At 34.6% G+C, this 72,089-nt stretch overlaps 4 protein-coding genes across 6 annotated transcripts in view; all 4 read right to left on the reverse strand.

The window, feature by feature from the left end:
* Positions 1 to 9,753: 9,753 nt before the first annotated feature.
* Positions 9,754 to 17,256, reverse strand: LOC130647275 (contactin-4-like). The gene is made up of 5 exons (XM_057453074.1): positions 17,089 to 17,256; positions 12,394 to 12,601; positions 11,647 to 11,756; positions 11,231 to 11,557; positions 9,754 to 10,564 (listed from the first exon to the last, which is right to left on the reverse strand). The coding sequence occupies exons 1-5, from the start codon at positions 17,177 to 17,179 to the stop codon at positions 10,107 to 10,109; spliced, it is 1,194 nt and encodes a 397-aa protein (XP_057309057.1). The 5' UTR covers positions 17,180 to 17,256; the 3' UTR covers positions 9,754 to 10,106.
* A 5,254-nt stretch (positions 17,257 to 22,510) lies between these two features.
* Positions 22,511 to 39,218, reverse strand: LOC130647285 (ankyrin repeat and LEM domain-containing protein 1-like). 2 transcript variants are annotated; one of them, XM_057453084.1, is made up of 10 exons: positions 38,728 to 39,218; positions 33,556 to 33,658; positions 28,564 to 28,916; positions 27,453 to 27,649; positions 25,982 to 26,767; positions 25,544 to 25,689; positions 25,024 to 25,222; positions 24,458 to 24,590; positions 23,445 to 23,617; positions 22,511 to 22,843 (listed from the first exon to the last, which is right to left on the reverse strand). In XM_057453084.1, exons 2-9 carry the CDS (start codon positions 33,615 to 33,617, stop codon positions 23,451 to 23,453), a joined length of 2,043 nt encoding a protein of 680 aa, XP_057309067.1. In that variant the 5' UTR covers positions 33,618 to 33,658; positions 38,728 to 39,218; the 3' UTR covers positions 22,511 to 22,843; positions 23,445 to 23,450. The 2 variants fall into 2 exon arrangements, with proteins under 2 accessions (XP_057309067.1, XP_057309073.1); XM_057453090.1 differs by lacking the exon at positions 38,728 to 39,218 and having other exon boundaries at positions 22,514 to 22,735; positions 33,556 to 33,684.
* Positions 39,219 to 43,129: 3,911 nt separating this feature from the next.
* On the reverse strand, positions 43,130 to 55,464 carry LOC130647300 (uncharacterized). The gene is made up of 9 exons (XM_057453099.1): positions 55,276 to 55,464; positions 48,344 to 48,473; positions 48,078 to 48,178; positions 47,412 to 47,515; positions 47,057 to 47,183; positions 46,555 to 46,730; positions 46,195 to 46,393; positions 45,814 to 46,074; positions 43,130 to 45,276 (listed from the first exon to the last, which is right to left on the reverse strand). The coding sequence occupies exons 1-9, from the start codon at positions 55,424 to 55,426 to the stop codon at positions 43,454 to 43,456; spliced, it is 3,072 nt and encodes a 1,023-aa protein (XP_057309082.1). The 5' UTR covers positions 55,427 to 55,464; the 3' UTR covers positions 43,130 to 43,453.
* Positions 55,465 to 68,157: 12,693 nt separating this feature from the next.
* LOC130647308 (uncharacterized) overlaps positions 68,158 to 72,089 on the reverse strand; it is a 13,362-nt gene continuing 9,430 nt past the window's right edge. For both annotated transcript variants that reach the window (XM_057453119.1, XM_057453111.1), the window contains exons 6-11: positions 71,811 to 71,874; positions 70,940 to 71,005; positions 70,520 to 70,639; positions 70,140 to 70,259; positions 69,856 to 69,940; positions 68,158 to 69,683 (exon numbers count right to left, since the gene is read on the reverse strand). In XM_057453119.1, the coding sequence (XP_057309102.1) occupies positions 68,626 to 69,683; positions 69,856 to 69,940; positions 70,140 to 70,259; positions 70,520 to 70,639; positions 70,940 to 71,005; positions 71,811 to 71,874 (1,513 nt within the window). In that variant the 3' untranslated portion in view covers positions 68,158 to 68,625. The remainder of the gene's footprint in view (positions 69,684 to 69,855; positions 69,941 to 70,139; positions 70,260 to 70,519; positions 70,640 to 70,939; positions 71,006 to 71,810; positions 71,875 to 72,089) is intronic.

Below are 72,089 nucleotides of genomic sequence, written 5' to 3' on the forward strand. Positions count from 1 at the left end.
TGTAAATCATTTGACTATGAATAAAAATCGTTCAAAAGAAATGTTATGGTGATGTCTTGTGACTTTACTCGTATTAACAAAGAAAGCTCAGGGCACGATAACATGATATAGTATTCTTACTATTGTGCAGTAAATCACCTTTCTTAAAAACATATTTTAGATCATCTTAATTCCAATGACTAATGGTTTTAAAAACCAAAAAGCATACACTAAAAAGATATGCAAGATCATTGAATACCCCCTGTAGGACCAAATTGAAGATCTCTTTGGTGACATGAACCTTAAAGAATTTTTAAAAAAATTAAGGACTAGGATTTGATTCAACATCACCTGCAGGCAACAGCAAAAAATCGAAAAAAAAATATAGGTTTGTATGAAACATGTGGCAAAATCGAACAACGCTGAACATGGCTGCATGGATGCCAGGCAAAATATAATAGAATATATTCCACCATTGCATAAAAAGCAGAATTATTTGATTTACCCCAACATAAACAAACACACACAAAAAACAGCACAACAGCACACGGATGTTTCAAAAAGACCGAGCTGAGAATGCCACGAGAGAATCAAGAGCCACGATGCTGATACAGCCGATCGAATGCATATTGCCACAAGAAACTGTACAACCATGTGTTGAACGCCACGTTGAGTGCTTAATAAAGCTGTAAACTGCACCACACATCCAGGTGGAGCTCTTTAGAACAGGTATACACTATGCTCTATATTAAGTGAAGAACACACACCATTATAGTGTTAGATATTTTTCAAAAAATAACTTTCCTGCAATTTTAGCTAAAATAAATATAAATAAAAACACTGTTTACAACTCGTTGTTATCCCGTCTTAACAAAGAAGGTCGACCATCCTTTTTTCTCTTTCAAAATATGTTCCCGGCAAAAGTACAAAAATGAATTTTAGGTAAGCGCGGTTGGTACCGGTAATATCACACATCCATATCGCATCTATATTATAATACACGTATAGGTCTGTCCGTCTGTCACGCAAAGCAAGTAACGAGAGCCACGCAATGTATAAAAAGAACGAGCGAAGCCGTGGATTTTCCACGGGGTACCGACTAGTGTGTGATAATAATAAAGAGCATGATAGGTAGCTAGCTACTGTAGATAGCCACAAACTCAAACATTAAAATAAATAATTTTGGCCAGGATAAAAAGCTCTTATACCAAACTGATTAAAAACTTAAAAATAATAGCAATAATTTAGGCTAGCGAGCTAGCTACCTAGCTAGAGCATGGCCCCTCAAAATCTACGTTTGTAGCCGAAATTTTGAAATCGGTTTGTTTAAGATTTATAAATGGCTAGAAAGCGTGACAACATTTTTATCCTAACATGCAAAATATATAAAACGCACAATGCAAAGCTTTTAAAATAGAAAAAGGTCAAGAAACGACCTAAAAACTTTCAAAATGGCCACCATTACATTAGATCGTCCACCAAGCATGCCGTCATCGCTTAAACTTGTACCCAAAAAAAAATACACAGGATAACCATAACAACTTCGTAACAGCGGCGTGAGTGATAGCAAGTATGTTAAACGCTGAAAGGATTGGGAAAAAGCTCGCGAGCAGCGTTTTAAAACAAAACGCAGCCGAAACTAGAAACTGGGTACCCTAGTTAATTAAACTGTTCATTCAGGAAAAAAATATTGCAAAAAATTAAATTATAAAACGATTTCTGATAAAAATAAGATTCGATAGTATGGGAAACAAGCCAATCGGATTGCTGAGAGCTTTCTTTGTTTCAACGAGATCTCCGTTAGGTAAACTTAATTTTTTTATGCAATTTTTTTGCCTGGCTAACCAGACTTAGTTTTTTTATTTTTGTGCATGATTTAAGGTTGCAAGAGAGCCAGCTAGAAAATATATTTTTAAGGAGAAAAATTTTATTTACAGATTTCTAAATCTAAAATCTACTAAGATTACTACTTTAATAACCAATAAATAACTATATTTCACAACTAAGTATCTATATAATTTCTTAGAAATAAAAGTATGGAATTTTTATGGCAATGTGATGAAATAAGTAGATTTTAGATGAACTTATTAGTAAACATCAGAAATGAGATCTCAAGATATCGACGAATACTTTACGTACTATGGTAGAACAGCATTTTTTCACCTTTTTGTATAATTTTTTTTATAACTTAAGAAATATTTTGGATCAGGAAAATCCGGAAAGAATAAGGAAAGTAAAAAAGGTGAGTTAAAAGGAAAAAATAGCACAGTGAAATAGACAAAGAAAGTGCCAAGGGAGCAATTTGAGAATTAGAATCAAGTTCTTTCCATTTGATTTGTTTTTAGCGTTATGTCTCGTCAATGACTCTGCAATCACAGCCAGAACATGTAAACTTATAATCTAATGAGAGCAAGCATTAAAGTTAACGAAGTTAGTAAATTTTATCTTTATAAGAGAAGTCCTGTTTACTTCAAGTTTACATTATTTGTTAACTAAGGCCTGGTCTTACTTACCAAGATATGGAAGTTCAAAATAATGTATGTCAACAGGTAAGCGTCTACGCCCTTTCTTTTAAGACAACCTGGATAACACAGTATCATCAGTACTTCTTGCCAAACACCTCATTTTAAAAATCAATCAGCCGCCTCGATCGGACTTCTCCTCTAATAAGCGCCTTCGACTGTTTTTAATAAAGATTATTTTTCATCCATCCATTTTAAAACGCGCCTAAGCGTTTGTTTAAAAAAATATCCAGTTATCTTGTTTTCTCAACTAAAATATACATACGTCTTTTTCTTCTTATTCTCATAATAAGAAACATTCTAGAACCGAAAATGTTGCTACTCTGTTATATTAATTTAAATGTCAACTTCCATACCATAATCTGAACCTCGTTCGCAGGGCGTTTTGCCTTGTTGATGAAATTGATTCTGTAATAATGGCTCAGGTGCCACAAGACCCTGGGGACGAGGTTGACATAATGCCTTTTTCTAAGAACACTGGGCTTAGAGTACCCTCAAAATGTTCTTATTTTTAACAAGAGGAGTACAAACACAAACATATATTGTGGTTAGTAATTTTAGCACTATCTAGAATATTTTTAAAACATGTTTCTGATTTTAAATTGTTCTTATGCCTTTTTCTACAACTTCTTTTAAACAACGTGTACCGTAATTCCTCTTTTTAGCCCCCCTCCCTTTATTTAGCCCCCTCTAATAAGCACTCTCTCCAGCGACTCAGAAAGTTATTTAGCCCCTCCCTTTTTTAACCCCCCCCCCCCCCCTCCCCCAAAAAAATAAAATAAAATAAAAAATAAAATAAAAAGGTAAAAGTAGACAAAGAAATTCGATATTCTTCGTTGATTTAACGTCACATACAACGATATTCATATGTTGCAGCTTTAATTTTTTCTCCCTAAGTTTTCTTTGCAAAATATCTATGGTTCGTTTTTCACAACGGGATGTGTATGTTCCAGGCACTACTAGTCTATCTTCCAATTTTCTGTGACCAATTGGAAGGTTGGATGGAACAGTTTAAAAAAACACAGCGAAAACAGCCTGTTGTTACCCTGTTCAGCTTAAAATCAAACAGCAGTATATATCTCTTTATTTTGCAAACAAGTTTTCATGACGGTAGGATAAATAGCTCTTATTCCAAACTGAACAAAAACGTCATTAGAACCCCATTGGTGTAAAGATCAGGTCAAGTTACAGAAACAGAAACTAGGGACATTATTTGTGCATCTTGGGAAATTAAATAGGAAATAGTGAATAATTAAAGATTTTTAATACACGTTGACGATTGCATGAGAACCGCTTATGAGAATTTAAAAAACCTCAGTAATAAGAAATGATGTTGAAAAAATTTCCCTAGCTATATGTTTTGTATATTAAAATAATTTTAGTTTCTGTAACTTGAGCCGCACTGGTGTATGCTCAGTAGCAGGGTTAAAAAAGTTTATTTCCCAACGTGCATACAATATATATATATATAGCTACAACCGCTACAAAAATATGGCTCTCCATCCCCCCCTTGATGTTAAAAACTGCTTTTTGTGGCTAAGCAACAGAACTGATTACACGTGACATACCTTTATAAACATCGATCATGTGTAATAACGGAACGTACTATCTGCAAAATAAATGGCTAGCTATGTTTTTCCTGACTTTGCTAAACTTTTTGGTTCTTAGTATGTGGTATAAAATTTCCAGAGGCAACACATGTGGATGATTGTAGCTAGCTAGCTAGAACAAGCTATATATGTGATGGGACATTTCTACAAAGTAGAATACATGGAATCACAGTCCCAATGTTTACTTGCAGAAATGGAGGTAAGAATGTAAACAAACCAAGCGGACACCTTTTACCTCCATTTCTGCGTACGCAGAAAAAACACGATACTATGATTGAGTGTATTATCTCACTCACTGTGTAGCATATGTAAAGCTAGCTAGCTATCGCCAGAAAATCTATTTTTGTAGCTAGTTTTATACTAGCCATTATGGTACTGTTTGATCTTTTTATGCTATTAGCTAGCTAACTCTTTAATTCCAGGCAGTAGTTTTATGCTAGCTAGCCTAGGTGCGAGTGAGAATAATAAAGGGTTCATTACATGTAAAAAAGTAGTGATATACTAGCTAGATTAACATACCCTTTCTTTCTTCGTTTTCTTGAACATAAAAAGCCCTTCCGTCAGCACCACAAGCAACCACATCCATGATTGAAAGTGTGATTTAAACAAAATTCACGTGTTCATGTTATGAACACGAATTCACCAAGCGTGGAAGGGGCCCTTTATGCATATGTTAGGAAAAGCGTTAGAAATTGTAATGACAGTAATTTCGTAATGAAATTGCAGTACTATAATGGATGTATTCATAAATTGCGTTACTCAAATCCAACTGAATCCATATGTTGTGCAGTTAACAAATCAAATCGCCATTCACCTCTGTATTCAAAACAACAAGGTTTTATTAGGAGGTTCATTAATAGAAACAAGCTGTGTGCTTATGACAAAACAATGTATATAAATGAAAGGAGATACAAGATGATTTGGAAACTCAAAATAAAATATAACAATTGAACATTGGTAATTGAACACTGACAATTGAACACTGACAATTGAACACTGACAAGTGAAAATTGACAAGTGAGCATTGACAATTAAACACTGACAATTGAACATTGACAATTGAACACTGACAATTGAACAATGACAATTGAACATTGACAATTGAACACTGACAATTGAACACGGACAATTGAACATTGACAAGTGAACACTGACAATTGAGCATTGAAAATTGAACATTGACAAGTGAACACTGACAATTGAGTATTAATAATTGAACACGGACAATTGAACATTGACAAGTGAACACTGACAATTGAGCATTGAAAACTGAACACGGACAATTGAACATTGACAAGTGAACACTGACAATTGAGCATTAAAAATTGAACATTGACAAGTGAACACTGACAATTGAGTATTAATAATTGAACACGGACAATTGAACATTGACAAGTGAACACTGACAATTGAACATTGACAATTGAACACTGACAATTGAGCAATGACAATTGAACACTGACAATTGAACATTGACAAGTGAACACTGACAATTGAACACTGACAATTGAGCATTGAAAATTGAACACTGACAATTGAACATTGACAATTGAACATTGACAATTGAACATTGACAATTGAACATTGAAAATTGAACATTGACAATTGAACATTGAAAATTGAACATTGACAATCAAACACTGACAATTGAACACGGACAATTGAACATTGACAAGTGAACACTGACAATTGAACACTGACAATTGAACATTGACAATTGAACACTGACAATTGAACAATGACAATTGAACACTGACAATTGAACACTGACAATTGAGTATTGACAATTGAACATTGACAATTGAACATTGACAAGTGAACACTGACAATTGAACATTGAAAATTGAACATTGACAATTGAACATTGACAATTGAACATTGAAAATTGAACATTGACAATTGAACATTGAAAATTGAACATTGACAATTGAACATTGAAAATTGAACATTGACAATTAAACACTGACAATTGAACACGGACAATAGAACATTGACAATTGAACATTGACAATTGAGTATTGACAATTAAACATTGACAATTGAACAATGACAATTGAACACTGACAAGTGAACACGGACAATTGAACATTGACAATTAAACACTGAAATTGAGCAATGACAATTGAACACTGACAATTGAACACTGACAATTGAACATTGACAATTGAACACTGACAAGAACACTGACAATTGAGTACTGACAATTAAACATTGACAATTGAACAATGACAATTGAACACTGACAAGTGAACACGGACAATTGAACATTGACAATTAAACACTGAAATTGAGCAATGACAATTGAACACTGACAATTGAACACTGACAATTGAACATTGACAATTGAACACTGACAAGAACACTGACAATTGAGTATTGACAATTGAACACTGACAATTGAGCAATGACAATTGAACACTGACAATTGAACACTGACAATTGAACACTGACAATTGTACACTGACAATTGAACATTGACAATTGAACACTGACAATTGAGCAATGACAATTGAACACTGACAATTGAACACTGACAATTGAACACTGACAATTGAACATTGACAATTGAACACTGACAATTGAGCAATGACAATTGAACACTGACAATTGAACACTGACAATTGCACATTGACAATTGAACACTGACAATTGAGTATTGACAATTGAACACTGACAATTGAGCAATGACAATTGAGCAATGACAATTGAGCAATGACAATTGAGCAATGACAATTGAACACTGACAATTGAACACTGACAATTGAACACTGACAATTGAAGAATGACAATTGAACACTGACAATTGAGCAATGACAAGTGAACACTGACAATTGAAAATTGACAATTGAACATTGACAAGTGAACACTGACAATTGAGCATTGAAAATTGAACATTGACAAGTGAACACTGACAATTGAGTATTGACAATTGAACATTGACAATTGAACATTGACAAGTGAACACTGACAATTGAACACGGACAATTGAACATTGACAAGTGAACACTGACAATTGAGCATTGAAGATTGAACATTGACAAGTGAACAATGACAATTGAGTATTAATAATTGAACACGGACAATTGAACATTGACAAGTGAACACTGACAATTGAACATTGACAAGTGAACACTGACAATTGAACATTGACAAGTGAACACTGACAATTGAGCATTGACAATTGAACACTGACAATTGAGCAATGACAATTGAACACTGACAAATGAACACTGACAATTGAGTATTGACAATTGAACACTGACAATTTAACATTGACAATTGAACATTGAAAATTGAACATTGACAAGTGAACACTGACAATTGAACATTGACAAGTGAACACTGAAAATTGAACATTGACAATTGAACACGGATAATTGAACATTGACAAGTGAACACTGACAATTGAGCATTGACAAGTGAACACTGACAATTGAGCATTGAAAATTGAACATTGACAAGTGAACACTGACAATTGAGTATTGACAATTGAACATTGACAATTGAACATTGACAAGTGAACACTGACAATTAAACACGGACAATTGAACATTGACAAGTGAACACTGACAATTGAACATTGACAAGTGAAAACTGACAAGTGAACACTGACAATTGAAAATTGACAATTGAACATTGACAAGTGAACACTGACAATTGAACATTGACAATTGAACACTGACAATTGAGCAATGACAATTGAACACTGACAATTGAGCAATGACAATTGAACACTGACAAATGAACACTGACAAGTGAACACTGACAATTGAGTATTGACAATTGAACACTGACAATTTAACATTGACAATTGAACATTGAAAATTGAACATTGACAAGTGAACACTGACAATTGAACATTGACAAGTGAACACTGACAATTGAACATTGACAATTGAACACGGATAATTGAACATTGACAAGTGAACACTGACAATTGAGCATTGACAAGTGAACACTGACAATTGAGCATTGAAAATTGAACATTGACAAGTGAACACTGACAATTGAGTATTGACAATTGAACATTGACAATTGAACATTGACAAGTGAACACTGACAATTGAACACGGACAATTGAACATTGACAAGTGAACACTGACAATTGAGCATTGAAGATTGAACATTGACAAGTGAACACTGACAATTGAGTATTAATAATTGAACATTGACAAGTGAACACTGACAATTGAACATTGACAATTGAACACTGACAATTGATTAATGACAATTGAACACTGACAATTGAACACTGACAATTGAGTATTGACAATTGAACATTGACAATTAAACATTGACAAGTGAACACTGACAATTGAACATTGACAAGTGAACACTGACAATTGAACATTGACAATTGAGTATTGACAATTGAACATTGACAATTAAACATTGACAAGTGAACACTGACAATTGAACATTGACAAGTGAACACTGACAATTGAACATTGACAATTGAACACTGACAATTGAACATTGACAAGTGAACACTGACAATTGAGTATTGACAATTGAACATTGACAATTGAACATTGACAAGTGAACACTGACAATTGAACATTGACAAGTGAACACTGACAATTGAGCATTGACAATTGAACACTGACAATTGAGCAATGACAATTGAACACTGACAAATGAACACTGACAAGTGAACACTGACAATTGAGTATTGACAATTGAACACTGACAATTTAACATTGACAATTGAACATTGAAAATTGAAAATTGACAAGTGAACACTGACAATTGAACATTGACAAGTGAACACTGACAATTGAACATTGACAATTGAACACGGATAATTGAACATTGACAAGTGAACACTGACAATTGAGCATTGACAAGTGAACACTGACAATTGAGCATTGAAAATTGAACATTGACAAGTGAACACTGACAATTGAGTATTGACAATTGAACATTGACAAGTGAACATTGACAAGTGAACACTGACAATTGAACACGGACAATTGAACATTGACAAGTGAACACTGACAATTGAGCATTGAAGATTGAACATTGACAAGTGAACACTGACAATTGAGTATTAATAATTGAACACGGACAATTGAACATTGACAAGTGAACACTGACAATTGAACATTGACAAGTGAAAACTGACAATTGAACACGGACAATTGAACATTGAAAAGTGAACACTGACAAGTGAAAACTGACAATTGAACACGGACAATTGAACACTGACAATTGAACACTTACAAGTGAAAACTGGCAAATGAACACGGACAATTGAACAATGACAATTGAACACTGACAAGTGAACATTGGCAAATGAACACTGACAATTGAACAATGACAATTAAACACTGACAATTAAACATTGACAAGTGAACATTGACAATTGAACATTGACAATTGAACACTGACAATTGAACATTGACAATTGAACACTGACAAGTGAACATTGACAAGTGAACATTGACAAGTGAACACTGACAAGCCAAAAAAAGTGAAAAACAATAATCAGAGAAAGGGACGATCTAACTCTGAGATTTTAACAGTTTTTTATAAAAAATTGCGGGAGGCAATAGGCAAATTAGCGCTGGATAATTATTGGTAAGCATGGATTTGTGTTTCAAATTCGATTTGCGCTACAAAATTATTAAAACACTATAAAATATGCATATATAATATATTCTTAAAAAACTTTTAATTTAAAATATTTAGTTGTCAAAAATAAACGAACCTTCACATTCGGTCGCGAACGTCCTTGTGTTTCACTACACAATACGGAAAATTGGAATTTACAAGTTATTTTGATCTTATCTACATAAAAGTCTGCGTTAAACAAAAGAGAAATAAGCGAAGAAAGCAATCATTTACAGTCGTAAAGTTCTGTGGATCATTGCTATATATACATTTTATTTTCTTTCTTTTCTTTTTAAAGCATATAATTACATCTTTTGCGGTATGTCCACACATTATAATATCCGCGTCATTATTGTTCTCTTTTCTCGAACTTTAAGTCAGTTTAAACTGAAGAGTTCGAGTCTCCGCCTGATACGATAAGAAAGAATGTTGCAAAGTCGCTCCCCTCGAAGTTTGAAACGTAACAAGAGTATGCTCCAGTGTCAGCCGTGCTAACGTTTCTCAGATTCAATCTTAATCCCGAGGGGTCCGTGTCATCGAATAGATACTCGTTTTTTGGCTTATTATTCAATGAGCGTATCTTAAACGATGAGTATTGAGTAGCATCGATATATTCGGATTTGTAGATATCGTTATCAAGGCTATCCCAGTTCATATATTCCGGAATATCGGGTAAGACTGATCGATCTTGAGTATTGTAAAGATGGAACCAGCGTACATCTGGGATGGTTACTGATATGATCTCCAGACAATCGAGCGTGACATTTTCTCCGACACTTGCGTGTTGTATTTGTGGCCGGGTGTATGGAATCACCTTAGGCGGACCCCCACTCAACTTCCCTAAAATATAAAGAACTTCAAAAGAGCGAAACACAAAGATTCTGTTCTATTTCCTCACTTAGAGAGCTGTACAATTATGGTTTTCGCTGTATGCATTGAATACGCCGAAAGCTTTTTTTACTAAATTATCAACTAAAAAGTTTTTTGATAACGCTACCTTGTATAGTACTTGTTCGCTCTAATATAAAAAGAGAGAAAGAGATACAACGGCCATCCTGAATTTCGTGTTAGGACGTGTTCCTGAAGTAGCCGGTGGATTCATGATTTTTTATGGTCCACCAAGGCAAAGAAAAGATTGCGGAATTAAAGATTCCGAATTCGTGGTTTAAAAAAATCGTAAGTTGCGGAACTAAAGATTACCAATTAGTGATAGCTACAGTAATTATACAAATAATTTCTTCCCTTTTGAGAATTTACCTTAAGGTATATTGCCAAATAAAATGCCAAGAATTAAAGGAAACGTTTTTTTGATAAAGTGGTTTTAAACATTCTAGTGCGAAAAATAGCGCACTTGATTTAAGTATGCGTCTTCGTGAAAGATAACAGAGCATATTGTATATAAAATATTAAAGATAATTCTAATTGGCTAGCGAATCAACAAACGGAGCCCACAAAGCAAAACGTTAGCTATTTAAGCATAATTTGATTTTAAATTGAGTAACTTACGCAAAATCCTGAGTTCGTAGGTGAAAGAAACATTCCCATACTGATTAAAAGCCACGCAGGTATATTTACCACCGTCGTTTACTTTCAAGTTATTTAAAACCAAATCGCCAGCGTTCTCGCCATCGTTGGACATATCCGAGGGTTCCCCCGACTGAGCTTTAGGCTTGATGTGTCTAAAGGGTTTTCCGTTTTTCAACCAAATGTAATGTACGTTTTTTTCTGCCTCAGCATGACATTGGAATCTGACAGATTGGGACATGAGCCGAATTGAGATGTGTCTACGAACCATCATACTGTAGTCGTAAAGGACCGGTTCCTTTTTTTTTTCTACGAGCAAAAAAAAATACAAAGTTTTTATTGAGGAAGCGAATCTGTAATAAAAGATTTTTACGAGACAAGGTTGCAATGTCTCTCACCTGTCATTTTAATGTCAAAATCGAAAGTTAAATTTCCATAAGCGTTCGAAGCTATGCAGGTGTACGTTCCAACGTCTGCATTGCGAATTCGTTTGATTTTCAACATGGACCTACATTGAAATAAACAAATAAATAAATAAAATTCAACTCGTGAATTGAAGCACCACTTGGCAATGAAGCCTTGTTTATCAGGGAATGTAACCCACAGGTTAACACAAAAGACGAATATAAAAGCAGGGAGCTCACAATCAAACTTTAAAAGTTATATAATAGACGACTTTTATCGTGACGCGTGTTTTTTATAGTCCCCAGACCTCTTACGCAATTGGCAGGCGATAAGCGTCCATTCCAAACTTTATTTTCAGGTAGGAGATCTTTTGATCTTGAAATTAAAATATAGCTTGCATGTAGTTTTGATTTAGATCATATATCAGTGAAATGATGCTAGAAGCTACACTACAAAAGCTTTTAACCATAATTTGACTTTCTTCACCTAAGGTGTCTCTCGATTTTCTCTAATTTTTCCGCACATGCGCAAGAATACCGTAAAAACGTAAAGATATACAACACATGTGAGATTTGTCTTGTATTATATTTTATTGTATATACAACACATATGAGAAGACTTTTAACGTATATTTTATGACCACAACGGTCGAAATATATTTCGAAAAATACATTGCTGTTTCTTCCTTAAAAAAAATTTTTAAAATAAATAAACAAACAAACAAACAAATAAATATGTACTTTTTATGCGCAAATTTTATCCTGTGCCGCTTCTCTATCACTTCTCCATTCAATTTCCAAGTATATATTATGGGACGTATGCCGGACGACATACATGGTAAAATAACGTCACTACCAGGATTATGACGTTTTTCACTGATGTACCTCATGAATTTCGGCTTGCGAAACGACGGATTTGAGGACTGTTGCAGTTTTTTCTTTTGTACAGCTAAATGGTAACAAAAATAAAACCAATTATAGACATTATGATGTTTCGTAACCATAACCCGTTAGCCTCGTCCCCAGAATAAAAAGCCTAACGTCCTGAGGGCGAGGTTCCATTATTTGTGTTGCACAAACGACCCAAAGGCTAAATCTTAAATCCTGATACTTTAAGGGGAAAAATATTTGCGACCAGAAGAAATTTGCAAATTTAGCAGAGACAGACATAAACCTAAGGGCATTTCAAAAATCAGGCTTCGAGAAAATAAATAGAAGGAAACATTACCAAATATTAGAGGAATCGTATTTTTTGGGTTTTCCGTTTTTAAATCAGAATGTTTCCAACAGCAACAGATAACGCTGTTTCTAAATTCTTGTCTTACAATAAGCTTAGATAAATTTACAAATTTTTACTCATCATAAAAAATGCAAATAGTTTTTATTTTCATCCAAAAATCCTCGATAATATATTGTTATTGCTGTGGAAATAAGTCGCAGATTATTTTGCAGCCTATACTCATGGGTGCAATGTAGAGAAAGGGTCAAGAGGCTAAAAATTGTCAATTTTCGCGGAATTAATTTTCGCGGAATTATTTTCGCGAATGGACATTTTTGATTTGTGTTACGGATGAAATTTTCTCAATCTACTAGTGAATATCGTAGAATTTATTTTTAGGGGGCGAATTCGCGAACATTTTTTACTCGCAAAAATTTCCTCTCGCAAAAGTATACTTAAGACAATACTTATTTGGTACTTACTACACCACCCTTACACGCTGAGAGAGTTTTAGAAGTTAGTTGATTCACCAATGTTTTCATTATACATTTAACTCGTTTTAAATTATAGCTTAATAATCTTAATCTTCTGAGGTTACATGGTTTGTTTCTTTATACGAGTTGCTAGCACGTGGAAAAATCCACTGCGTTGTCCGTCGTAAATATTCCTGGCATCAGATTTTTCACCAATTCATGCATCTTCAGCATATGGATACCATGGAGATATATACTAAAAGAGTGTATAATATTCCTTGAAGCTACGGAATAGAATATCGTGATCCATTTTTAAAATTTCAAGTTTGTGATAATTCCATATTGAATTGTTTGAAGCTGTTGTCAAACAAGGATCATACTGTTCAAATAAAACACTTTAATAAATAATCCAAATTCTGAATCTCAGTAAAAATCGTGTATTGAGCCAAGACGAAATATCTCCTTAAAGCAGTCACTTAATGGGCCAGAGATTTTGTCCTTAAAGAGGTTTTCCTTTTTTATCACAAAAAGCGAAAGATTCTACTCGAAAGTTGGAAATCCCTTATGCTTTCCCATGTTACTATTTTCCCCTCACCAGTCAGAAAAAGAAATATTTTTAAAAAACAATTCGGCCTAAAGAAATAAAGGTTTGCTAAACAGAGATGCTTTTGGACATTTTACGTAGTAGGATAGAAGAATATAAAAACTTGATAAGACTGAAAATTATTGCGACTGGTTAAAAATGTTTTTGCTCTATTTATAGAGGTAAATTTCGGGGACCTGGAAGAAGTGTCCTCCTTAAGGCGGTGGCTGCTTTAAACTGTCCGCTTTGAAAAGGTTTTAATATAAGGGTTTATCAGTGAATCGTCCAGGACAAATTTTTTATTTGTCTTAAGGGGATACTCGTTTTAGAGGATGTCCACTGGAAGGATGTCCCGCTGTATTTCATTAGCGGATGTCTATTACATTCTTTCTTGGCCAAGCACTTTCTGACCACACCCTTACACGTCATAGTCACTGTGTTATTACTCGAATGGGCTTGACAATTTAAACTTAAGATCATTCAAATCTAAATTAACAATTAATGTAACGGTTTCTTTGTGAAGTATGCAAACTTCAGGAAGCGCTAAGTTTTTGTGCAACTTAAAGAGATCAAAAAGAAAAAAATAACCGTATTTACTTAATTCTCCTTAGTATCATCATCGGCTGCTTCAAAGAAAACAAGTACATAGCAATAAACAATGTGAAAACATCAATATATAAATTAAAAACAAAAAGACCTACATCTGAAACTTAATTAATCACGAGATAAATGACCTTTTTAACTGGTCGACTGATGTTTGAAGTAGGGAAAGTTTGGCTCTGTTTCCGTTCGGGGACGCCTGTTCCCTACAAAATGCATAAAAAAATTGAAATGAGGAAAAAATGAGGAAAATCTGTACCCTTTTTTGGTTTGAATTTCGTTGATTTTTTTTTTGTTCCCGCGGGACTAAAATTTGACCTATATCATTTGTCACTAAGTCCCTTAGATTAAGAATAATATAAAAATCGGGATAGCCTAAATCTATTTGGAAGCAGGGGATAAGAAATTTTTACATTATTTGTTCGTTCATCGAAAATAGTTCCAAGTATTAGAAAACACTTAAAACAGGTTTGTAAAAAATTGCTCTGATAGGTTTTAAAACAGCCACGTGCGTGCTCGTGTCAATGCAAAAAACTTTTTTCTCATTTTTCGAGCATTTGAACATACTTAAACGTCACTCAAGAGAAGCACTTTTTTTCTCGCTCAATTTATGGAGATCAAGAAGAAAACTGTTTTTGCTGTCTGGAACTTTTAATCACTATTTTGAACAGTTATTTAGAAAATAAAAAAGGAAAAAAATAAATCTTTAGCTATGTTTTGATAACGTTTGAAAGGAAATCATTTTTCTCTATCATTTCTTTCGTGTACACCGTTGTTCAAATATTTTGTATGTCACGCTTGACGTGGTATTCGACGTATGCGCATTAAGAAAAAAAAAAGAAGAGCCACATTAAAACTGCAATATTAAATGGATCCAAGTTTTCGTTAGAGTTTCAATTTGTAAAATGCTGCCAACTTTTAAGTCATACGCGGTAAAAATGGGATTAGTCGTCGATCTTCTCTATTTTCTCTATATTAATAACACTCGTTGCTTGTCTGCCATGTGGACCGATTTCGTGGTAAGAATGCACGAAATAATTTTCGCTGAAGTAGCAACTGTAACATTATGGATTTTTCCCGGGTTATCAACTTACCTGTTCACAAGTTCCCATGTTTAAAAAGAAGTTAACGTCCTTGGGGATTCCATCCCAAAGTTCCAACTTTCTCCCCTATTAACTGTATATGAAAATAAGTCTGGACCCCAAGTTCCATGATTTTAACTATGCAATTTAAAAAGATGAAAAAATTACTAAATATTCGTTGCATACCTTTCTAGAGACCTAAGGAATTTTGTATAACGCTTCTAACATAATTATAAATGAAAACTTTTGTTAGTAGTTAAAAGTTTCCGCTTACATTGGCAAAGTGCTGAAAAAGTTTCCACGTCGTTGTCAAGAAATTTGTTCCATATTTTAGGTCCTCTAATAGAGAATTTAGGAATTTAGAGAACTTGGCGATTTTTTCTGGGTTAAAAGAATCGAGAATCGGGAGGGAAGTTGTATGTTCCAAAACATTGTTTTAAATACTCTTGGTACCAGATTGTTTTTAAGTTTGAATCAAAATGGATCACTTTAGGCTACCAATTTAATGCGGCCAGACTAACAATCTTTCGCGTAAAAAATGTTTAACATATAAAGTGGTAAAAAATGATTTCAACAATCAAAGAAAAATACATTTACGTTGAATCCCGCACTAACACTGATATTTTCTCTCAAACAAATTGCAAAATATTCCCGATTTTCCACTTTACTACCTCGCCAGCATAAACAAACACGAATCGGATTATCGGTTTGTAGAGACAGATGATAATTATGCTGTCAAACGGGTTTACCGTGACGTGAAAGTGACACACACAGAGAAATGTCAAGTTTAGATTCGAACAAACAAAAATCATAAAAACAGATAAAAATAGCATCCCCTAAAAAGAATGATTTGTCTTAAATCTCTAGAGAATTATACCCTTCATGATAATGTCATTTTAAACGAATCGGCTATGCAATTATCATATTAGCAGTCCACAACCTTCATATGTTAATCACTTCTCGTGTTCGTGTAAATCACCCTTTGGAAGTACGTGCAAATGACCGCAAAACGTCGATATACAAACAGGTGGGCGCATGCGCAAGTTAAGAAAAATAATTAAGTTGCGCTTTTACAATGTGAGGTTTCTTTTACAATGCTGAAAATAACACAATTTATAATATTGGATTATTTTTTAACAATTCGTTTTAATTTTTTCAAACTTTTTAAACAGGGCATTTTTATTAGAAATTTGAAAGAATTCTTTTGTAGCTATAATGCAATTTTTGTTTAAAATAAATTTTAAAGAAATTAGAAAAAATCGAGTTTAATAGATTCTCTAGACCCTCTAATTCTAAATATAGCCATTCTAGACGTTTATTTGGGCAGAAGTTATGATCCAACCAAAGCATAAATCTTTCTTTCGTAGTCTTTTCACGGGAAAGGAAAAGATTTCTAGGTAATAATCAACGGCAGATCAGAAAATATGCGTGTTCTGTATCTTTTTATTATATAAGTAAAAAAGTTAAAAAAAAACATACTGTTCTCCTTCCTGACATATTTCGCAGCGTCAGCATACAAATTCACGCACAAAAATATAGCGCAGAACAAGCAAAAAATCCAGACGTCCATCTTGATTGCAAGGTATCGTAAATAACTCAATTTCACAACTGCAATCAATTTCCATTTTATTTAGCGCTCCATCGTAGAGACCAACACAGAGCGCGCGCCAATAGAAAGGCAGCGAAAAGGATAGATCGCTTTTTATCCTTAAGAAGTTTAATCCACTTGAAGAATGGCCCCCAGATGTGATATTTGAAAGGAATAAAAAGTTGAAAGTTGTAATCTCCCGCTGTTACGTGACGCCACACAAAAGGAATTGTGGACAATATGTTCATATTGTTTGAAGTTTTACGCGACGTATATTTACACTAAAATTTTACACTAAAGTTGTTTGTTGATATTGCGATTAAAAGATTAGGAAAGATTCTATTCAGCGGACTAATATCTCGATAAACTTAACGAAATTTCACATCTATAGCAAAAAGAAAAGAATGTTTTCTTTTTCTTTACAAAAATTACCGTGTAGTCTCACGTAACAAGATCACGAAAAAACGTTAATGTGATCAGCCAATTGTCGCTGTTGTCAATTTTATAACAGCACTTGTCCTTCTCTAAGGTCAAAAATAGTTCTTAACTTTCAACCCCCTTTAAATGACGGCTTTCTTTATTTACCAGCTGGCACTACGATTTGCCACCTACTACAGTGTTTTGTTAGCGGGAAATCAATCTTTTGCAGTATTTTCAAATAAACAACAAAGAGAACTTAGGTCTCTCACGAAATCAAAGTTAACCAATTGTTATGGATATAAAACTGGAAAATTATCGGTAAGATCCGGAAAACAAGTTAAATTTCTGCTGACTAATTCTCTACTTCGTTAATAACAAATTTAATAATCTCTTGTTCACTCGGGTCACAGCCCAAACGACTAAAAATACACTTAATGAAAATCAGCCTTTATGGTTCAAATGAAACAGCCGTTGACTTGATGTAACACATTTATGCACCGAGAAATATATCGTGCGTGCTCTTGAAGAGTCTTGAAGAACGCAGTTTCTAGTTTGATGCTCAGATTTCCACTTTTATTTAATTAGCTACTTGAACGTACACATTAGTTATAATTTTCGTCATATCAAACAGACTACCTTTTCAAAAAATTGCTTACTCCAAGTTGCGAGCTGGCAGGTCGGTATAACAAAGCGACTAAGAGTTCTAGGCTGGAGGTTGTGTGAAAAGCCTCTTTTTCGCGAAAATATCGTTAAATACAATTGACTGTTTAAACATCGGGAAACAACAGGTGGCAGAGGTGTTTTCAAAGATATGAAGATATAAAAAAGGTATGGTATTTTAAGCACAAAGCAACAAGATTTAAAATACGCATTATACAAGTTGTGTGCGTGCATATCAACGCATGTTAGATTAGTTTCATTGAATTGTCTTATTTGCAAACATGATATGAATAAACGGTTAAACGGAATCAATCAACCTTAGGCGACAAATCATGAATTTACGGATAAATGTCTAAGTCTGATATTTAAAAGTAGTCTAGAAATAAAATTAATACTTTCACAATTAAATGCTTTCTAAACCAGGAAAGGCGTAATTTATTCCATCATGTATGCAATGCCAAATACATAAATATAAAGATAATTTATTCCATCATGTATGCCATGCCAAATACACAAATATAAAGATAATTTTTTAAGACAGTTTAGGGAAGGCTTTTTACGAGGGCGCATAATAGAAGGGCACAAGGAGGGCGCTCATTAGAAGGAAGTTGCATATTAGAAGGAAGGTGGATATTGAAAGAAGGGCGCATATCAGAAGGAAAGCACATATTAGAAGAAGGGCACTCATTAGAAGGAAGGCGCTTATTAGAAGCAAGGCGGATATTGAAAGAAGGGCGCATATCAGAAGGAAGGCACATATTGGAAGAAGGGCACTCATTAGAAGGAAGGCGCTTATTAGAAGGAGGGCGGATATTGAAAAAGGGTACATATCAGAAGAAAGGCACATATTAGAAGAAGGGCATTCATTAGAAGAAAGGCGCATATCAGAAGGGGGGCAACTCCTGAACTCACTTTTTTCACATTTCTTTGAAGTTAATGTACGAAAGAAGCGATCAAAAGCAAACACGATCATTGTTTGCGCTCAAGTGAGAAAGATAAAATAATTTACATTCTAGGTTGGTTATATTTTGTGGCAAGATTCATATTAAAGGTTTTCTTAGTTTTAAAAAACAATTACTTGAACCTAAAGCTCATTTCTTATTTTAATCTTATTTTTCGGAAAAATGCGAGGCTCGTGTTCTTATAAAATTGTTCTTTCAAAGAATGGATATTTCAGTCTTCATGTTTTACATTTAACCCTTTGGCGATTCGCGAATGTTCGCGAAACTTTCTGCGCTAAATTCATTTCTTTTTTAACCACTTCTTAACATAAGCAGCATGATGAATTAAAAACATTAGATTATTTCTTTATAGTGAATTGCCCTCTTCAACCTGCAACGCAATCCGTAGCTTTAGTTAAATCTAACTGTTGGGTGAAGTTTTAAAAAAAAGAAAAGCAGAGAATTTTATTTTCCTGTGGGTTCGAGTGGCTGTAAGATATAAGATACCAATCATTTCACTGATGCTCATCCTTTGACGCATGGCTTCTCATCCCTTGGTTGGTACAACCAACCTCGACCCCAGGGCATCTTGTATCTTTAGACACGGCGATCGTATCGCTGTCCTTAATGTCAGAAAGATACAAGGTGCCCTGTCAACGAGGTTGCGGTACAACATAGGCATTGAAAAAAGGTAAGTGAAATATACGAAAACTTAGAAACAAGAAGGGCGTCTGATTACATACTTTAAGCCTCACGAATGTTTTTTAAATTGAAGATTTAAATTGGCTATGATTTCGCGTGTTGCGTTTTGATGTTTTAAAATTTCCACAAAAAATGCGAAAGTTTCTGCCGGCAAATGTTTCTACCCTTAAAGTATATGTAATAAAAAATAAATAAATCTACGCTTGTCATTTTGAATTCACAGTTAAACTTAAATATTCTCTGCGGTTAAGAATATTGACACCTAAATGTACTTCTGATGGCTATATGCGGACAAAAGAATAATTGAACAGTTTGGTTTTACACCAATTACTAGTTTTTTTATGAGAAAAGATGGAATAAATTTAACGACATTTTCTCGTTTTTTAGAAAAACAACAAATTCACTTAACGAATTGTTCACCAATCAGCTTGTTGCACGCTACTTCAGCCAATCAGATTTGACACATCATAATAATAGAACTGTTTGTAAAACGCTAAATTTAATCTGATTGCCCAGTTGAACCTAAAGTTCCTGAAATTTTTCTCTGACAAAATTTGTTGTTATTCTTGACTTTAAAATATTGTGAAAATTCCCGACATTTCTGGATATCCTGTAATTATAAAGTTATGAATTAACTTTCTTGAGAAATTTTGGTAATCTGTTTACAACTGTTCACAAGATTGTCTATAGATGATGTGTAAAAATCACAGCAAAAAGAAACAAACTGAAGTGTTTCCGCAAGACCGTTACTGACTCCTTTGTTGCACCGGCTTTTGTAAATGTAGACTTTCTCCAACCTCGTTCCCAGCGTAATTTGCTTTGTTGATGAAGTTGATAGCGGAGAAAAGGCCCTGGAACAGGCTGGCCACGTGATCTAATCTATCATAATCTAATTTAGGATAATTATACCCGAAAAAGAATTTATGAACAGCTATTGACCTGCAAAAATTTATTTCTGTCCTGCGCAGGAGTTATATGAAGCTTTTAAACAAAAATACAACAAATATTGCGGTCGATTTATTTTGTAGAATGGATAAAAAGACTAGCCAAGTTGTATTAGCAGTATTAGCACGTATTAGCAACTCAGGAGCCACAAGACCCTGGGTCGAGGTTGGACTTTCTCGAATCTTTTCTACTTCAGGATTGTTTCAATGTTTTCTTGGAATATATAAATTGCATACACCATTTAATTTTCTCAAACTAAGGGAGTTTTCGTCAATTTCGCAAAATTTAGTTACTTAGATTTAGACTATCTCCGTGTTAGCCACGTTTGCGTGTGCAATGCAATATCCCATGATTGAGTATAAGCAACGGGAAATTTTAATGTCCTTAAGGATTCCATCCTAAAAGCTGACTCTTCCCCCCCTCCAAGTGTAACTATGTCACATTTCCACCAGAGATACGTATGGCATTGCTCTAACTTGGTTGCCTGCCACACAGGACGGTTAGCGGTCAGTAGATGGCACCAAATGGGGTGACAGCACTACATTTAAGGTGCGTCGGAGAGGGAACTCGAACCTGAAACCTTATGATAGCAAGCCAAACGCGCTACCACTACACCATCTCCGCATAAAAGGTAGTAAGTAATTATATTACCTCGCTATTTCATTTTTGGAGTAATTTTTGCGATTTATCATAACAAAGAGGTCTGGAACAGAGTGTACTACCTGTCCCCTCAAAAATCGAGCTTCCAGGAAGCTCAATATAAAAAACTCAATCAAATAATAATAATAAAAAAAAAAAAAACCCAGAGCGACGCTAGAAAATCTTTCTTTACAGAAAACATTTATAAATATATAGGCACTCGGTTTGACATAAAATTCATGCTACATAATTATAGAGAGATATATTCTAAAAATATACAACTTTTATTTATAAACATATTTTGTGAAAATCTATAAACACATAAAAATAAATATTATTCTTTCTGTTTTAAATATATACAATCATAGACGAAAAGAATTGTCAGAATAAAATAACTTGTTTGTTGCAATTTTTTTAATTTACGCCGAGAAAAAAAATATAAATGCAATATATATGAAGAAGAAGATTATAAGTCGTTTCAGACTTGTCTCGGTTGTTTGGTATGAGAACTTGGCTAGTGCAGTCAACGGTCCGTTTAAACTCTTACATTCTGAACGATTTTTCTTTTTTGAAACTCCACTATTATCCACAAATTTAGAGATACCTCGGAAAAAACTTCGCAAAATTAAAAAAAGAGTAAGTATATCCAAATGTCATGGAAATAAAGAAAGCAAAATTCTTTTGCACACATGATGAAAAATTAATTCCACATGATTTCATTTTGAGACTTTTAAATTCCAAATTTATTTCCAATGTATAATATTTGAAGTAAATTAAAAAAAAACAGAAAAAGTAATAATGTGAAAAATAATAATTTTCCCAGGGAAACTCTAAATAAGTAAAAATACAATTCTGTTACTAACCAACCCTGGAACAACTTTACTATACTTGACACAGGTATTTTTAAATAGAAAAAAAAACACATCCTATACTCATCGCTGATGATTATCGGAACATTCAATAAAAATTGGCGGTATTTTAAAAAAAGATATTAAAGCATTTAAGTCGCTTCTACATCTCTAAAAGATCTAAATGACGTCTTTATGATGCATTATAGACGGACAAATCGCCGCTAAATCTAATCAGAGCTAAAAAGACGTCTTCGGAAGATGTCTAAAAAAGGTATGTTAGACCTTTTTGTGTCAGCTGTGTCACATAAAGGAAATTCTAGCCTGATCGTACAAAATATTAAAAAAATAATCAAAAATCAAAAGCGAAAATTATGATCAACCTACTGAAAAACGAAAAAATAAAATAGGATTCAAAAACTGATTTTTAAAATTACTAACATTATTAAACGCGAGGAAACAACTTTTTGTATCTCAATAATCCGTTGAAACTAGAAATTTGAAACGAAAATAATTTCATCACTGAAAAAAAATAAAGAAGGAAACTTTCGCGAGTGACAAAATTCGAGAAATCAAGAAATAATTTTCCGCGAGCAGCCACTTTTGAAAGAACCTTTCGAATGATAATTTTAATGATTTTTATGCAAAAATAACTTTCGCATGTGTCGTTTATTTTATGTTAAACGTCTTGCGTGTAAAGCTACAAGGAAATGCCATCGGCGATAATAAAAAACACAAGATTTTGAATCGATTTGAAGAGATGGTTAACAATTATTACACGAAAACTTAAACAATAAGGATGAAAATGACATAAACGAAATTCTTTTATATCACGAAATACATTCCAAAAAAATCGCGCGAATTAACTCTCGCGAATAGCCTATTTCAACATAATTTGAGAGAAAAATCTCTCACCTCCTCTAAAGTCACTGACTTTTAGTCTAAATCGCGAAAGTTAGGTGTCGCCAAAAGTCGCGAAATCGCGAAAGTTTCTTTCTCTAGACTCTGTTCCTCCAAAAGCAGGAGAAAGCACGAAATCCAATTCAACAGGCTTGAGTAAACATAAAAAACAATACACAACACAAAGTCTACCTATTGTCATTTCTGTAAATCTTTCTTCCTGATTTGTCTCTCTCCTTCGATCAGATAAATATTCATAGCCTTTGTAAGAAGATGAATACCAAGATGGCGGCGTTTTTTGCAATTCCATCCCGCTGCAGGGCCGTAAAAATCACCAAATTTTAAATTGGTTAGGCGAGACAAACCTAAATAGATCGAAAACACATTCTTGGTTCTGAATAACAAGTTTTCAAGGATTAATTTTTCGCTGGTTGTTGTTGCGTTGGTTGGCTTCGTTAGTCTTAAAATAGACGGAATTTGGCCAGATGAAACGATAATAATCGAGTAATCAAAATACACAGCATAATCTTGATAAATCAAACCTCGGAAGGACCAAGAAAATAGTTCGAGTAGTCTGGATTATATTGTAACCGAAAAAAACTCGAAATCGTTTGAAATTTTTATTGAACATTTTAGTGAGTACAAAGCGATGTCTGTCACTGTCACGAGAGCAAACAATTTCGCAACGCACAGATTATAAATTTTATAACAAATGAAAGATTATTTTTTTTATCACGCAACATTATGCAGGTAAACAGCACTGTCTCAAATTAACTTAATATAAATAAACAAACAAACAACTCAAGTTTCTAAATAAAGTAAAGAAAAATACGTTCTATCAAAATATATGCGTTTAAGATATGCGATTGAGAAATCTTATTGGCTAATGTGCAACATTACGAAATGTAATTGGTCGTCGAACAAGAATACTTAGCTTTTTAATTAAGAATCCACCGCCCTCAAACGATCTCTCTATAGTTATTATACAAACCTCTCGGCACTATATATTATATGATGGGTAGGTAAGTCAGTATTCACAAAAGAAAAGACACGATAGAGGGTGGCAAGCAAAATTTTAATCTCAGATTGTAGCAGCGAATTTGAAAGGTGAGCTTAACTTTTTAGCGGTAAAACACAAATCCCAAGAAATTTTAAGGAACAGATCCACAAATTGATGGAATTAAAAACAACCAAATAAAACATACCCATTGCATCGATCATGCACGCTTCTCTTGTGTAGGCCTCCACTGGAATCACACTGTGAAATATGTGGACAGAAGCCACACCGTATCCAGCTTCCCATATGTCCCGAATCATCTTGATTTTGTTACTCACCGTCTAAAAATCATAAGTTGAAGTGTCAGGTATGATAAAAGGCACAGCAAATAGCTTGGCTTTTATTTCTAATTTTTTCACGGGTAAGAGAGTGTTAAATCATGTATCTCGCGGTACAAAGCGTATAAGTCGAAAAACACACTACTTATAGACTGGGTTCCACAAGCCGCATAGTCCGGTGAAGAATTAAACGTAGCGCAACGCATTATTTTTGTGCTCGTTACTCTGGAAAAAACGACAAAATGATTTAATTTTAGATTTAAAAAAAAAACTTCAATCCGCTGGAAAAGTTAAATTTAGCTAAGAAAATATACATGTGAGAACACGACACATTACATAGATTCTAGCTGCACTCTACTTTCATAGCGCTATGAAGCTTTGCAACCCAAAAAAGTTACGCTCTTAAAGTGCGTTACAAAGTTAAGACGTATTCTACCTTCTTTTCGGGTTTATCTTCTTTTGCAGCGTCGTAAAAATGTTCGTAGGGTCGTGATCTTTTCCCTTTGCCGATATAAAACACGGCCGAACAAAAAACCCGCAAGCGATCAACTTCCGCCAATTGCACCGCCCTGTTTGGTAAATTCTTCGTAACACGGGGATCCAGAAGGATGTAGTTAAAAGATGTTTTCTGCGAACTGTTAAAACAAGCACAATACAACATGCACTGCAGGAAGAACGCATTCAAAAAATTCACACGAATAATCATTAACAAATCGTCTCTTCAAAGAGCACACGACCGTGGGTTTGCTTTTTTGTCTAACCTTATCATCCAACCCTATTTTATCACTATCTAATTAAGTTCGTATCGCTTTTCTTGGCGTAAATGAGCATACCCTGGGTTCGTGAGATTACCAGTCTAAGCGTCACCAGTCAGCTTTCAAAATAACGACAGTGTAACAAATTGAATCGAGGAAAGCAAAATCGATATGATAAAAAAAATGAAGAAGTCGACATACCCTTCCCTCCATGTGTGTTTTTCTGGCTTATCGAATATGTAACCCATCTCCTCTTCTAGTTCGTCACCTTTCGCCTTTGTCACTGTGCTTGTTCCTGACAAGACTAGTCTCATTTCCGCGGTGTAATCTTTGTATTTACTCTCAGGCTAATGACATTACAAAAATTTACTGTCAAATTTAACCAATGAATAACAAAGTAAGTGTAAAATACGGATGATGTGTAGCATTTACATCATTTTTTAAAGATTCCAGCGAGTAATAATTTTCCGTCAAAATAGTGCACAGTTAATACCCTAAAAGATGTAATTTCCTGCGGACAAAAATTGATGAAAAAAGAAATCTTTTTTAAAAATCTTTTTTTCAAAGATATTCAAATTTAAGTCTCGCAAAAAAAATATAAATTTTAGTTGAATAGTAACTTGAAAAAAGAAACCTCACCTTGGAACTGTGTTCATGTTTCTCGAGACGAGTCAAATGTCTTTGGTACAAACTCTTCGTTGAGGGCGTAATTGGACCCACATTTTCACCCAACTTCAATAAACGCGCTCTCAACTCCACCGGCGATAGTGTTAATATATTGTCTGGCACTTTTAAAAGATATTCTTCCGCTTCCACAGTTGCATTTATTTGGCTTACATCTTTCCAATCGTAATCAACGGTTATGCCGGAGAAATCTAGCATACTTTGACGTCTCTTCTTCGTCACGTCGTCGCCATCTTTAAAAGTGTCATCATTTAGGTCAACAACTTCAAAAATAGAACGGTCCAATTTTTTGTTTGGTGACTCATGACAACACGGTTTTTCTTCTTCCATTATATCAAGCTTATCTTCATGTGGATTTTCATAATACTCTACTAGTTGAGAAACTGATTTGTTGCCGTTGCTATAGTCCACCGTAGCTTCAGCTGCCATCTTTGTGGAGTTATTTTCCTGGTAATCATGATAAGGCTCGGACTCATTGAAAGAGACTTCATTTAACAAATTCGAAAAGTTTTTTATCAATAAATTATCATCATTTTCCTCTGAAGTGTAAGAAAATGTTTTCTTTAAGTTCTTATTGTTGTTGCTTACTACACCAACATGACCGTTAGTTTTTAACTCTCTGTGTTTACATTCTAGATTAAACGTTGTATTGGAGCAATCATGGGAGAGCGGTGAAGACACAGGAACAAACAATCTGGAGTTGCGACGTGCTGCAGAGTTCTTCGCAAGAGGCGTGTTGTTCTATTTAATAAAAAAATATATTAATAAAGTTGAAGTGCCAATCCTATATCCGCACTGATACGTCTTAGCCACTTACATATGGCAAGGTGGCTACTTTTTCTGGTTAACATTTTTGCAATATTTTAATGTTCTTACACAGACAGACGAAAAAAAAAGGCCTTGGTGAAAAGAAAGTCCAAGGCTAATTTAAAAAAAAATAAAACAAAAATGCATTGAAAAATATTTAAACTTACGAAAGGGAAGTATTCTTATGCAGCAAGTTCAAATAATATTAAGGTCACCTAGTCTCATTTAAATAAAGATAAGATCATTATCAAACTACAAACTTTTTTATTGAGATATCATGGACGGCATAATAATGCATATAATGCTGAAAAAGTTGGAAATTGTGTTAACTTTATGCTGACTACCTTATTACATCATCAATATACTGACAATCGTCATAATTGGCAAAAATTCCTAACATCGTACCAGGCTATCTATATTATAATACTCGCTGTCTGTCTGTCTGTCTGTCTGTCTGTCTGTCTGTCTGTCTGTCTGTCTGTCTGTCTGTCTGTCTGTCTGTCTGTCTGTCTGTCTGTCTGTCTGTCTGTCTGTCTGTCTGTCTGTCTGTCTGTCTGTCTGTCTGTCTGTCCGCCTGCATGTCCTCTAATGTAAAAAAACATAAATAAGCAGTCTCTACCTTTCCTTCAGATGTTTTTGTGTATAATTTCTTTTTACGCAAAGTAATAGGCGATTGATCAGGTGACATTTTCAGATGTGGGGGAGTGCTCCATACACTCCAAAATGTTTCATCAGCAGAAAAGTCAGAATGCAGTTCTGAATGGGGGTTTTCTGAAGCATCTGCAGTATAACCTGCTGGGCTAGGCTGCATCATTCCTAAAAAAAAACAAGTTATTTTTTTGGCCCAAATAGTAAAAAAGGGTTTATCCAATTTCCCATACTTTAAAATTCTTAGAAACTTCATCTTCTATTTCATAACTAAAAGCATTTTTTTTATATCACTAGTGTACTAGTGTGAGCCAACTAAAATATTGTGGTAGGTACCTAATGATGACCTTTTATGCTTTAGAAGTGCCCACACAAACAATACGGCTGAATGAAACTTTTCTTTCGTTCAACACAATAGAAAGCGAAATTCTTCAAAATATCGACAGAAAAAAGAATGTTGTAAAGTTTAGGCAGCAATGCATTATATAGCTCTACGTTCAGACAAGCTTGCAAAGTTGTAGCAGGGATTTTTGAAATGCTACACTTGCAACATAATTTGCAGACACAAGAGATTCACAATTTTCCACTAGTGGAGTAATTCCTTGTTATTTTTTCCTTTTTAATAAAATAACAAACTTTTTAACTACTAACTCGTTGACTAATATTCAACTTTCTATAGATAATTTTCCATCTTTAATACTTACTGCTAACTTGCAAGGAGTCACTAAGATTACAAATGCTGATCAATTTATTAGGTGAATCTTCTAGCAGTGTCGATGATACTAGTTGAACACAGCTTTCGCCTGTAAGAGACTCTTCGTTGGCATTCATACTACATGTTTGAAATAATGTCTCATTAAAAATACTTAAGTCAACTTTGTTTTTATGTGGTGATAATTCATCAATCAATAACTCGCTTTCTGTCTGAGTAGCTGCACTCCTTTTGCTACAAGATAACTGTGCTGCACAATCTGTCTCACTCATGTTAAAACCTGTTGCATCAAAGGACGACAACATGACATCCCCACCCAAAATCTTATCAAGATGAAAACGACTTTTACTAATAAAACAACCGCTCTTACGTTTCACGGGTGGTCGGAAGCGTGTCAAAGCATCTAGGCATTCATATTTCATTTCTTCTGCTTCTTCAGCATAATCAAGTGCGCTCATGTCATCTTCATCCTTATCTGCAACATTCGCACCATTATCTAAGAGCAAGTTTATTGTATCTACTCTTCCCCACATTGCAGCAATGTGCAGTGGTGATAAGCCCGTATCTGTTTTCACGTTCGGATCTGCACCATAGTTTAACATTCTTGATACAATTTCAGGACCAGTTGGTGACTCAAGAACAACAGCTGTATGAAGTGGACAGGTGCCATCTCTAGTAGGTCTGCAAGGACTGATACCACACTCCATTAACTGATCAACTCTCCTAACAGATACAAAGATTAAGGTTAAATGGGTGAATGTTTATATACAAGTACTACAGGTTTTGTCAGGGTAAATGATTGCTTTTTGGAGTTGGAAAAGATAGTGTTGAATCCATTTGTTTGTCATCATCTTATTGACATTTATATGGACTCCAGATAATGCCATATATTGCTTATTTGCTTATGGGAGTTTAAGAAGGGGCACTTATTCATGGGAGGTGCTCATTAAATACATTAAAAAGACCTTAACCTCCTTACACAAAATAAAGTTTATCTCAAAACTGTTGGCAGACATCAGTATTTATATAAAAATTAGCTTTACAAATTAGTTGGTTGTATCGTTTTGACTTTATTGAATAATACCTTAATTATATTAAAATAGTGTTTGGCATTATTTTATTAAATGGACACCATGATGTATATTTATTAAAAGACGTAGGCACTCATTTTAAAGGGGGCTTTTATTTAATAGGAACTTATTAGAGCACATACACATAACTTTTATAAGCATATTCAGGCTCAGGTTGAGAGGTTCTTTAAACATATGCTAACCATAATTGCTCAGTATTTTCTTTCCTTTAACACTAGCTGTCGGAATTTGCCTTGTGTAATAGTCTTGTCACTTTTCAAATAAAACTAAAAGCAAAATAATTTCATTTGGTTCTCTATTAAGTATTTATCACATCTATATTATAATACCCGTGTGCATCTGTCTGTCACGCAAAATGGTAACCGCAGTAAAGAGACATACAAATTGCGATAAATTCAGGGCGGGTGAACCAGTGGATTTTTACACGGGCCACCGACTAGTAAGCATATAATACACAACGTATTCCACGTTCTCACTTGCAACATTTTTTAATCTTCATTATCATGATTGCATTTTTGTTTGTATTTTCAAGATTATCAATTGGTAGATAACATCTTTTAAGATGAGCTTAGCAGTTTTAACAATTCTCCAAATATGTGATTTATACTGAAATATTAGTTTTGATTTTAATAAGAATTAGGGAATTCCATAAGGTGTATGTGATTGCACATACCCACACACAATTGGCAACTTTCCAGTCACATTACATGCGTTAAAAGTGATTTATGCTCACCGTATTGGATAAGTTAAGTAGTAGGTGACATTCTATGACAATTATTAAAGCTCTAAGTAAAAAAATCAACTGCTTGTGGTTAAATTGAATGTTTGTTGAATGTTAATTTATGCATTTGCACTAAGTTTTTTAGAAATAATCATTAAGAGGTAATATTATATAAGAAAGTTCAATTCCTGTTTTCATTAGCTTTGAACAAATATAAATATTCCAACCTACACAATGCTAAACTAAGATCATATTTTTCTTATACATTAGAATGAAATTCATTGTGAATTTTAAAAATTATTTGTGTATGCAATTGGTGGCAGACATGTGGTTTTTTTATGACATTCTTTAATGGTATGTGCAATATATTTACATAATTGAAGTAAGGATTAATAAAGCATAGCTTACAATACAGAAATCCATAGCATTCATACACTAAAAAGCTTTAACTACAGGCTAACAGCATGGTCTAACTTTTACTTTGTAGCAGCCATAATGGTAGCCATAAAATATAAACAAGTAAAATTTTTTTATTTAAGATACAAACAACAACATCCATTTCAACTTCTCTCATCAATTTATACTTCTAATTATCTATATTATAATACCCGTATACGTCTGTCCGGCCGTCCATCCGTCCGTCCGTCCGTCTGTAACGCAAAATGGTAGCTTAGCTGCGCAAGTAAAGAGACGCACGCAATATGTGGTATAACAAGGACGGGCGAACCCGTGGATTTTTCCACGGGCTAACGACTAGACTAAAATCATAACGCTACAGCATACGAACAGCAAGAAAACTGATTTTTATATTGAACAGCTTGAGTAACAGTGGCACAACGTGCCAACACATCTTAGAGATTACATTCACAGCTTGAATCAATTTTTGATGGTGCACACATACCTAACTGCGTCTGTCACAACGCACAATGAGAAAAAAAGAATTTAATTTGACGCAGAGAGAGAAATGAATATTATAATCCTTTTTTCCTTTTGTCATCTATATTGGTTTATTCACGATTAAATCTGAATGAAAGTTAGGCCTTATGTACTTACATACACAATCATTTTTGCTACACAACAATCATGTAAAAGATGACCATTTCAAAACAATTGTATGGACAGGTGATGAGGACGAGTTCAAAATAATGGTCATTTAAAATGATGATGCATTTTAACCATTTTTAAAATCAACATACAGAAGTTGTGAAACAATGCTGGAGAGTGATTACAAAACATCAAATGTTCGAGAACAGCAGCAGCAAATCAAAACCAAGTTTAACACATTTGCTTGTAAGTACAGAAATACCTAGGTGCTTATACATACACTTTAAAATGGCATTTTGTTTTGCCATGGTAGGTGGCGTTGCAGCCACTACATTTAAGATAGTAAACGATCATTACTTGCGGAAGAGTGTTTCAATAGAGAGTTTGTTAATTGATCATGACCATCCTATTTTGAATAACACAGTAAAGTCTATGCCTTTAGAATTTTTTTGATAGTTATATAATTACAATTTTATTCCCAATGTGAAATTTAGTAATTATCTTGAAAGTTTAAAAAGTTAAAATTGAGTGTCGTAGAATGCTTACTGAGAATAAAAATAAATTTTGGTTTTGTCGTTTTAATTACTTAATATCTCTAAAAACTACTCTACCAACTATTATTAATTGACCACGGAGTTATGTAGTAATTTTATTAAAAAACCTTGCAGTTATGTAGTAATTTTATTAAAAAACCCTGCAGTTATGTAGTAATTTTATTAAAAAACCCTGCAGTTATGTAGTAATTTTATTAAAAAACCCTGCAGTTATGTAGTAATTCTATTAAAAAACCTTGCAGTTTTGTAGTAATTTTATTAAAAAACCCTGCGAATTTCAATAAGAAAAAAGTAAACAGTAGCCTGATGACTGAAAAAAACTGAGCATATATAAAGAATGTATAGATGCAGAAAAATTATTTTCCAGGAGCTTATTGCCATTTACACATTTTTTTAGAATTTTTTTTTCAAAGAGATTCTAAGTGTAGTGGCCAACCTGACCATTGTTTTAAAGTTTATAAATTAGAAGTTTTTTTATCATGATGCGCTTTTGTAATTTTCTTTTAATTTACTTCAAGTTTATACTCACTTTTTATTTCAACTCTTTGACTCATCAATTTTTTAAATAAGTTTGAAAGGATTGATTAACTAGTTGCTTAAATGTTTAAAGTATAAATCTGGAAGTATTCATTGAGGAAGTATGCACTGGGAAAACAAAAAAAAAAATGATTTTTTGAAACTTTTTAAAACTTTTGACATTGACACTATATGAATAGGTAATGCACAAAATGAGCTGGTTTTAGTTTTCATTATAAAATGACATGATTTTATGCTTGTAATTTGCTTTTGCACAAAACTTCTTGAAAAACCTTCATTGATTGCTTGGAAGTGGCATATAATAAGTAAAAAAGCACACTCTTTTTTTTTTACATTGCAGAACAAACTGTGAATAAATTTTAACAATTAGATATTGGTGATTGTAGAATAGCACAAACAAAAATAACATGTACGACATACCATCAAGCCTATCAATAAGAAAAAAACACTTGAACAATAAATCGCTCTCCCAAGGTTACAATAATTTGGGTGAGCAGCCTGAACGAATAAAATAAGTTTATAAACGCATATTTTACTACAGAATCTTTTTTTCAGAATTTTATCTTATCTTTTTATATCTTTTGACTATTTTTTACTGCAAATAATCAGAAAAATAACATTGATTTCCATGCGAGATGAATTGATATTGTTCAACCAGCTAAACTTTTTGTGGAATCAGGGCAGCAATTAATGACTCGGCTACTTTCTCATTTCTCAGGAGTCTTTGCATAAACAAGAATGATTGTTCTTTCCCTATTGATAGGCCTGATACATATTCATATTTGAAAAGTACTTTAAATGCAACAAGACACATAACAACACAATGCAAACTCTAGTGAAGCTGCTAACTGTACAACAGTCCCATAGTTGGCTTTTATTAAACTGAGCATTATTATATAAAATAAATTATATCTATCGGTTTTTAATGTAATAACGGAACTAAGACCAATGCAATGACAGGATTTCCGCTAAATTTAGGAGAATTTAGCTGTTTTTTAGGAGACTTTTTCAATAAACGGGAAAAGACATTAAAAAATTTAGAAGATTTTAGGAGAATTTGAATTAGTGACAAGGGTAACTTAACAGATGTTCCTAATTACGTGTTACCTTGGAAATAAAAAATAATTGAATTTTTTCTAAGTTATATATATTTTTCTGCAACTCCCAGTAAACAGATTCTCAGACAGAAGATTTATAGATTAGTAAGTTATAGTGATATTATATCCATTATACATAAATAGTTGTTCTCTAAAAAAATTAGGAGATTTTTAGGAGCAATTGCAAAAAATCAGAATTTTTTAGGGAAGATTTTATTTTTTTAGGATTTTTTTAGGATTTTTAGGAGGCGTGGGAACCTTAAATATACTTCACAAACTAATTTTGGCATGATATGTCCTGCAAGAAATTTATCTAACCTTATATCTTGAGCTGCTGTGGCAAATACTAGTTCTTCAGTTAATTCATCATCATCTTCCATCTTATGAAGTTAGTTGTCTTTCTGTATGTACTGAACAGTCTCTAAACATTTATAATATATATATAAAAAAAACATAGATTAGAGCTCAATTACGCAAGACTAATGGATGAGTTTAAATGTTATGTATTATAATGCTTTTGGACATTATGCACACATATAATGGGGGAAGGCATAGGGTTCAGAATCCCCCTATTTTTAAACAGTCCCCCTATTATTAGGAACCCCACCCTTCTTATTTTAAGAAAAACAACCCTATTATTTTGAGGTCAGACTGTCATCTTCACATCCAGTAACAGATTATGTAACCCAAACACCCTATTGATTTGAACCATTATTCTAAGACATCAGAAAGCAATTTTTTGTTATTGTTGTTAAAAAATATATAACGAAACCTACAGAAAAGTGAGGTTAAATAATTACAACGAATTGTTTGTGAGAAGAACTTCTGACAGTCTTTTTCAAGAGAGGTGTGCGATCACATGCGCACACCTTGACACACGCCTAAATCATTTCAGGCGTGTGATCAATCTCACGTCTGATAAATGAATATTCAGTTTTCAAAATCATTGTATGAAATTTATACAAATTATCATAAAAATGTGAATCAAAATTTCAATATATTCTCAAAAAAAATAAAAACAACAACAATGGCAATGACTAGTGAGCAGCCAAGACATTGTGTGCATGGCACAACTTTAATGCACCATGTTCACTGCTTCTCTTTCAACTTGAAAGTGAAACGTGGAGAAGCATTGGAAACGAAGTTTACACTTTTCTCCAAAATACGTCTGCAACGTTAATTTAACCAAATTTTTGTTCAGTCATTCTGAAAAGTATTCAGCACATAAAAAAATTTTACTTTCAAATATGGTAGATTGAAGTCATAATCACACAAGGGTTGTTTCAAGGAAAGGGTATTTTGATTAGCTGTTTGCTATAATTTATAACAAAATTGATTCGCAAATTGATGAAAAACGGATTGCAAAGATGCCAAAATGGTTCACAAAAAAATTTTCTGAGCTCATGCCTGGAAAAGTTATTTCATGTTTATTTGATCCCTGAACCGCTAATTTTGATCGACAATGCACTTCCATTATCTTGCACACTGTACAAGACTTGAACTATTTTAAGGGGTGGGGGGCGTAAAATGTGGTGAACCCCCCAACACTGACGTCACGTAGTAAACAGTTGACGGCATATCATCTAATGATACTAGCATTAAACTTGTTACCTCGGTATAGCAACCCTATTATTGTTCGAAGTTTTAGATTTTAAACACTCTAAAATTTCTATTTTTTTTAATTAATCATTTATAACTTATAAAACGTTTTCTTTTATTCTTTAAACAATTTTAAACTATAGAAAGGATGTTATCGAATGAAGGGTCTCTTTAAGAGACAAGAGAGGAGTTGAAGTCCTCTACCATACCTTAGTTTAAAGGGGCAATTGTGGAAGTTCCATGAAATGCCACATAGTGATGGTGTCGCCTTAAAAAACACCCAGTCCAGTCTGTGAACGGTTGGTGCCAGGAAGGGCATCCAGCTGTAAAACAATGCCAAAACTCTTTATTAATGGCTGTAAGAACAGTTGATCAGACAAACTGTGCAAACGAGGCTGGAACTCTAAGGAGTGAAGGTGTAGCGCAGATGTAGGGAGGTAGAGCAGATGGAGTAGTTGAAATGTTAGAACGTAGATCTGTTGAGATGTGTTGTGTTCAGGAAGTCAGGTGGAGAAGAGATTAAAACAAGACAATTGAGTGCAAAAGTTCAGCAGTTAGCCCACAATGGCCAGTGTCATAGTGACAATGTTGAAAGTACTTGGACTACTTTGAAGAATTGTCTTTTAGAAGCTTCTGATGATACCTGTGGGTGGACAAAAGGACCAGCTAGACATAGACAGACCTGGTAGTGGAATAATGAGGTTGACCGGTGTATAAAGAAAAAGAGGAAACTTTGGAAAGAGTGGCAGTCAGGTGGTAGTAAAAATATTTACTTAGAAGCTAAGCGTTGTGCTCATACAGCAGTGTATAAGGCAAAATCAGAAGCAGATAGAAACAGATTTGCAGATGTGTTAAGAAGGGAAGACCATCGCAATGAGGTATTCAAGATAGCAAAGCAAATGAGGAAGACTAATTAAGATGTTGTAGGTGAGAAGTGTAAACGTAATGATGAAGGTGTTTTGGCTAGCACAGAGGAGGAGAAAAGGGTAGCTTGGAAGAATTATTATTAGAGGTTGCTTAGCACTAAGTTTGATTGGGATGAGGATAATTTGTCTGATGATGATATTGTAGAAGGGCCAGCTATGCAGATCAAGACAGAATGGGTAGTGGAGGCTATTAGGAAATTGAAGATTGGCAAGGCTGCAGGAGTATCAGGTATTGTTGCAGAGATGGTAAAAGCATCTGGATATATTGGAGTTGAGCTTATTACAAGTCTTGCTAACCAGATTATAAAGGATGGTGCTATTCCGAGTGAGTGGCAGTCGAGTGTAATAGTGAATTGTTTCAAGGGCAAGGGTGATGCATTAGAAAGGGATAACTATAGATGTTTGAAGTTGGTTGATCAAGTAATGAAAGTTATTGATAGAGTGATTGATAAGTTATTTAGAGAAAGAATTGATATATAGATAAAATGCAATTTGGTTTTGTTCCAGGGTGTGGCACTACAGATGCAATATTTTTACTCAGACAACTTCAGGAAAAGTATTTAGGAAAGAGAAAGAATTTCTATTTTGCCTTTGTATATTTAGAAAAAGCCTTTGATAGAGTGCCACTTAAAGTTATTTGGTGGGCTATGAGAAAATTAGGTGTGGATGAGTGGCTAGTTACAGTAGTACAGTCTATGTACATCAATGCTAGAAGTCGTGTCAGGATTACCGATTCACTTAGTGATGAATTTAGTGTAAATGTTGGTATACATCAGGGTTCTGTACTTAGCCCTTTGTTGTTTGTTCTAGTCTTAGAAGCACTGTTGATGAAGTTCAGAACAGGTTGTCCATGGGAGTTATTGTATGCAGATGATTTGGTTCTCATAGCAGAGTCGATGAAAAAATTAGTTGAAAAGTTTGAGAAGTGGAAGAAAGGACTAGAAGAGAAAGGGCTAAGGGTGAACACAGCAAAGTCTAAAGTCATGATTAGTAGCATTGCAGCCAAGTGTGACCTTGTAGTTGGAAAGTGGCCTTGTGGAGTTTGCAGGAAATGAGTTGGTAGTAACTCAATTTTTTGTCAGACCTGCAAGCATTGGGTACATAAGAAGTGCAGTAGTATTGGTGAAGGTTAAGAGCTGACATTCAGTTTGTATGCAAGCGTTGCAAAGGTAAGATTATAGAGAATGAAGTATTTCCAGCTTTAATAATGTACAACAGTAGCTCGTTAGAGATAGTTGAGAACTTCTGTTACTTTGGTGATATATGTTGGGCAGTGAAGGGTGTGTTGGAAGAAGTGTTACTTGCAGGATAGGTTCTGCTTGGAAAAAGTTCAGAGAGTTACTTTCTTTGTTGACTAGCAAAGTCTTGTCAATTGAGATAAAAGGTAGGTTATATGAGGCCTGTGTAAGAAGTGTTATGTTGTACGGTTGTGAGACATGGGCAGTGAAGTAGGAAGATCTTGACCGTTTAGAAAGGAATGATATGAGAATGGTTAGGTGGATGTGTAACGCCAACCCGAGAGACAGAAAGAGTTCAGATGAGCTAAGAAGCAGGCAAAGTATCCATAGAATTAAAGATGTTATCCAGATATATGCTCACACCTGACATCTGTCCCACCATGTGCGATACCTTCACTCCTTAAAGTTCCAGTCCCGTTTACGCAGTTTGTCTGGTCAACTGTTCTTATGGAAATTATTAAGGAGTTTTGGAATTGTTTTACAGCTGGATGCACTTCCTAGCACCAACCGTTCACAGACCGGACTGGGTGTTTTTTTTTAAAGTGACACCATCAATATATGGCATTTCATGGGACTTCTACAATCGCCCCTTTAAACTACGGTATAGTGGAGGACGTTCACCTCCTCTCTTGTCTCTTAAAGAGACGCTTCACCCAAGGCAAAATATATATTTTGAAATCTTATTTTAAAATTCAATTCTAGCAACCTTTAGCAACTATTCGATATTGATACTTTCATTCCTTTCGATTTAATTTGTTTGATTGTATGAGGACATTGTTATTTTAGATAACCATTGTTTCAGATGATGATGAAAGTGATGATAGTGACTATGAGTAAACAACTTTTTTTAAAATACATATATTTTGTATTTTTCTTTCGAAATGACAGTCATCTCTTTTCATTAGTTTTACCCCCCTTATTTGATTCCGTTATTTACTCACCAGACAAAGATTACCTGAAAAATAAACAATAAATTTACGACATACTATTTCGGACATTTAGAAAAGGCTCTACCTTTAAAATACGTAGAAGCTCAATTCAAAACGTTCCCCACTTTTCTACCACAAAATAAATGTGCAAAACAAAATTAAACTCGGAGCCTGTATCGCATGCAACATCCTTTGCACATGCGTTTTACATCACAAGCGTTACTTGACTTACAGGAATCATCGCACACCTACCCACATATTCTTAAAAAAGACTGTTCCAGCAAATTAAATAGTGCTCCTACTAATTCTATTCGGATTTTCATGAACGGTACATAAATATAGGTTAAAAAAACTAATTTAAAGTGTTTTTCACCTACTCAAGACTGTCATGTAGCTAGCTAGCAAGCCAGCTACCAAAAAGCAGTTTCGAAAGTAAATTTGTTTCAAGGACCATAAAACAATTTAGCTAGGTAGCACTACTGTAAACCTTTATCAGTTTTTTTTTTCAACTTACTGACTCTGGGGGTTTAGTGTGCCAACTGGCTCGGATAAAGGATCTTTGTTTTTACCTTCATTTTAAGTAACAAAGTTTATTTTTAAATTTACAAATACAAAATATTTTACTGAAGGGAAGTATAGCAAGCTATATTTTCTCTTGTACTTCTTTTATTGATAAAATAAAACCTTTTTTTTTAGTTCTGACAAGGAATTTTTGTGTTGAAGCATTGGTTAGCAGAGGCCTAAACCTCTTATTAAGCTACAGCACACAAGTCAAGTCTGTAAATAATATACGCCTACCAAAAAACTTTGTAACAATTAAAAAAAGTGATTTGATTTTAAAAACTATTTCGTGCCATTTCATTGTCGTTTTGTTTACATCAGAACAGTATGGCTACCAAATTCTAACTTTCGCGCCCGGCATAGCAAGTTTGATATTTACGTGACGGTAAATCAGCGCCCGGGGCGTTGGTTTATTAAAATTTCAATTTTTTAAAAAGCGGGAAGAGAGAGAGAGGCGCTTACTTATAAAATTTTAAAAATTTTAATACATAATATTTACTGGACTTGAAGAGCTTTCTGGGCATCCTCGTCCCCAGGGCTTGTTGCCTATGTCAAAGCCCCTAACACTTACTTGACGGCAACCAAGAGTAATTTCGTCGCCCGCCTATGTCAAAAAGGCAAAAAACTCTGGGGACGAGGTTGTTCTCTGGAACACCATAAATCAAATGGAGAACGAGATTGGCATTTGAACTATTTAACTGGTCAGTTATAGATCTCAACCTAGTGCCCAGGACTCTTAATATTATTATTATAAGAAAAATAAAATTTTGATGAACACACAAGGTTTACTATGACTTTGCTTGAAGTAGGGTTTTAAAAGAGGTGGAGACTTAAAGGAGATTGGGTTACGGCCGTTCCTTGTAAGTGTTCTGCCCCATCTTTCAACGTCAGCCTAAACGTTTTGCCGTCCTGTTTGTTAACGCCCAGTTAGGTAAGGTAAGCCACATAAAATATCCATCTGGAAAAATTTATTGTCGTGATTATATTATAGAAAATATGAAGCGGCCGAATTAGACGATCACTGATCCACAATAAATTGATCCGTTATTTATAGTTGTAGAAATGTTAACTCTGCATGGAATGCTATGAAGGAAATGTTAATTTCGATTTTTAATTGCCTTGCTCCAAAAATTACAAAACAAGATCGCGGAAAATCCTCTCCTTGACTATCATTCGATACTAAGGCCTAAATGAACGAACGTGACAAATTAATCCGTAAATCCTGCAAATCTAAAAATAAAAGTATTTATGAAGAGTACAAAAGAAAACGTAATCATAAAGTAAATTCTATGATTCATAAGGCAAAGTCAGATTATACAAGAACATTGCTATAGTAAATTTCGAGCAATCCTACAGGCTTTTGGGCTGCAATTAAGCGAGTTTTCCCATCAAAATCGAAAACCAATCGAGTTGAGAGATCATTCGATATAAGTGGCTCGCAAATTGATGATCCAACTGAAATCTCAAATGGTTTCGTTGTTAAAATCTGCTGTATATCCTTTAATGAATTATGTTTGGAGAAGTCAAAAATTTCTTCCAATGAGAACACAACAAAGGTTTTCATTCGGTTATGTGTCTGTTGTCGAAGTGATGAAACATTTAAAACAGCTAAAAAGAAGAAAGGCCGCTGGACACGACGAGCTTCCCCTGCATGCAGCTGAAACAATTTGTCAGCCATTAGCCTTCATTATAAATTTGTCTTTAAATACTGGAATGTTTCCTAGTGATTGGAAAACTGCAAAAATAATACCATTGCATAAAAGTAGTTCGACAGATAAATTTAAAAACTATCGCACGATATCAGTTTTGCCAACGCTATTAAAAAACATTGAAAAAATTGTTCATGTAAGACTGAGTGAGTATTTGGCTGAGCACAATCTATTGTCAAAATGTCTATTCAGTTTTCGAGCAAAATGGTCAACAGAACTAGCAGTTACATTGCTTTGTGATAACGATGGGTGTATTTTTATCAACTTTAGCAAAGCGTTTGACACTCTATCTCATGCGAAGTTACTCCTTAAATTATCCTCGTATGGAATCAAAAATAAAGAGCTACAATGGTTTTCTAATTATCTTTTTAACAGAACTTTTTGAAACAGGGTTTTGTCTGACATAAATCAGGTTACGTGTGGCGTTCCCAAGGGCTCGATCCTGGGACCTTTATTGTTTGTTATTTTTGCAAATGATATTGAAGATTACATTCGGTTTACAAGCATTATTAAGTATTATTGAAGATATTATTTCGGTTTGTCTGTTCAGTATTCATATTACTGTGGAAAGTTTATCATTTCTTGAACATGATAGTTTAGTAGGCGACGTTTCGGGAGATCCTTCCCATCATCAGGCAAAGTAAAATGATGTTGAGCATGTACTTATATAATTGCAGAGGATCGAAATTCATAAAAATTAACCAATCAGAAACGAGCTGATAATTACAGTTAATTACGGTAATTAACATTTTCGGACCTAGATGTAGGTAACTACTTCTTCTGTAGGGCTGGTAACCAAATCTCAGGAAGTTGAACGAGATGCTGTTTATGTGTTTGTTACATGCTACACTGTTGATGGTTTCTTTAATCTTCCTGGCCGTTGTTCTGGATTCTCTGTCAATGATTTTCTTCTCATCCCAATTAAACTGATGACTTCTGCTCCAGCTGTGGTCCGCAATTTCGTTTTTCTTTACATCTCCGTTTCTCACTGCGCGCATATGTTCTTGTACTCGTTGCTTAAAATTTCTTTTTGTTTCGCCTATATACACTGCATCACAATCTTTACACGGGATTTCGTAAACAACATTGCATTGTTCTTCCAGATTTATTTTGTCTTTTGGTTTAGACAAAGTGCTTCTTAGGGTGTCTTTAGAGTTAAGAATGCATTTGATCTTGTGTCGCCTTAAAACTCGACGAAGGATCTCGCTAGTACCTGGTACAAAGGGTAGGAATGCTGATGCGATGAAATCCTCTGATGTTTCCTTGTTGTCTCCGTTGCATCTTCTCTTCATTTTATTTTCTACTTGTGTGATGACTTTATGACTGTATCTATTTGCGATTAATGCATTTCTTACACGTCGAATTTCTATTTTCCTCTCCTGTTTGTCCCTGACTACGCTGTTGGCACGATTCAGTAATGAAGATATGACACTTTCTTTGCAAGATTTCTGATGGTTTGATTCAAAGTTAAGGTACTGGTCAGTGTTTGTGTTGGTTTACGATACACTGAAACAGAAATGGAACCACTCTTGCGTTTGACCAAAGTGTCCAGGAAAGCGATACTTCCATCGTGTTCAACCTCAACATTGAATTTGATTTGTCGATGTAGGCCGTTGATGCGTTCATGCAACTCTTCTAGATGAGTTCTTTTGATTATGGCGAATACGTCGTCAACAAATCTTTTCCAAACCTTTGGACGTCTGTCTGATGTGACTAATGCTGTTGTCTCGTGTGCTTGCATGTATATTTCTGCGACTACTAATGATGCAGGCTGTTTGAGTGTAGAAGTTCTTGTTAAACAGATACCATGTTTTGGTTAAAGCAAGTTCGACCAAACGCAGAAAATCCGGTACTGGAATCTTCGTCTTTTCACCGAATGCAGCATCGTTTTCGATAAGGTCTTTAATGATGTTTAGGGTGTCATTTATGGGAACATTTGTGTAGAGTGATGTGACATCAAATGATTTTACCTTTATTACCTGATGTATTCCGAAAATTCTTTTGAGTTTTTGCTGTGGTCACTTGCTGTAAATTTGCTGAGGATAGAAGCAACAAATTTTGATAGGTTGTATAAGGTTGTATAACGGTGTTCCAGTGCAAGAGACAATTGGTCGAATTGGATTTCCCTGTTTATGAATTTTTGGTAGTCCGTAAAATCTTTGAAATCATTGTTTAGTCTATCTTGGAAGTTGTTACGTACGTACCGGAACTTAACGTTTTTGATCATCTCTAGTAAGTCGTTTTCAAAAGGTATCAATTCTTTGACTTGTGGCTGGCATTTTAAAGTTTTTAGTCCATATATATTAGTTTTTATCGGGTCTTCTACTTCAGATTTTTTTGTTTCAAAAAATATCGCTTTCCAACGCATTCGTTTTATAAACAATTCGACTTATTTTTTATAGATTTATCTATTAGGCACATGAATAGCAAATATTTAGATTCTATACCTCTCACAGCTTTAGATATTGGCTATTACGACCCTAAAAATCTCTATGAGATCCTAATAATTGGGAGCTTTCGTTCGACTAGAAAAAAGACAACTTTATTTCGTCGAGTTGAATCTTGGTCACGAGATTAATCCGATTACCCGATTTCCTTTGGATTCTACCCTAAAATTGGAAAAAATCGTATTTTCGGGCAATTTTCGACCCTCTTATTAACGCGATCTACGTAAAAAGCAAAAATTTTTTGAAATCATTGTTTTTTCCATAATCATTGTTTTTTCCATAAGTGTGCCAAGTTTTGTGCAATTTGGTCAAGCCTGTCAAACCCGGTCGTAATATATTCGAAATACCCCGCACCAAATAGGGTTTAAGACGTCTCAAGGAGGTAGGTTTGGATTTTACGCCAATAAAGTAAGTCACGCTTATACTAGCAGTGTAGCAAACCACATTTCAAACTACAATTTTCTGCATTACAATAACGAGACATAATACATCATATATATATTTCTTCAAAACTAAATATATGTACATCTTTATAAGCAGTACAATACGGAGAAATATTCTTACACACAACAAAAATAAATGATTGAAAACACACGGTTACCATTTTTGTTCTCCTGTCATGCTCATTAAAAATAAAAGGATATATAATTTAATCGCAATCCTCTGCATTAATACTGTTATTATTATAGTGGTATGTTTAACCGCGTTTAAACAACCAAGGCCTGCAGAAGCCTGTTAGTTAGTCGGAAATGACACAGAATTTTGTGTACGAAAAATTACGCTGCAGAAATATTTTGTGATTACAGCTCACATGACTGGCCTACCATGAAACGGAGGCCTTGCATTGAATCGAGGCCGAAATCTAATAGCAGGACGCAGATCAAAATTTGGTCTTAAGCGCGGATTGAATTCTGGCGGGGCGTTTGCTGGTCTGACGCCCACGTTTAGCACGTGTTGTTGTTGTTCTAACTGATCCAATAAAGGATCTGGTTCAGCAAAGCGAGGCGCGTATCTTGGTCGAAATATTGGCTGCTGTGGAAACGTGTCGTCCATGACTTGCATCGGCATGGTTGGCCTAAAGACTGGCGGAGGACCTGGAAAAGGTGGAGGTCCATCGAAGGATTGAATATTGGGTGCGATTTGTGATTGAAATGGTTTACTTTCGGCCAAAAATGACTGCTGCGATAATTTCTGGATTGGATTAGACATTGTACCAGGCGGAGGTTTGCCTTGTCTAGTATCCTCGCCTAGTTGATGTGAAAATAGCTGGTGTTGGGGAGGATTTAAAGAAATTACAGTCTGTCCCACCGGATGCAAAAAAGGTTGGTGTTCAGTTTGTTGAAGCAATTGCAATGGATTCGCTGCTTGCATCGGGAAAGGTGTGGATGGCCCTAATCTCTCTTCAGCATTTATTCCAACAGAACAGGGCTGCATGGGTGGGCGTAACGAGTTTGTTAACTGCATAATAGTGGCAGCATTTGGTTGACTTGTATCCGAGTCTTTCTGTTGTGGATCATCCATATTTGACGACGCAGAAGGATCAAAGTTGGCTCGCATTTCGGCTTCATTTAAGTCATTAGTTTGAACGTTTGGTGCTAAGTGGAAAGGTTGATTCGCCACACCTGAATTAGGATTTGGGAAATTAGGATTAGAATTGGAAATCATGTGGTTATGTGCCGGCATTAACGGATTCATTATTGATCCAGGTACAGCCTGCGAATTGAATTGCGGAGGAGGATTCATTGCACTGTCTAATTCTGGGGTGGGAGATCTGCGATCGTTATAGTACGGCGCTTTCTTAGAATCGGGAGAAAAACGACGTTCACGATCCCTAGACGAAGACCTCCTGCTGCGACTCCCTCTTCTTTTGCGGGGACTAGGAGAACGGCGGGATGCTTTTCGTCGATCAAAATGTCGTTCGTCTCGACCGTCTCGAGATCGATGCGAAGAACGTCGTGGAGGTGACCTACTTGAAGAACGTCTACGATGACGACCAGAATTATGGCGGGATTTTCTGTCGTCACGTCTTCTATCATAATCCTCGTTACCGCCTTTGGCCATCCCGTCATCATCACTTGGTCGAACATTACCGTCATTAGATATTGAATGATTCACGAATACGCTGTCGCTGCTATGGCTTGTGTTGGGTTGAGTAACGGGTAGAAAGTTCTCGCCGAATTTAGTTATACCTGCAGCTATACTAATGAGTTCCGTTTGAGTTTCGGACAGTCCTTTCGGATTAGTTAACGACACTTGCGCCGCATCGTTTTCAAAACGGGATTTTTTTCGAGCAACTTCGTCGTTTGTCTGCGCACCTAGTGCGTAGGCTATTGCGTCATTTACAGATGGTTTATTTGCGTCGTCAACTGCTTGTTGTTTTTCTTTGATAGTTTGTAAACTTTTGCTAAGTACAGGAAACAAAGAGTCGATCAACGATTGCAATGGCTTATCGCCTTGTTCCGATTCCGATGTATGTGCATCCGACCTCTGCTCGTCTAATACAGGCGTCGTCGTTGGGGCTGCCGTCGTTTTAGACTCTATCGCTTTATCAAAGAGAGATGTGAAGCGTGTTTTTGACGTACCTTTGTCTTCCGCTATCACCAAACCATCTGGGGTCCCGACAGAACCTTCTAAAAAAGATAAAGTTTTTTATAAACATTATTACGCTAAGAATTAAGAAAATTTTTGGGACCTACACAATTGTGAACCTATGTCTATTCCGAAATCATGTTACGTGTGGATAAAAGATACGTTTCTACTCGGTAGTTGTAACTGTATGGTTGGCAAGGTTTCTCATTTCCATTCGGATTGACATTCAAAATTATTTTAACACTTTTTTAAGACAAGCAAATGTCAAATGTTTTGAGTTTTCAAATTCTTAACTTCTCCGCACCACGAGAAAAGAAAGTTTGTTTTTTCGAAATGCGTTACATTCAAACACAAAAGTTAAAAAACTAAGAAATACTAAAAAAAGAAATAAAACAATTTTTATTTTTTTTTAGTTACAAAGAATTAATTGACGAAACGCTTCAAATTGTTTTCTCATTTATTAAAACCACTGTTAAAACTTACCTGAACTAGAATTCGGTGAAAGTTTTGTAAATACTATACAAATACTGATAGGTTTATTTGCGTGCACATCAGTGTGTATTTGTGTGCGAACATACCTGATAGCGGAGTTTCTTGCGCTGCAGTTCCAATCGCGTTGTTTTCACTCGTCACCAAACCTTTCTGCTCTGTTGAATTTAAATATGACGTCATACCGTTTGTAGCGACTGGAATAAAAACAGGATGGGCATCCAGAGCTTGTGAGGCCGGTTTACTGTGTTCTTCAGGTTTATTTTTCCCGGGTGTTGTCTCTCCATGCGAGGGTGCTGTGCTAGGGTTGTACCTCTGGGATGGAGGGACTTCTTCTTCTGAATCGCTATCTATAACAGACGGATTTTAAGATTCGCAATTAACAATAGAATCAAATTTTTATTCCATGCTAACTAAACACACAGTTTTGCACAAAACAACAACAAAAATTTGAATTCCAGTCAGCTTACCAAGATCCATATCTTCTATGTTGGTCACACTACTTATGCGTTCTATTTTTCTCTTTTCGTCTGTAGACCCCACATTTGAAGCCAATTGATCACTCGATTGCCGCTTGGAATCCCCTGTTGGCGTTGCACCCAGTTTTTTCAACTTTGAATCCAGTTTCTTTTTCATTAAATTTAAACGATTGCCGAAAGTCTTGTAAGCCTAAAGGGAAACGAGGTAATAGCCTGGAACAAAAGATAGTACAACACGTGGACATCATTTTTCTTTTCTTATCAAGGATACTTTTGCACTTTGTTGGTCCGCCTTCGTTTAGGGAGCTAAAAAGGGCGTAGTCAAAAAAGGAGTAAAAATGCAACACTCACGTTGACGATAACTTTTGCTTCATCCTGCGCGACTTCGTAAAACGCTTCACCACCTGATAACAAGTTCATCAACACTTTCTTGTCCTTCTCACTCTTCTTCAACGTGTGAATGTAATCATCCAGAATGACTTTGGATTCTTGAAACTGCTTGTGGAACCTCCCCACACTTGATCGGTCTAACAAAACACATAAACGGTTGAAAATCCATATTCGACAAGGATACAACTTTGGAAAAAATTCATTTTTAATTTTATTGGGAACTAGAGGGAGCTTAGTGTTGTTGACTTTGGGGGGGTTAAAAGGGGGAAAAATAAAAAGGATATAACATCAAGAGATTTAAGATCAAGAGTAATGACGAATGGCACACTTTTCCTTCTTCTCTATTACTTTCTCCAAGATTGTAAGCAAAATAGTAGGTGCTCCCTCCCTAAAGACGTTGTGTAACTACAATAAACATGAGTTCAAAACTAAATAGAAGTGAAAATAAAAAGAATAGAAATACCTTTAATATGTTTGATTGATTCAAAGCTCGATGCGTCGATCTTCAAGTTTTCCAAAGCTTTTGATTTACGCTCAACATCGTGATCTAAGTTTGTTGTTTTCTTAACTGACACCAACAAGCTAGCTACCTAAACACATGGAATTCATTGTCGTGTGAAATAAAATAGTTTCAAAACAAGAGGTGTGAGTTTGGAAATTTGCTGATCAAGTGTTTCTAGGTCCAGTTTTTTATTTTTTAAAAAAGCCTGTGGATACACCAGTTATAATTAATAACTGCCAACACAATATAGCAAAAAAACATTAAATCTTAAAATAAAAAATTTAAAAAATTTTTTAGTCAAGTAGGAAGGCCAAACCTTAAAATCGGGAGGAACTTGCTTTCTCTGTACGGGAGGGGGTTTCGTTTCTAACGTCTTTTCATCTTTAGACTCTTCCTTCTTGTTTTGTTCAGATGGAACTTCTAAGATTGAAAAATAAAACTTGCAAATAAACTCAACTTAAAACAAGATGCAATTGACATATCGCATGTCAATGTCAATTACACATCACTGCAACAATATAGTTTTAATTTATTAACGGGGTCATTTCATGAAACCTAAAAATTGATTTACCGCTGTTCCTGGCGTGAGATAGTAAAATAATAAATAGTATAGTATATAGTGAAATAAGCAATAGGTTCATTAGTCTAAAACATAAACACAGCACAAAACTTTCAATTTTTTGTTCGCATTATTTAGAACTGGTGTTTTACAAGAAACTTTTGTTTCCCGTATTATGCCCCATTATGTTTGACTATGATTTTAAAATTGCACTCTCACTTTTTCACATTCTAAGCAATACCTTAAACAAAACGCATCCATATATTAGGATAATACCCCCCCCCCCCCCCCTCCCCACCTCTCTTGAAATTAAGAGATAATTTGATAAATGTGCAGTTGTGGCAAAACACTCAATTTTCAGCAGTTTATCAAAATGTTTCAAAAATGACTTATCGTGGAAATTATCAAACTGAAAACACTAACCAAGCTTTTTCTTTAATTCTGTAATTAGCTCTGCATCAAACACACTTCGCTCAAGCCAAATGTTAAAAACTCGCTCAACTTGTGCTTTGATCTTGTCATCACTAAAACATAAGTACACAAAGTTTTACGAACCAGTGAATCCAAGGGACCCACTTACCCAGATGTCACAGGCAAGCACAGAGAACTACTCTACACTGTGCCTGTTTTTTTTATTTTTGGACCTACGTTATTTTATACGAGTTGATAAAGCTGCTAAAAACATATACCATAAAAAAGGAGTTGCTTCTTTCATCACATTACCAAACGCAGACACTAAGTCCTTTGCTTTTCGCCGACCGTTCTGCACAACATCGTTAGAAAGGTAAAACAATCCAAGTCTTCTCTCTGGTCTCTGACCTAAAATATAGATTATATACAAGTTCTGATGTATGCTCTTTGACTTTTTGAAATCATCGTCCTTGATCCAAAAAAAAATTTTTTATTTTTATTTTGACATTTTTAGCTTTTGCTCAGTAATGAAATCATCTGTTTGGTTTGAATTTTTGAAGTTAATAAATAGATTGTGCTGGGTTTCTTATCTAAGTTTAAAAAGTAGTACTCTTGCACACAATCTTATAATAGTGAACTACGCAACCTTTTATGACACGCAATGACCCTATACTATACAAAAGGATATGCATTTTACCACAAAAAAACACTCTCTGCAACACAACAAGACTGGAGATATTTTTCATTTTAGTTTGAAAATTATTTTAATCTATCTTTCCAATTATATTCAGTAGACTAAAATGATCACTTTATTATACCAAAGCCATATGTGTCTTTCCTGTGTATTTAACAACCTAGAAGACTGCAGAGACACGTGACTATAAAATCCTGCATTTCATTTTATCATGCACATTGTAGTTACTAAGTTAAAATTGATAACAAAATTATACAGAAATTGAAAAACCTTCGATACCTTGTGTATTATTCAGTTTTTTACACGATGCACAATGAAATTAAACTGAATCTTTGTAGGCAGCATTAAAATTTTACTACTTAGAGTTGCTGTTAGAAGTGCTAAGTTTTTAGAATTATGTTACCTCGTACTTTTAAAACAATGTTTTAATTATTTTATGAGAAAATTTCAGAATTTGTTTCCCTTTACTACAACTTTATATCCTTTTTAAGCTCGCAGATTAAGCACACAAAGACTAAAAACAATCGTTTCAAATGCTTGAACTTCATTTCCTGAAATGATCTGGAAATGATTTTAAAAAGTGAGAAGAAAATATAATTTTCATCATACATGACATGACATATAATACTATGTATACTATGTTATATGTAGGCTAATCAGAACAAAAAGCTTCCCTATGCTTCAAGGGAATGTTTGGAAGGCCAAAGGTGGACCCACGTGTACTATAAGTATGAGTGAAGCCAAACTTGAAGGTACTTAGAAGGGCCTCTGGGAGGTTTTTGTGGTACAGATTGTGAAAAAAAAAACATTTTTAAGGTGTACCATATCAGAGAATTTCAGTATGCCAAGACTGTTGAAGAGAGGGTTAGTTGGTGTAACAAATTGTCCAAGGGTCATAATTCTGACTGCGCGTCGTTGGAAGGTATAAATACGATTAATGAGAGACCTAATAGGCTGACCCCAGATTTCACTGCAGTATTGAATATAACTGCCAAGTAAACAGATACGAGTATACTCCGGGGGCCGAAGGATAGAGAGTGCTCCATTTGCCCTTTTGAGTTTTATTGCAGCAGCACAGATCTGAGATTTCCAACTCAGGTTAGAGTCCAAGAAAATGCCAAGATATTTAAGTGTCACTAGGGAAAATTCTTTTGCCGTTCATTTTGATCCTAAAGTCATAGTTTATTTGTTTAAGTTTGTGCCTAGAGAAGGTATATGCAGTTTTACTTGCATTTAAGGAAATTTTGTTGGCATTGAGCCATTGCGTAAAGAGCCATTGCGTAAAGATCAATATTGATTCTCTTGGAAAGTGACTTTAACGACTTGCTGAAGCATATTAGGTTACTGTCATTGGCATGATGCAGATCATTTATGTAGATAAGGAATAGAAGAGGAAAAAGCACAGAACCTTGAGGGACAGCATGACGGACAAATTTTTACGTTGAGTTATATCCATTTATTTAAACAAATTGTTGCCGATTTGAAAGATACGATCACAACAAATTAAGTGGCTTGTCCCTGATGCCGTAATGAAAAAGTTCTTTAAGGAGAATTTCATGTGTTCAGTGTCGAAAGCCTTCTGAAGGTCAATGAAAACACCACAGGCAAAATCACCACAATCTAATGCATCCATTAATTGTTGACAGATTTTGAAGGGTCTGTGCAGTGGAGTATTTTCAAACTGTTGCGTAAAGGTAATTTTATGCCGAATTAGAAACTGATATAAACGTTTTCATATTGGCTTCTCAAAAATTTTATCATTGTTAGATAATAGAGAAATAGGGCGATAATTGGTGCAATTTGTTTCGGGACCTTTTTTATGAACAAGTATCACCTTTGCAATTTTAAGCTGGGATGGAAAGACACCACTTGGATTTGGAATGCTAAAAGGACCAGCACATTTATTTAAATTAAGGGAAGAGATGTAAGAGATTATTTCGATTTCATCAACAGGGGATAAGAAAAAGGAGAAAGGATTACGGTCATGAAGAAAATGTGAGAAGTGCTTTGATGAAAAAGGTATTTTAGCCTGTATTTTGTTGGTAATAGATGAAAAATAGTTATTTAAATTGTAATTTGGTAGGGAACAGTTTTAAAAAAAATTAAAAAAATTAAAATTAAATCAAAAAATAAAAAAAAAAGTAAAAAAATAAAATTAAATCAGCGTAATTTAGTCTCAGTGATGCCAATGATGCTGAAATCAAGACCCATTTAGCCAAGTAGGAGCTTAAGTTCTTCATGGTCGAGAGATAGCGAGGCAATATTCAAATGAAAAAAAGAGAACTTTTGGAGGAGAATTTTTTGGAGGAAAATTCTTCTACTTTATAGTACTTGCAGTTACCCTCACCCATAAGGTTGATTAAGAAGTTCAGGAGAAGGGGAATTTAAATGGGATGAAAAAGGTTCCAAATGATTGTTAGATGGAAGTTGTGTTTATGCTTCCATCACTGGGTGAGCTTTCAGGTTTACAGTGCCAATCTTCAGTGGAATTTTGAAGGGAGATATAATCAGGTTTAGAGAGGCCATTACAAAGAGTATAAACCCATTTATTACAGGAATCACATGTACAGCTTTTTGGTTTGTTTTTACAGTTTTGAGACAAATACCACATGGATATAACTGATGGGGTACTTCATCTATCATTAAAAAAAAACAGAAATGAAAAAAAGAGGCCTTGGACCTAATGTAAATAGAGCAAACAAAATATCATGCAAAAAAAAGCGAGGGAAAAATAACTATATGAAGTGGAAGTGCCATGTAGGGCAGCTATACTATTGTTCAACAACAATAAAAGTTGGAATCAATAGCGGTTTCTTAATTTTGTGGCTTATTTACACTTTTTTTAAATTCTTTTTAGTAAGGAGTTTTCCCAAGAATAAACACTAAATATTGTGGCGCCATAGTAAAGTGGCGCTGTAGATTAGTGGTTATAGCTTTGGTACTCTGTGCGGGAGACCAGGGTTAGATTCCTCGTGACGGCAATTTAACACGGGCAAGTGAATGTTACCATAGCCCCGTGTTATCCCAAGCCATGTGAGGAAAATTGGGGAGATGGCACACTGTGTGAGCCGTTGGATGTTGTCGGGAGTTGTCTAGTAGAGCGCAGCCCCTAATTGGGTCTGCATAGCTCAAAATTAGCATTAAATACTTTAGGACTCTCCATCTAAGCCATGGTCCCTCCTGGAAATTATAGACAGGGTATATCCCCCGATATTTGTGAGGCTAGCCATGTAAAATATGCACATCTATCTATCTATCTAATATTGTGTTCTGATTGGTTAAAAGTTTACAGGTCATGCTTAGCTAGATACATTCTGCCAGCGAATTTGCTGTCCTATTTTCTTTGGTAAAATCCACTCTAAGGCCACCATCAAAAATATGTTGTGTTCGCGTCCTGAAGACCCGGCAAAAATGAGTCAGTTGGGTGGTCGGGTGTATTTCCCCCCGGATTTTCAGATCAGAGCAAGCAAATTTGTTCCCAGGGCCAAAACAGTATAGCGCCACTCGACATCGTTTAAGGACCATTTTCCCCTGCCCTGTAAACTGTCAGTAGCCACAGGAGTGCCCTAAAGGAATCAATTATTACGGAAATTAATTTTCACGAGTTTTTGTCAATTTTGCAGAAATTAGTTCGGGCCAAAAAATTTTCCTATTGAAAAAATCTCGCGAAATTTTTCCCGTTAACAGACCCCTAATTAACTATACTGTAACAGATATTTAAAAGTTTTCCCTCTGACTGTGTTATATGAGCCCATGCTTTACACCTTATGAAATTTCAAAGCGTTTGGTAAAATATACACTTGCAAACTGCGCGGCCTGGGCCCTAGATAGTTTTGGCAGGTAAACAAATGAAATTGTGGGCGAGCTAGTGCATGTCACATGCTAATCTTTCGTTTATTCTTTGAATTTGAAATTGTATTTTACATTATCTTAATATGTCAAGACATTGTGCTATTAGTGGTTGCTTTAATGGTGATTACAAACTTAACAAATGGAAAAAATCTCACTCTTGGAATCAATCATGTGAATGTGATCCCCCTTTCAGGTAAAGTGATAACTATTAGCAAGCTAAGTTTATGAATTATAGTCGTGTCGCTTGTTCATGTAAACATAAACTATGTTTTTCATATTTAGGTTGTTTCCATTTCCAATCGAGAAAAAAGAAAAGGAATCGAGGGAAAGATGGTTACCACTAACAACTGCTGGGTTCCAGGTAAACAGTCAAGAGTTTGTTCCGATCATTTCCTTGATGGATACCCAACAAAGGAAAACCCCTTTCCAACTGAAAGATTGAGATACCAATCAGCAGTTGGCAATAAAAGACATGTTTTAACGAAACAGACTCTTCCACCAAAAAGATCAAAGGGAAAGAAAGCTATTGATGCTGCATCGTTATCATCACAACACGTTGTAGCTACTAATAATATACAAGCATCTGAATTACCATTAGTAAATAATAGTGAACTGCCAATTCATAATTATAATAATGCAGTCACTGCGAATGATATTTTAATAAAGGAAAATGCATATCAATCTTCAGCATACGATGATGTGTACATCTCTTGCTGTATTTACTTCCTATTCAATTCTTACATTTTTCGTTATGTTAATGAGCATTGCAAAATTTAGACGACAAAATCAAAAAGTTTGAAAAAGATTGTACGTGTCATGCTCCTATCGATCAAAAAATTTTAACATCAGATAAAAATGTACCTTTTTTTACTGGTTTAAAATCAAAAAACTTGCTTGACAAGCTATTTAATTACATCAAACCAAATGTCCGGCGAAAGTGGAGAGGGGCTTTTGTGAAGACAGCTATTGTTCGTAAATATAAAAAATCTCCAAGACAAAATTGGTCCACAGTCAAAGTTGTCTGCAAGAGATGAATTTTTAATGTGTCTAGTAAAAATTAGGCTTGGACTTTTAGATGCAGATTTTGAAATCGATTTAATGTATCTTTAACATTATGCAGCAGATTCAAAAGAGTCAAAGCTATATTGCTGCAACTTTAAAATGTTTTCAATCACGGCCTATACTGACATCATGGTTGATAAGGGATTTAACATCATTAAAGAATGCGCAGCACGATTTATTTATGTTCTTGTTCCTCCTGGAAAGCGCCGAAAATCTCAAATGTTGACAAAAGACGTAAAAAACAAACAAATGAAGTAGCGAAACTGCTCATATTAGTCGAACAAGTAATACAATGTTTTAAAACATTTCATATCATTGAAAGAAAATGACCATCAACCTTACTCATCATATTGATGACCTTATGATAATATGTGCTGTCCTTACAAACTTACAACTTCCAATATATAAAACATAGTTATTTAAGTGCCTAGTCTCTGTTACCATTAGCATATAAATTAGGAAATTTCACATCACATTGGCCTCTGGATTTATTTTGAGTAAGATATTATAAATTAATAGCTTTAATTCTATTTTTTCTTTAAATGCCCTTTTAATAATATAATATATATATATATATATATCAATTCCCCTCATAAACGGAACAAAACTGTACATAAAGCTATGTACAGTTTTGAGATGCGGAAGCTTGCCGAAGAAAGGTCGTTTTCAGCCATTTCTTTATACGGAAATATTTTTGAGGCTTTAAACATTTATCCAGTGTAGATGATGGGTAACTTTTGACTGACATATATTCATATAAGAGGGTGCCGATAAGCCACAAACGCCTGCATATATAAGGGTGAGTTTGGGCGACTTTTCGAATTAAATTGGCGGTTGTCGCCCAGAACCACCCGCACTTTTCCGAACTCGCCGGAACATTCCTGAAATGCAATTCCTTGTAACAAACCCTGCGGACGATAGTTGGAAAAAGGTGCTTGAAGATAAATTAGTTAATAAAGTTTATATATAAGTTGTTTATCAAGTAAATCTTATTTTAAGCTATCAAAAACAGTTCTTTTAAGAACTTCGCTACCACATAGTAATTTTATTTTAATTTTTATAGTTTTTTGAATCATTAGTGTCTGTTTTTCTTTTCTTTTTCGGGTGTTGTTCGGGTCTCTTAGGGGTTTTTCGAGCAAATACCTGATTTTTTTTTAAAACGCCGAACTCGCCCAAAAACGCCTGCACTTTTAACGGCGTATGTGGCTTATCGGCACCCTCGTATTCATAGTCGTATTGATACCTTAGTGCAAAGAAACAAATTAAAAAGGGCCTCACTTCACGTAGCGCACCCATCTTTTTGACTGTCACAAAACTGTTAAAGCCGAAAGGGCTTACTGCAGAAAATGTAAACAGTTAAAGCGGTCTATATTATATTATGTTCGCTAGAAAGAGATGACTAAAAACAAATTGCTATCCCCTTATGCATTAATGGTTTTTGCAACTATCGTTATTATGGTTGTCTTATAGCATGCTATGTGATTTTCCGACTTGATGAATAAGAGAGTGTTTCAGTCAAAACATAAAAACAAATTTTGAAAAACCTTTTTTCAGACAAATTGCAACAAAATTCCATTGTAAATTACGTAATTATATACGTACTTTTCCGAACTGCATCGAGCCATGTAGCTGTTATTATGTTTGCGTGCTGTCTATGATGTAAAATCCACAATGACAAAGTTTCTATTCCAGTCTGACTACCATCAAGAGACTTTAACTTCTTGTCAAACGACTTTGGATTGAAGGTCGCCATCTTGCAACATCTGCACGTGCTGCGCAGGCGCAAAGTATTTAGGATTTTGTTTTTATGACTCGGGTGACGGAAAATCAGGACGCACTCGGGATTCAGAGAAAATGCAAGCAATATGGCTGTGCTTCTGACAGTATATAGCTAGTAATGGCTAATTTGAATGTTAGTATCTCCACGGAATTTATTTTCAGTTCAAACAGTGGTTTATCGGATGTATACTTTCTCCTTATTAAATTTTTATTTTGGATATCTGTATATTAGACTTACTTAGAATTTTTTGGACAAATGCTACTTTTAGCTAGATTTTAGCTAGCTGCTAAAGTTAAAACTGCAATATATGGATGACTTGCTAGAATCTTTGTTTACATTTTATTTCGGCAGGCAAATAGTTTTTTAACCAATCAGATCTTCTAAAAAGAATTATTAGCCAATTAAATTGCTTTATTTTACCTGCCAAAAAATAAAAACAAAAAAATTATCAAGATAGCAAGTCATCTAGCTATAGCTACAGTCAGGGTAAACAATTAATTAGGCGACGGTAGGCTAATTAGGGCATACCATCTATTAGGCGACTCATTGTAGCGTAGTTAGGCCATATGTAACCTAGTTAAGACATTACAATATTTAATGGCTTTTCACATATTCCTAAGAAAAAATAACAAAAAATCTTTGTTCAGAATGGATAGTCTGCGTGTCCAGAAGCTCTGTTGGTGATATCGCAACTTCACTCGCTACATTACTTCATGGTATTTGTTCAGGAGCGAATATAAAACGAATCAGCTGAAACCTACTCTCAGTGCTGTATTTCTGTTACTTAAATTATTTCTAAAGCCAATCTTTAAACTTTGTCATTAACAATCTTCTGAATTCATTTGTCGTTGTGAATGCTGTTGTAGTTAAGAAGGTTTATGGCCACAAAATTTTGCCATCATTAAAAGTTTGATACAATTGTGTTTAGACTATTTTGAATGAAACAAAGTAATATTTTAAATATTGCATGATTGCTATCCCAGTTTAAAAGGTTTGCCTAGCTAAACAGTTTGTGTTTCTTCATTATCTGTAATAAGATTAACCAAAATATAAAGATTTTCAATACAATAAACACAAGGTTATCTGTAACCCTCAATATTTTTTTATTTGCATTCGACTTTCCATGAATTCATTAAGTATCTTTTTCTATTTCAAGTAGTTTCAAATCTTCCCCACTTACAACTTCATCACAAATCAGTTGATTTTGGAAGTTAAAGGCTGCTAGTATACTTTTGTTCTGCACAGTATCTTATTTTGAGTTCACACATTAAACTTTATAAACAAATCAAAGAGAATTTGTGGAGGAGAGCACAGCCTTTGCATAAAGTTTTATTACAAGAGTGAAATTTTGTTTTGTATTTAATAAATGATGACAATAAGTTATGTCATGCTCTACTGCACACAAAATCTTAATTTTAATTCTTAAACTACCCAAACATTGACACTGCCTTTTCTGTTGTGTGCACAGTTTTGGTAACAGTAAAAAATTAATATGGTAAGGCTGACTATATTTATCAGCTGTTGCCAGTAAACAGACAGAGATGGTGTTATCACCATCTCTGTCTGTTATTAGAACTGCTGATAATTTCAATATTGTGAAAGAAAGTCTTGAGAGAACCGTATAAAATATTTGGACATTTTTAAAGAAATATAAAAATTTTGCTGCAAACAAATTTTAGCAAACAGAATTTCTGGGGTCATTTTTGGTAACCTTTTTTCCCAAAATTTTGTCCAAAAGAAATTTTTGGATTTCGTTGTTTTCATTTTATTTTTGTCTAAATTTTTTATCCTTGAAATGAACTTTATTACATAAAACTAATTTAATGTACAGTCAAAATGGTTTACTCAGAGGAGGAAAAAAGTGACCATCTTGGGTATTGTTGTGTGATAGATAGACAGCTGCAATCCCAATTTGCATAATTGGCACACAAATGTATGAAAAACTTGTTTATCCTGCTAAGGTATTTCTTATTTTTGTGCTTTAAAACTAACCAAAAGTTTGGAAATAAAAATCCACTTCGCTTGAAACAGACCGACATCCTCTTCGCATTACTATAAGAAAATTATTTACAATGTTGGGCCCCTAAAAGCTGTATGTACAATATTTGTTGGAAGATCAAGTGAGCTTTGTGTCATATAAATTCTTGCTTCAATATTTAAAAACATACTAATTATGCAATATGAAATATGAAAATTAGAACCTTTCTGCAATTGTAAATAGCCTACGAAAAATGACGCCTATCTTTAGGAAATGTGTCATCCTTAATAAAAGATATGTAAGAAAGAATACATTTGATTAAATTGCATTTGACTATATGGTTGTTTATTTTTGCAGAGAGGCTGTGGTGAGAACAGGCAAGACCTACATTGTGGCCATCTTATGTTTGATTGTGGCTGTTTGAACTGCTATACTAAATTATTTTTTTAGGCAATAATATATTTTTATACGAGACAGAAAAGGGTGATGTATCTGTAGTGCTACTCAATGATATCAACAATGAGTGAGAGTTACAGACAACTAGAAGAGTTGTCTAATTCCAATTCAAATCCTGCACCTGTTGTTTATGAACATTCCTTAGATTTAGAAGAAGTACTGTGTAAAGGTAATCCTAATATTGACGGCGGAAATAGCCCAAGTAGGACAACAGATTTAGCCAGGGTTCCTTCACAAACAATGCCTGAAAGCTCACATGGACACCATTTCATGACAAATACATATGATCCAAGGTATTCACATTATCCAATGCCAAATTCATTTTACCGAACACCTGGTCACTGTAGGGTACTTAGTGGAGATGCTGCTGCATGGCAAATAAACTATGGACCTATAAATAATCAACCTTATGCTCCTGCATATAATGGTTTTCCTCCAATTCGGCACTTGATACATACAATGTCAGTAGATATGTCTTCTAATGCTGTATACGAACATTTATCACGTCAAAGCACAAGCTTTGTTACCCTTCGAGATGCATTGGCGAAGAGGACAAAACATTTAGAACAACTTGAGAAGGAAGTTGTAGAAGCCGAAGCAGACCTAAACGCACATTTAAGTGCTGTGAACCCTACAAAACAAGATTATGACATTTTAAGAGAAGAGAATGAATATTTACGAAAAGAAATTCGTGAAATGGTAAATGAATGTGATAAACGTAAAATCCCCTTATTTAAGGAACCAGCCGTTATGGTACAAGACCCCCCTTTTTTAGACAGACATCAATTTTTACAAAATGAAAATAACTATTCATTAGTTCAACCTTTCTTAAATAATTCAGGAACTAAACCTATAACATCAGAGCCACCATCATATATATCTGTTATTGATCCTGCTCCACCGTACATACCACCCATATCAAGACCTTGTCCACCGTTGCCACCACCTCGACCACCACCTCCTCGGATAACTGAACAGAGACCAGAATTACAAGAGGATAAGTGGACATGCCCCAAATGTACTTTTATCAACAATTTTGTTAATGAATGTGAGATGTGCACACATAATCGATTACAATGATCACTTATAAGACACAAAAAATATTGTGTAGCAATTACAAAAATTAGGGTGTGTCCACACTGTAAAATCCGACGCATACCTGATCAATTCATCAGTGCAATTTGAGCATGATTTAAATTTAAACACTCAACCGAAACAGCGTTTGTTAATTCTATTAGTAAATTATTTTTCAGTAAAAAGCATACTCGCTATCATGCTAAATTGAATGTTTTTGTTTGTGGTAATGCTTTAGTAGTAACCTTACCAATGAGGGTTGATTTGATTCAGTCAAAGTCGGATTTTACAACCTGGGCGTCTATAATGTTTTTCAACGCAATGATCACGCAAATTATTTTCAAGGATGTAAATTATCTGTGGATATGAGGTGTTACATACTTGCTATGGTAAAATATTTAATCCTTGACAGAAGGAGACATTGATCACAGTGTAGTTTTAAGGATTTTATTAAGCTTTGTTTATGGCCATTGGGATTTATATGTTAGTGTGAAAAATAAAGATGCCACTCAAAGAGTTGTATGGTGTTTCAAGATGGATCAAAAGCGTATATGCAAGATGGAATACATTTGATTAAATTGCATTTGACTATATGGTTATTTATTTTTTCTAGAGGGGCTGCCGTAAGAACAAGCAAGACCTACATTGTGGCTATCTTATGTTTGATTGTGGCTGTTTAAACTGCTATATATACTAAATTATTTTTTTAGGCAATAGTATATTTTCATACGAGACAGAAAAGGGTGATCTATCTGTAGTGCTACTCAATGATATCAACAATGAGTGAGAGTTACAGACAACCAGAAGAGTTGTCTAATTCCAATTCAAATCCTGCACCTGTTGTTTATGAACATTCCTTAGATTTAGAAGAAGTACGGTGTAAGGGTAATCCTAATATTGACGGTGGAAATAGCCCAAGTAGGACAACAGATTTAGCCAGGGTTCCTTCACAAACAATGCCTGAAAGCTCACATGGACACCATTTCATGACAAATACATATGATCCAAGGTATTCGCATTATCCAATGCCAAATTCATTTTACCGAACACCTGGTCACCGTAGGGCACGTAGTGGAGATACTGCTACATGGCAAATAAACCCAAGTCAGGTCATGCCCAATAGTGTTATTAGACCTACACGACATGGCTTTCCCATGCAACATGTACATATAAATAATCAATCTTATGGTGTTCCTCCAAATCGACATTTGATACATACAATGTCAGTAGATATGTCTTCTAATGCTGTATATGAACATTTATCACGTCAAAGCACTAGCTTTGTTACCCTTCAAGATGCATTGGCGAAGACGACAAAACAATTAGAACAACTTGAGAAGGAAGTTGTAGAAGCCGAAGCAGACCTAAACGCACATTTAAGTGCTGTGAACCCTACAAAACAAGATTATGACATTTTACGAGAAGAAAATAAATATTTGCAAAAAGAAATTAGTGAAATGGTAAACGAATGTGATAAACGTAATATCTCCCTATTTAAAGAACCAGCTGTTACAGTACCACGCCCTTTCTTACGCCCAACTGGTTTAATTACAAATGTAGAAGATGACGATTCATTAGTTAAACCTTTCCTAACATATTCAGTAACTAAACCTATAACATCAGAGCCACCATCATATAAATCTGTTGTTGATCCTGCTCCACCGTACATACAACCCACACCACTCGTATCAAGACCTCGACCATCACCTCCTGGGATATCTGACCAGAGACCAGAGTTACAAGAGGATCAGTGGACATGCCCCAAATGTACTTTTTTGAACAATTTTGTTAATGAATGTGAGATGTGCACACATAATCGATTACAATGATCACTTTTAAGACACCAAAAATATTGTGTAGCAATTACAAAAATTAGGGTGTGTCCACACTGTAAAATCCGACGCATACCTGATCAATTCATCAGTGCAATTTTAACATGATTTAAATTTAAACACTCAACTGAACAGCGTTTGTTAATTCTATTCATAAATTATTTTTCAGAAAAAAGCATACTCGCTATCATGCTAAATTGAATGTTTTTGTTTGTGGTAATGCTTTAGTAGTAACCTTACCAATGAGGGTTGATATTGATCCAATCAATGTCGGATTTTACAATCTGGGCGTCTATAGTGTATTTCAACGCTATGATCACGCAAATTATTTTCAAGGATGTAAATTATCTGTGGATATGAGGTGTTACATACTTGCTATGGTAAAATACTGAATCCTTGACAGAAGGAGACATTGATCACAGTGTAGTTTTAAGAATTTTATTAAGCTTTGTTAATGCTCACTGGAAATTATATGTTACTGAGAAAAAAAGAGATGCCACTCAAAGAGTTATATGGTGTTTCAAAATAGATCAAAAGCGTATATGCTATGTGTTTTTTTTTGTGTGTTTCAAGGGTATTGTTAAAGAAAAGTCTCTTTTTCTATTACGTAAAGTAATTCAAGCTAGCATTTGATTTTAAATCGTGAAACTCCATGTAAATATTAAATATAAATTTGTAAATTTTTCCAATACGTTTATTTTCTAACTCAACTTATCCTTTAGAAATTTCGTGTTATATTTAGAAAATATAATTCGTATGTTTTACAATTTATTATGATGTGATACTCAAAGGTTTATTTTAAAATGGAATGCTTAGTATTTTTAAGGAAATATTTTATGTTAAAACTTGATGAAGGAATTTTGAGAGAAATAGTGCACCATAATTTATTTCGCTTTCTGACACACTAAAACTGGTCTCGCTTTCTTAACGAGATTGTACTTGCTGAAATATAAAAACGAAAAATGAATGAGGTGTTCTGTTTCTGTGAGACAGCGACTTTGTCTTTTACTTTATTATATTTGAGAAGAAAAGTACGCATGCTCATATCTTTTGTTTTGGGTCACCGCAACGATGTCTAAAAAAAGTCAGTCAACATGAGCATTAACGTAATTTATAAATTTTTAAATAAATCTTTACATTTTGGAAATATCTCCTATGCGTGATAAAAATGTCATTGAAGACTATTGCACGTGCGAAAATAATTGTTTGCAACTACATAACAAAGTTTGTGCTCGACATATAAGACGAAAAATTTGCTGACTTTTAAAATGATTTGATAGTAAAAAAAAAGTACCTCTATTTTGAAATATTCCAGCATGCATATTTTAATTGGCCCATTAACACAGTTTGAATTTTTTTGGTTAAATTTCGCTGATTATGCATAATTTAAAGTTTCGTTTTCTGCAATTTTTTAATGATAAACAATAATTTCGTCACTCTTCAAATTTGTGCGCTTTCATCAAAATTATAATGTTGTGAAATTAAACCGTTTCAAGGATTAAAATACTGATTTGTTTTAATTTACGCTAGAAAATGCCACTTTTTCTAAAAGAGAGAAAAAATTTTGGTGGAGTTTTTGTTTTTGTTTAATTGTCCTTAGTAAATAATCCTTGACAGACTTTGCTCCAATGACCACTTACATGTACCAGGGAACTTAGAGGCCTTAAATGAAAATCTCTGCGATTAGATTTTTAAGACAAGATACGGAACCTTAATTTGGCGATTGAAATTTCTCAAGACCATCAAGTTTATAAATTAGACTCGTCTTCTGTATGTCACACGGGTTGATTTCATGGTAAAAAAGCACGAAATATTTCTTAGACAAAATAATATATGTTTAACCAGTCGTAACCCGTGGAAAAATCCACGGGTTCGCCCGTCCTTTATATTTAATCGTCGCGACAAAGTGGATAAAAATATATCGCATTTGATATTCGTGTTTCCGTAACATCATTTTCTAACTGAGCGGGGGGTCCGCGCAGACGGAATACGGGTATTATATATGTTTAACTAGCCGGTAGCCCGTGGAAAAATCCACGGGACTGCCCGTCCTTTATTTATCGCATATTTCGTGTTTCCGTAGCACAACGTTTTTCTCGCGCACAAACAGACAGACGGAATACGGCTATTATTAGTCTGGCAACGGGTGAATTCCCGTGGATCCATTTGTGACGTAAGTTACTCCACGCTTTTACGACTATTTTTAAATTTGTAAGTAAGATGTTTACACGACATCAGAACAAATTGTTGTCTTAAAATGCTTTTGCAATTTATTAGTTTTAAAAAAATATTAGAGCATTTTTTTTTGCGGTTACTCAACTTTTAACTTATTTTTGCAAAATTTAATTTTGCGAGTCATGGGGTAATAGCTGCCGTTTAAAAATCGAAAAAAAAAAAGATTTGATGAGTGGTACTACACATGGAAGAAAGCGGACACTAAAATACACCAAACCAACGTTAGGGAGGGGGGACGGGGTTATATCCTTTGATGTTTTAATATTAGATACCTTCGTGAAACATCGATCTTTTGGATAATTGAAAGGCATTAATTTATTTGTTATCGACAGACTTCGCAGGAGCACAAGTGCTTACAAGTTCCAGGGGTTAATGGTACTACATTTTTGACGCTTAGAGAATGAAAGGGTTAAAGTAACTTCTAAACTTCAGATTAATGTTTAGCGTATTCTTTCTGATCCGTGAGTCGTTCCAGAAAAAAAAATTCTCTATAAAGATTGACTTTTGAATGGTTTAAAGCTGCTTTTACACGATCAAATTTTGTATGACATATACTATATGATCATATATAAACTTGATCGTGTACCCTCCGTTATATGATCAAATTTATTACAGCAGCGGCGGCAAGTTCTTCGTCCCTCATGTTTAAAAAGTAAAAGAAGTATAAGTAAAACTTGATACACAGTATATGATCGTGTAACAAAAGTGCATATGATGAGAAGAGCAAGCGGTTTATATGATCATATTTCCCATTCTCGGCCCCAGAGCTCTTTGAGATAAACTCAAAAGCCTTGGGAACGAGGTTAAAAAATATCACTGCAACCGAAAAATGCAGTTTATACAGTCCGGCACGCTTGGTAAACAAACAACTATTCGTTTGCGAGCAACAAGTTTTTGTTTCTCTGAAGCTAACAAGAAAGTAGTTGAAATTCAAACAAAAGCAGGAAAATGAAAAAAATACGTAGTATGCTAAAAATAAACATTGCGCATGGGCAGACGCGTTATGGTTGTTTCTCTTCGTTCCCAGGGCATTTTTTCCTCTTAATTTTAATTAAAATTCGCTCAGGCATCAAGATGTCCTGGGAGCGAACTCTTTTTTTAAGGTACACATCTTAAAAGAGAAAAAATAGATGTCTTATAGAAAAAATTAAAGTGAGTGAATTATTATTTTGTACATACAAAATATCTTGTGACCGATTTAATTTTTTTTGCTAATTTTTGCTTTATTTTTAGCACATTAATACCAAAAGCTTCAAACTCGATTCCATACTCCTTTGTTTGTTTTTTTTTGGTACAGTTCCAACATCAAGAAAAGGAGAAAAACTGGAGTAGAGATTGTCAGGTCTTCTTTCAAAGAATGATGTTAGTGTTGATAACTTTTAACGCGCGTCTCTCCAGCGTTCGTTTCTATCGTTGGCCATGATTTCTTTTTAAGATTGCGACGCCGTAATCGTTGAATTACTTTATTCCATTGTGTTTGTGTTTTGTTTGCTCACAAATTGATATTCTCATTTTAAATGTTTTGTTGAAATTGTGGTACAACAACTAAATTAACCAAACCCTATCAAGCACTTGTTAAAGTACTATTTGTCCCCTGGGGACATTTAATTTCTCCCTCAATACATCTGAAACAATCTCCTTCACTCAAGCGTGCTATCAAAATTAGGCAAACACTTAATGAGATCCTTTCACGCAAAAACACATAAATATGAATACATGCGTAAGTTCATCGACTGCCTAAGTGCTGTCCGTCATTAGGACACGATATTACCCCCCATATTATTCGCGGTTTTGGTATGGAGTTGAACTTCGGTGCGCAGCTTTAGTGCCATATTATCTATTGTTTGCGCAGGGGGATGGGGGTTGGGCGGGAGACGACGGTGTTGTTCTTTACGCAATACATGTATGTTTAAGATGACTATTTCTATCAGTCGTTACGTAGAGACGAGTTCCCAACAGCGGTGGCTTGGGGGGACGGGGGAGGGGAGACGACGGTGCTCTTTACGCAATAACTTTTCTTTCTCGATTCTCAAATGATATGAGGTATGTACAGGTTTTACATGGTTTAATACGTGAGGAGGGTTGACCTTCCTGCGCTCTATAACTACAAATGGAAAAAGAAAAACCTGGAAACGAAGTTGCGCAATCTCTTATGTTGATAAAAAACATGATCAAATTCTTATTAGAATAGTAGAAGAAATGTACGCCGTAATACTTACCAATGTAAGAAAGTTTAGAATCATCAGGTGTCCTTGGACATTTTTTGCACGTGATGGTTTTGTGATACAAAAAGACAAATCGCGCTTATGGTTTAGGCAAATTCAGTTAAATCGGGCAGCAAAGGTCTTCTTCGATTCGACAAGGCATAAAGAACAGGAATATTGACGCCGATTTACTAACTTCTTATAGATTAGACCACTCAAATGTCTTTTTTTACGCTCGAATGCGAATCTAGCACTAAATTTGGTACTTTTGCATGTTTGTATTATATTTAACATGACAATAACGCAGGTTCGTTTAATACTCAAATCTTGTCGGTCAAGATTCTAGTCGTGACGTATACGGCAAGCGCCATTATGATTTTTCTGGTTTGGCGACAAAGAAGCCCTAGAAGAGACGAAGAGGCTGTAAGTTGAAGTACTTTTCAAAATACTTTTCAGTCCATTGTAAATTCGAAAAAATCGTTATTATTTTCTTGTATAGCTAGGAAGGTAGTCTGTATTGTTTCACATACTATTAGTTTTGAATGGAAGTATAAGTTGTGTTGTTCTGTTCATGTCGTCTTTAAATTTTTTTTTTTGTACGTAGGTATTGTCGCGTAGTTGCGCAGTGATGTGCGTATTTTAACAATTACATGATCCTCTCACTTCGCAACTCACAAGTGAGCTAAATATTATGATTTACGCAGGCTCGATATCTCAAATACTTGTTATCTTGTTGAACTCACTTGTAGGCAAAATTACGTTCTGTGTCTCGAACTCCGTTATCTCAAAGTCTCGCTGTGTCGAACTATTTTTCCGGTCTCCAAATTTTATTTTATCACGTTATCTCGAAGTTTATTTTTCAAACAAAAAACATACACTGCAACGTGTTAGAATCTCTTAAATATAATATAGCCTCGGGAAAACAGAGTAGAACCGTAAGCTTCTTTTAAGTTTAATAACAAATACATACTATTATCCATACATTCTGTCTTTTCTCTGTTTCTCCTTTAAACGAACGTAAATTTTTTAAAAATAAGTACGGGTATTTCGCTATCTCGAACTTTTTCGTTGGTCCTCTAAGAGTTCGAGATATCGCGCGTCGACTGTATATATACACAAAATAACTCCCTATTGAAATTTAAATTTTATATCTACTAAATGTAAACAAAGAGGATTTCCTATGGACTTAAGGACTCCCCACGGGAGTTAATAACTTCAAGAAGAACATAATTACGTGCGTTCCACATGTTTGCACCATTTTAGCCTGAAGCGATATTCATTTATAAAAGAATAACACGCCATTTTTAAAATAAAATATCAAGCATAGACGGTATAGACGGTAAAAATATAAGAGAAGCTTTTCGTAAAAACTATTTACACCATCAGTCTCTATGTACAACTAAATTCTTACAATAATATCAACCTACTTTTAAACTTTCAACCATCCATTATTATTCGACTTGGGGGTAATATAAAGCACGATTAATTACGCAAATTTAAGTAATCCCATTGCAAAAAAGTGACAATGATTGTTGATCTACCTGATCATTTAATTCCGGTTTGCGTAGATTAATAAAGAAAGCCTCGAAAAGTTTTCTTTTGCGGAAGTGGGAGGGCGCAGAAGACAAAGTTTTCCAGGTAAAATTGTAAGTGCCAAATTTCTTCAATTGTTTAGAAGGTTCGAATTTTCCCTTCTTATCCTCGTGTTCCAACCATCGCAGGAACACGCTCCTTCATAAATGACACATGATTTGTGAGTAATTTTGTCCTTGAGTGGAAATAAAGATCTAATATTGCGTGTTAACCAAATTACAAAAAAAAGACATTTCCGTTTCGTAAAAATTTCAATTCTTTCAATGAACTTTTTTACATCGTATTCGTTACTAGGACAGTAAGTTAGTTTGAAAAAATTTTTTGAAACAATTATCAAACAACAAACCAGGAATCAAAGGCTCATTGTCCGATTTATTTTGGTACTCCCGAATAACAGAATTTATGAATCCTAACGGAAAAGCAACTTCTTGAAAACGTTGTTTGATTGTATGAATTTCGGTATCAAAGTCTGATAAAATCTTCTCAGCACGGTGTAGTTTGCCATTAATTGCATTCCGCTTGTAGCGTTGAGGTACTTGGGAACACCAGAGTGTAGGTAACTTACCAGATTTTCGATACACTTTCGTACTAACTGATCCGTCATGGTCTACTTACAATGCAGTATCTGAAAATTTCTATGCTTGGTATTTTATGGATATTCATTTGTTTCAGACTAAGTGCTTATAAGAATTGGCTAACCCTATTGTTTAACCCTATTATTATTATTATTTATTATTATTATTTATTATTATTATTATTATACAGGTAAATATATTTATACAGGTTTAACAGCTTCAGTTTGATATAAATTTACTTGTATCAATGTGTGGACTGTCTAAACAAAAAATAATAATTCAAGTCCAAACAGGAAACAAAATCGTTAAAAATAGGCCAAAAAAGCAGAAAATTGGCGCAATTTGTGTACTTTGTTATTTAGCAGTGACCCTAAATCGAAAAGTTAGAGAAGAAGGGGTTAAATCATGTTTAAGTAGTGCATTTAAAAACATTGATTTGTCAGCATCGTTTCTCGACCACGCGATTTCCAGAAATGTTGTCTGCGACTTGTGATTTTAGGGTTTTATTGTGACGTTTATTTAGGCCTCTCTTTTATCATTCATGAGCTACTCCTTACTACAGAAAAAAACTTTACTTGTTATAATTATTCTACAATGATTACTCAGTTGTAAGTTTGCGATACTTTCCAAATTTTCATCTTGCCAGTAACTACGAAGTTGCTTAGGTTTATAACAGCTCTATCCTTAAATATTTTCTGTCTCATCACATCTCGTCTCTCGTCACCAACACATTAACTACCAAGAATTTTTTTTTGTAAAGATCTCTATTTCTTTCTATAAATTATGATTCTAAATAGTAATAAAATTCTTCACATACCCATCCTTCTTCAGCTTTAACTTCTGTTCGAATCAAATTTAAGATGATCACTGAACGACATTTTTTTCAGAAAGAGAAAATACAAAAACAAACGTAGTTTTTGAAAATTAGCTCATCAAGCTCTTAATTTTTCGAAAAAGCGTAAAAAATTTCTTGTTCAGAAATTTCCTATTTTCGCAACATCACGGTCAAGAAAAGTCGGCGAAAAAAAACATGGTCAGCAAAATAAGCATAATATAAGTGACATCTAAAAATTTCAACACATTTTCTACAAATTTTAAAATAAAGTGTTTGTGGGATGAAGTGTTTATTTACTGTTGCAAATCTGTGAAAGTGAGATCAAGCTAGCCTTACACATTTTTAACGGATACCTTGCTAAATAATAAGCTATGCCTAGTATGGGAGGAATTACTTTACAGACTTTTTTTTTCCTGACTGCTTCTTATTACTTTTTTTGCCACCTCTGTTCTCATTCTCGTTTATTTTCGTCCTGTCACAGTCACCAGACTTTAATGGCTTTTTCTTAGCGCCCTTCTTCGTAACTACCGTCCATTCACCCTCCGCTTCAACTTTTTTATCTTTATTAGCAATTTCAAAGGAAGTCGGATTTTTCACTTTCCCGACATCTCCAGATGTAGCGTCTTTTCTAACATCGTCGGCTTTGCTGCTCCTTTTCACTCCCCCGACATCTCCGGATGTAGCGTCTTTTCTAACATCGTCGACTTTGCTGCACTCTTTCCTTTCACTGATAACTGGAGATGTCGTATATCTTCTTTTACTAACAACTGAGGATGTTTTCTCTTTTCTAACATCGTCGACTTTGCTGTCCGCTTTACTTTCATCGAAAACTGCAGATGTCGCGTCTTTTCTAACATCGTCGACTTTGCTGTTCGTTTTCCCTTCAGCGACAACTGGAGATGTCGCGTCTTTTTTACCATCGTCCACTTTGCTGCTCTCTTTCCCTTCACCGACAACTGGACATGTCGCGTCTTTTCTAACATCGTCGACTTTGTTGTTTATTAGTTTCTTTTCACATGTATCTGGGATAGCGCGTTCAGAAATCGTCCGGGGCACACCCGGACTACATTTGTCATCAATCCGCTTCTTAACATTGTTGCAGTCCGCTGCTTTCATGGAAATTGTTTTGCAAACAGTTGCATAGCTGCGTTTTTGTCCACGAGAAGAGGAAACAGTAGTCTGGCTGTTTGCCTTATTGTTGACGTCAGCACCTTTTCTTGTCAGAACTCTACTTTGTCGAACATTTTCTTTGTCAATCTCCTGCTGATGTACATCATGTCTCTTCGCCGTCAACTTACCCTTACTCGCGTCTTGACGTGGATTCTGCATCTTCTGTCTGTCGACACTCCCGTCTTGACGTTGACTCAATCGCTCGGATAGCTTTTCTTCGATAAACCGCCAAACAGAGTCAAAGGCTTTCCACGATGTTTCTTCGTGCACAGGAGTACCTTAAAAAAAGCACTGGCGATTAAACACAAACGCCTCAGAAGTTTTGGCGTATCAAAAATCATGTACCATGTTAAAGTTGCACAAAAATATTAATCTTACGAAGGAAACGTAAACCCATGCTACGGCGTCGTCATAATTTTCAACGATAGCGCTAAGCTTAAGTTATTATACCTGCTGACATTCTTACGCAGTCATCTTGACGGGAACCCAAACGTTCGTCTAGCGGTTCTCTGCTGGATACCCAGTTACACACTCTCTAAAAAAAATAAAACATGTAACATAGAAAAAGCTAAGATCAAGTGTGGGACAAACATTAAAAAAAAATTAAGAATACAGAAGCCCGATATCCTTCTTTTTTTCTTTTATAAAATATCTTGTGGATTCGAATTTCATTAAAAACGTGTGTTAATGCAGATCAAGACTCGTTAACCAGTCGTAACAGTGCACAAAATTACCTTGTTCATCCAATCGAAAAACTCTCTTTTCTCGCTTCCCATTGCACCCATGTAACCATGCACCGAATCTGTGAAGGCGACAGCAAAAGTTCTCTTTCTCATTTCCGGGTTGATTGCAGCCTGAACAAAACAGTAGGACAAATCAGTACTAATTTAGGGAAAAAAAATCGCAATCTAAAGCAATGATAAAAGTGAAAAAATTTCTGTATCGATTTGTTTTTACAAAAAGTCCTTAACTATTACTTTGTTAGTAGTTAAAAACATAAAAGATGCAATCTAAAACTCAGTAAAAAACGTATACAAAACCAATCCCATGATTGATGGAAAGGAAAATATGGGAAATTAGGACAAGTGAAATAATTTCCGTGATGGATACTAACTTCGTGTACAGTGATCACGCCGCCGTAACTATGAGCAACAATCGCCACGTGTTTAGCTTTCGATGAAGCTACGAAATGTTTCCACACATAATGAAAATGCTTCTCTGGTGTCTCGCTTCCCTGAAGAGAAGGAAGAGTTGAATTATTTTTATGTCGAAGCTTTTAAGCTTACCAAAAAGTCCAGTTATCATAATAGAGTGAAAAAAACTTTGTGCGACGATAAGTTAATTATCCTTTCCTGACTCTTATGTTTACACTTTACAAGTTCACAAATCAAATATAAAAAACGTGAACTACAATAAAAAACAAAATAACCCCCCTCGAAAAAATGTGTTCACCCATTACAAATCCCGTAAAATACGCAATCTTCTCTGACTCGCAAGAAAGAGATTTCAAAAAAAAGAAAAGGAAATTGGCTACCTGAATAGTATCTCCACGGTCATCATGATTCTGATTTGAATTTAATACAAGTACTCCAAAGTCAAGCTGAAATGATAAAACAAACCTTTATTAACCCTATACGGTCCGACAACATATAAAACATAAAATGCAGACCCCTCCTTTTAATAACTTTTTATAGGCTTGTGTAAATTGAATCAAACTTAGTACATCACAAAATAGTACATCACAAAAGGAACCAAATAGCAGTAATAAATTTTGCTATGTCAGCACTTTTTCTATGACGTCACCAAAAGCTTGAAATTTCTTCAAAATACCACTATCTGCTTAAATTTCAATTTTCACATTCTGTTTGAAGTTTCTGAAAGCCACATAGAAGTTATTTAACATATTTTCTGATTTTTAATTGCTCGTAAATTTTGCTGATTTTCGAGTAAAATTCGAAAAAATCGGGAAATCGGATGTCGCTGTCAGTATCGAAACGTACATAAAAATTCTAATAGATGAAAAAAAGTTGTGTTGTAAGATTTTATAGAGATATTTATGGTTAGCTTCAAGTAATAGCCACGGAGAGGTACAGGACTAAATATTTGGCATGCGAATGTCTAATAGATAAATATTAAAACTCAGTAAGTATCATAGCCATATAACATAGCAATAAGGAGTTATTAAACTTACGTTAAATAAAACAAAACAAAACAAAAGGAAAGAAGGAAATAGAATAAGAGGGGAGGGGACATAAAAAATGAAACCAAAGCGATCTAACAATAAAAATGAAAAGAGAAATGTTCATGATTCTTACACTATGATATAATTAGCCATATTTATAGAGGGATCACACGGTTTTGTCGTTATTTAATGAGATTTGATTAAATAAAAGCAATGGCCTCACTTGTTTAGCTTTCTGGATATAAGGTAGTTGACTTCCTTTATTGAGTGAATTGTTAATAATCAGTCTAAAAATTAAGAAGGTTTTCAAGTATATAATTTTTTTTTAAATTTTACTTTGCATACAATTTTAAAAGAATGAAGTTGTGGGCTGAGCTATTCCAAATTTTAGCCAAGAAGGTTCGTGTTCATACATTTTTTGTATTGCTAGATGTCTACACCTGGCAAATCTTTATCTTCCGTCGCATTTTCGGGTCAAATTTTTTTTCAGTTTTTTTCTTCA

Source organism: Hydractinia symbiolongicarpus, chromosome 1 (genome assembly GCF_029227915.1).
Source record: "Hydractinia symbiolongicarpus strain clone_291-10 chromosome 1, HSymV2.1, whole genome shotgun sequence".
NCBI lineage: Eukaryota > Metazoa > Cnidaria > Hydrozoa > Anthoathecata > Hydractiniidae > Hydractinia > Hydractinia symbiolongicarpus.

Excerpts from the sequence above, each read along its gene's own strand:
- LOC130647275 (XM_057453074.1), bottom strand. The coding sequence starts at position 17,179 with ATGGACGTCTGGATTTTTTGCTTGTTCTGCGCTATATTTTTGTGCGTG. Across the intron at positions 12,602-17,088 it reads ATATGTCAGGAAGGAGAACA|CTGTACAAAAGAAAAAACTG; the intron begins GTATGTTTTTTT and ends GTTACCATTTAG. Across the intron at positions 11,558-11,646 it reads TTTTGACATTAAAATGACAG|AAAAAAAAAAGGAACCGGTC; the intron begins GTGAGAGACATT and ends TTTTGCTCGTAG.
- LOC130647285 (XM_057453084.1), bottom strand. The coding sequence starts at position 33,617 with ATGGAAGATGATGATGAATTAACTGAAGAACTAGTATTTGCCACAGCA. Across the intron at positions 24,591-25,023 it reads AAGATAAACCCGAAAAGAAG|ACGGTGAGTAACAAAATCAA; the intron begins GTAGAATACGTC and ends TATGATTTTTAG. Across the intron at positions 23,618-24,457 it reads GTGCATGATCGATGCAATGG|GTTTGTCTCGCCTAACCAAT; the intron begins GTATGTTTTATT and ends CGATCTATTTAG.
- LOC130647300 (XM_057453099.1), bottom strand. The coding sequence starts at position 55,426 with ATGGCGACCTTCAATCCAAAGTCGTTTGACAAGAAGTTAAAGTCTCTT. Across the intron at positions 48,179-48,343 it reads GAAGCAACTCCTTTTTTATG|TGATGACAAGATCAAAGCAC; the intron begins GTATATGTTTTT and ends CTTATGTTTTAG. Across the intron at positions 45,277-45,813 it reads GCAAGAAACTCCGCTATCAG|AAGGTTCTGTCGGGACCCCA; the intron begins GTATGTTCGCAC and ends TATCTTTTTTAG.